The 71,838-nt window shown below is 34.4% G+C and overlaps 6 protein-coding genes and 2 long non-coding RNA genes across 12 annotated transcripts; 4 read left to right on the top strand and 4 right to left on the bottom strand.

Moving 5' to 3' along the window:
* Positions 1–35,002: 35,002 nt before the first annotated feature.
* On the top strand, positions 35,003–44,151 carry LOC125054002. Of its 2 annotated transcripts, none has more exons than XR_007117648.1 (3): positions 35,003–35,136; positions 35,884–36,849; positions 43,983–44,151. It is a non-coding gene; the product is annotated as an uncharacterized LOC125054002 (long non-coding RNA). The 2 variants fall into 2 exon arrangements; XR_007117649.1 differs by lacking the exon at positions 43,983–44,151 and adding an exon at positions 38,128–38,293.
* Positions 44,152–47,341: 3,190 nt separating this feature from the next.
* On the top strand, positions 47,342–49,207 carry LOC125054024 (putative nuclease HARBI1). Its single transcript, XM_047655680.1, has 2 exons — positions 47,342–48,011; positions 48,391–49,207. The coding sequence occupies exons 1-2, from the start codon at positions 47,709–47,711 to the stop codon at positions 49,171–49,173; spliced, it is 1,086 nt and encodes a 361-aa protein (XP_047511636.1). The 5' UTR covers positions 47,342–47,708; the 3' UTR covers positions 49,174–49,207.
* LOC125054028 (myb/SANT-like DNA-binding domain-containing protein 3) lies at positions 49,208–51,118 on the bottom strand. Of its 2 annotated transcripts, none has more exons than XR_007117653.1 (3): positions 50,236–51,118; positions 49,806–50,038; positions 49,208–49,591 (listed from the first exon to the last, which is right to left on the bottom strand). XR_007117653.1 is itself a non-coding variant. In XM_047655684.1 (3 exons), exons 1-3 carry the CDS (start codon positions 50,413–50,415, stop codon positions 49,359–49,361), a joined length of 624 nt encoding a protein of 207 aa, XP_047511640.1. In that variant the 5' UTR covers positions 50,416–51,118; the 3' UTR covers positions 49,208–49,358. The 2 variants fall into 2 exon arrangements, 1 of the variants encoding a protein (XP_047511640.1); XM_047655684.1 differs by having other exon boundaries at positions 49,806–50,016.
* A 202-nt stretch (positions 51,119–51,320) lies between these two features.
* On the top strand, positions 51,321–52,796 carry LOC125054027 (myb/SANT-like DNA-binding domain-containing protein 3). 2 transcript variants are annotated; one of them, XR_007117652.1, is made up of 3 exons: positions 51,321–51,768; positions 51,966–52,198; positions 52,413–52,796. XR_007117652.1 is itself a non-coding variant. In XM_047655683.1 (3 exons), exons 1-3 carry the CDS (start codon positions 51,589–51,591, stop codon positions 52,643–52,645), a joined length of 624 nt encoding a protein of 207 aa, XP_047511639.1. In that variant the 5' UTR covers positions 51,321–51,588; the 3' UTR covers positions 52,646–52,796. The 2 variants fall into 2 exon arrangements, 1 of the variants encoding a protein (XP_047511639.1); XM_047655683.1 differs by having other exon boundaries at positions 51,988–52,198.
* On the bottom strand, positions 52,797–54,663 carry LOC125054025 (putative nuclease HARBI1). The gene is made up of 2 exons (XM_047655681.1): positions 53,993–54,663; positions 52,797–53,613 (listed from the first exon to the last, which is right to left on the bottom strand). The coding sequence occupies exons 1-2, from the start codon at positions 54,293–54,295 to the stop codon at positions 52,831–52,833; spliced, it is 1,086 nt and encodes a 361-aa protein (XP_047511637.1). The 5' UTR covers positions 54,296–54,663; the 3' UTR covers positions 52,797–52,830.
* A 246-nt stretch (positions 54,664–54,909) lies between these two features.
* On the top strand, positions 54,910–56,806 carry LOC125054029 (myb/SANT-like DNA-binding domain-containing protein 3). Of its 2 annotated transcripts, none has more exons than XM_047655685.1 (3): positions 54,910–55,778; positions 55,998–56,208; positions 56,423–56,806. In XM_047655685.1, exons 1-3 carry the CDS (start codon positions 55,599–55,601, stop codon positions 56,653–56,655), a joined length of 624 nt encoding a protein of 207 aa, XP_047511641.1. In that variant the 5' UTR covers positions 54,910–55,598; the 3' UTR covers positions 56,656–56,806. The 2 variants fall into 2 exon arrangements, 1 of the variants encoding a protein (XP_047511641.1); XR_007117654.1 differs by having other exon boundaries at positions 54,915–55,778; positions 55,976–56,208.
* On the bottom strand, positions 56,807–58,673 carry LOC125054026 (putative nuclease HARBI1). The gene is made up of 2 exons (XM_047655682.1): positions 58,003–58,673; positions 56,807–57,623 (listed from the first exon to the last, which is right to left on the bottom strand). Exons 1-2 carry the CDS (start codon positions 58,303–58,305, stop codon positions 56,841–56,843), a joined length of 1,086 nt encoding a protein of 361 aa, XP_047511638.1. The 5' UTR covers positions 58,306–58,673; the 3' UTR covers positions 56,807–56,840.
* Positions 58,674–59,654: 981 nt separating this feature from the next.
* On the bottom strand, positions 59,655–61,071 carry LOC125054030. The gene is made up of 2 exons (XR_007117655.1): positions 60,647–61,071; positions 59,655–60,483 (listed from the first exon to the last, which is right to left on the bottom strand). It is a non-coding gene; the product is annotated as an uncharacterized LOC125054030 (long non-coding RNA).
* Positions 61,072–71,838: the final 10,767 nt, after the last annotated feature.

Here is a 71,838-nt window from a genome sequence, read left to right as displayed (position 1 = left end):
GCAACAACAAGCAAATAGAGTCAAGAATGATGATTGTTAACATCCTGGTTGTGTATCTTTTGCTCTTGCACTCCGAGTAATCATAATTTTAGTATTATTGTAAGATCAGCAAAAATATAGTTCTTTCACAATTTGAATGTATTTTATCTGAGTACCATAGGCTATATTTATGTACGGTTCCGGCTCGAAGGACCAAAATGTATGGTTTCTGAATCATCGGGGTGCTTTAAATAATAGAGGATTTTATTTTTACCCTATATTAACCACTTGCGTACAGTAATAGTATATAATCGAAATAATGAAATGTTAATTGCTATGTAACGAATAAATGCAATGTAACAGTTGAAGAAAGCGCCTACGTCTGGCTATACTCGGGGCGTAACTCCGACGATTTAGGAAATAACGACGCTTATAAAACTAAGAAAGCCTGAGTGAGCAAAATGTACAGCATGGCTCGTACAATTTATTTCGACAACAACTTAAAAAAATGTCCAGTCATGTGAAGCTGGGACTCGCCGCTAGTAGGTATATAAAATTAAAATTCAATTTGAATTTCAAAATCATTTATTCATTTTGGTAACACAATGTACACTTATAAACTTCAATAAAGACATACATATTAAATTCTTATTTACATTTACAAGTAAAGCAAGCTACATAACACACTGTTTTATGTACAATATTTTTTTTAAATCTTTAAATAAAAGTAGAATTTAGGCTTACAAACAAATCGATTGGGATACGAATTTGGGGTTGTGAATACCACGCCTTGATACTAGGAGAACACTGTTTGTCAACTGTCATTACTAATGTTTATGCTATAAATCAATTAAAAGGCCGGCACCCACTAAGAAGTTGTCCATGGCTGTATTCTATAAAAAAAAACAAAAGTGGTAATCTCTTTAAAAAATAAAAGTTTTCTGCTGACCCTACTTACAAAATCGCTCTATTACATTTGAATAATTATTCTTAGCGATGCGGGCTGTCTATAAATATATCTTATTATAATAATATATATATATATAATAAGAAATTATTTTAACTATTTACAGAAAATATAGTGAAGAATGTATATTTCCATGTTTAATTGTTTTTTCTTATACCCGTAACAGTTACTAAAATATATACTTTACTACTATACTTTTGTTATATTTATTATAATAAAGTGACAAAGAACCAGTCTTAAATATCTTATAGGCAAGTAAGTGATCAGCTCAGCTGTATGTATTAATCCGAACAATCTAAACAATTTCCGTGGTAAATGACAAAATTAGTTAGTTTAAAAAAACTGTAATTAATTTTTTTTTATGTAAATTTTAATTCATAATTACTATTAGCGGATGAAGTGAGAGAGATAAGCCCTGCGATTCTGTAACTCACTTTTCGAACTCACACAGCGGTTTTCGGATCGGCGGTCGCTCTCAAATCAGTCGTGAAGCAGTCATTTTATGATTTGGCATTCTGAAAAGGTGGGAGCTTGTAGTTTATTGTTAATTAGACCGCAGGACCGTAGCAAGTGAAGATCCGTGATCTTTGCCTAACTTTGGGATAAAGGCGTGTGTAGATAGAATAATGTTCTTAAAGTCGTTTTGAAAACAAATTGGGAATGTAATTGAGCCAATCATGGAAACACGCTAAACTGAAATCAGGTGTAATTTGTACAAATCGATCTCTCGCACCCCTTTATCGTGATTTTCTTATAATCGATTTAGGGCTTGTTGCTTGGATTTTCTTTAATTAGGTGATTAAAACTTTGTACCTTACTTGAATCTAAAGTTTAGATTCAGAGGCATGAATGACCTAAGTTGGACCCTTGTAATGATATTAAAAACCCAAGGATGGTACGTGTGTAGCATTTACTCGTTTCACTATAATTTCAGGGTCAGAAATACTCTTTTCCTTATAATTTGATTAACGGTATCTACTATATATAAGGACAAGAGTAGTCCCTGACCACTATATATTATATTCGCGTTTACCAATGTTAAAGATGTGTTGAAAAAGGAAGGTCTTCCTCCAACCTAAAGTGAGGATTCTCGACCAGTTTAACTACTGACCGTTCCGAAGCAATGTTTATGTTTGAGAAGTTGTGTATCCATAGTTAGGAATAACTTCGTTAGCGCGGTTCAGGGTATTACGTCACTGTAGTGAGTTGCCGGCGTAGATTGTAAGTGTTGGTGTATTTTTTTTTCAGATTGATAAATTAATCTTAATTTTCCATTAAAAAAAAATGCAGTGCCCTGCAGATGCGTTCCTAACATACGTGCTTTCAAAACAACACTTATCTTATCTTAATGATATTAATAATAGCTTAGAAAAAATTTGGTTTCTAAATAGAAATTTTTATAACTTATTTGTCACCGATGTTCGCTTAAAAAAGGCTTTAATCCGACACCATTTGACACCCTATAAATCCCGATGAAGCGAAAAATGATATTTTTCCGCGAAAAATCGGGCATATTTCACCGTTCCCCACTTTCTAATTGAGAGATATATATTGGCACATATTTCAAGGGAAATGTATCGTATGTCAAAACCGTGAAAAACAACGTTTGGCAAATGGAAAAATCAAATAGGAAAATACATTTTTCCATTTATTTTGATGAATTAAGGACAAAGCTACGTAATGAATGCTTTTAGAATTATAAAAAAAATCGAAATACTGTGTAAAGTCCTGTAAATGAGGCATGGGACGAGATTGGGAATAACACTGAGGTACTAAGAGTTGAGAATGACTCACTTAATCAGTTTAATGTTTTTTTTTTTAATAATTTTTCATTGGCCAATTCCCTGACTGTTATGTCGGAGATTTCAGTATCGTAGTATTTATTATTTAATTAATTCGTAATCATACAGAAATATAACATGAAAAAAATATATAAACTAAAAATATAGCCAAATATTTAATAATAAACATAATGGGAAAAAACAATAAAAATTACTCAATACATATAACGTATATACGTGAAGTTGGTATGTGGGGTATGCTCATGATGCAGGTGATTTTGCGCTATGGATATTCTTAATACTTCTTTTAAGCATATTCCGCGACAGCTTAAACAAGTCAATATTTAAATACTGGTCATTGTATGTCTGGGCTGCGCGTTTTTTGCATAGTTAGTGTTGATGTGAGGAACATGCAACAAAGCTCGATTACGACTCTTGTAGGCAGGAACTATTATCAGGATATCATTTTATTTTATATTTATTTTCAACTCACAAATATACGCATTTACAATATTCTTAAACTGCATAGTAATAATAAAAATTGATAAATAGAAAATTTGAATAAACTTAAAAAGTTGTTAAGTATTTTTTTTTTTCACATGTCCCTAAAATTTTTTTTAACGTTCCTTTTAAATTTTCATAATTCCTTTAGACGTTTAGTAACCATAGATTGGAGATTCATTCAATACCGTCTCCTCGTGGGTGTAACTTAAAATATGTGAATTTATGATTGGGTACAATTCTGAGGAATTAGACTCCTTCAAGAATAGAGAGTACAGTTTCTTAAAAGGCCGGCAACGCACTAGCGAGCCTTCTGGAAACGGAAGCGGCTGGATCACTAAACATCAGTTGAGCCTCCTGCCCGTTTGCCCCCTGGTATATATTAAATGGCTGTACTTTTTAAATCTATGGTTAGGTTAAGTATATCTTAGATATGTTTAACATTCAAATGTAGTCTTATTGACGGGATATTATATTTTCCGTAGAATATTTTTTTAATGGTTCCTTTACTTATGATTTACATGAATTACCCAATAATTAATTATTATATTATTATACACTGTCCGACAAGAAATATAAGAAGGCATAAGAGACTGACAAAATACTTACCCCAAAATAATATCAACGTTTTTTTTATTATTCCTTTTCGTACGAATATTTCCACTGTATCAGTTTAGATTTTTCGAGGTTGGCCATTAGCCGATCGGTGCTTCGAAAAATGTATGTGATAGGTGATATGTGACCTGCGCTAATGTTTCATTGCTTTGCGTGTACATTGTAGGAGACCATATATTATAACTAGCTGATTCGGCAAATGTCGTTTTGCCATGTTTATCATTTATAATAAAAAATAGGGGTTGATCGTAGGTGAAAATTACAGGTTGTATGTATTTTTTAAAGCTGTATCATAAAGAAATAAAAAAAAAATTTTTTATCTAAAAATTTAAAAAAGAATAGGGGGACTACCCTTAGAATTTAGGGGGATGAAAAATAGATGTTGTCCGATTCTTAGTTATACCCAATATGCACACAAAATTTCATGAGAATCGGTCAAGCCGTTTCGGAGGAGTTTAACCACAAACACCGCGACACGAGAATTTTATATATTAGATTTTTGATAAATATCTATAACTACAGTCAAACGTTTACGACGACATTGTTTAGAACAACATACCGGTTATATTGACCAAAATCAAAGGTCCCGGCTAAATTCTATTGTATTAGGTCCTTAATAACAACGTCATCGGCTGTTACGACTATTGGTTTCTACGACATACGGTTATATATGAGTAGTCCCTTCGATATAATATATTTTGACTGTATTAACATTTCTAATAATAAACTTGAGGAAAAGATTCACACTTGTAGCTTAGCGCAGTACCTCAAAACCGTATTGGATTGGATTGACATGACGTGTCAGTCAAAAGGCGCAACCGTGCGTTAGTGATTGGACAAACGCACGTAATCATGACGCACCATATTGCGTCACGCGTATCGGGATAGCGATATTCCCCACTCTCAAACTGAACCATCATTCTTTATTTTGCGTTACATTTTATCCGCCTGGTTTCATTTTTAGCACGCCTCTCAACATTCCCATCTCCAAAACATCGCGCCGTAGGACTCCAGGCCACCGGATCGCCTCAGATACCCGCGAGACCGTGAGCCGCGAATCTGCCCTGTACCACCGACTACGTCACCAGGGCCGAGTTGAGATTACTCCTTGGCCCCTCACAACTGGATTGACACCCTGGACTCGACCCCATCCGCTGCGCGTAGCGAGTACAGACCACGTCGCCCCGAGCGCTGTAGCCCGTATCAAGTACCACCTGTATTAACATAGTCACCACCCGAAGGGGCCATATGCCCCGAACGGGCTAATGCTCACCGCTCTCGAGGGAGTGTGCAACAAAAGCTACCTCGATCGTCCAAGTAGTTTTCTAAATGATCACGAAACATACAAAAATCTAGAAATCTTCTTCATGCAGCGTCACTGGATTTTTAAAAAAATATATAGATAGACTATAAAACATTACTATATGACCTAATTTGACATAGCTTTATTTCTCTGCATTTACAACTTTTCCTTTTCAAAGCAGTAATTTTCTGATTCATCCCTATATGTACGAACAGCACAGCATAAATCCCTATTAGTGAAGTGTTTGGGTGGTAAAGAATACATTTGATTTATTGAACGCATCAATTTCGTTGAGGATGCGTCGAGTGGGCTTGCGTTCGAAATGCTCTGATTTATAAGTGCATTACTATGTCCCATTGATTTATGTAGAAAGTAAAATTGTAGGAATTATTTCGTTGTGAGATGATTTGAGATTTAAGATCTAAATAAAGCACTGTATTTTCTATATATGATTTGACAGATTTGACAGCACTCATTACACGTTTTTTTTATATAGAAACGGGCAGGAGGCTCACCTAATGTTAAGTTATATCGCCGCCCATGGACACTCCATGCCAGAGGGATCGCAAGTTGCCGGCCTTTTAAGAATTGGTGCGCTCTTTTCTTGAAGGACCCTAAGTTGAATTGGTTCGGAAATACTTCAGTGGGTAGCTGGTTCCAAATAGCAGTGCGCAGCAGAAACTGCCTTAAAAACGCTCAGTTGTGGAACGACGGAAGTCGAGGTGATAAGGTAACTTTAGATCTGCTTACTTTACGTCTTTAGAAGAAAATACTTACTAGAATTTTTTTAAACATACTATATATGTATTTATACCTGGGTTAGATTACTGACCAACAAGTATATCTTTAAGCGTTTACATGCAACGTATGAAATAAATATATTCAATACTGGACCTCAAGGGACATTCTTTGTACACTTGCGTGATCGAATAGGAAAACAAATATTCGTTAGGCGATAGGTAAAAATAAATATTTGTTGGAAATTGTCGCTTTTAATCCCTTGGGTACTTTAGGCATGACAGACATACAAAATTATTTATTAGTATTATCTAGGTATTTATAAACAATTTATTTCACGACGACTATTACGACTCATTGGTCTAGTGGTTAGTACCCCTGACTGCGAATCCATGGGTCCCGGGTTCGATCGCCGGCTGAGACGAACATCGATGTGATGAGCATTTGGTGTTGTGCTTAGGTCTTGGGTGTTTAAATATTTATTTATATGTCTATCTATCTATAATATGTATGTATATCCCTTGCCTAGTACCCATAACACAAGCTTCACCAGCTTAGCATGGGACTAGGTCAAGTGGTGTGAATTGTCTTTAAAAAAAAAAATTTTATCCAGTGTTCGCCTAGTAGCCACTAACATCCCTAAAGTCGTAGGTTTGAACCCCGGCTGTGCACCAAACGACTGTCTAAGGCGCTTTTAACACCCACTCTTACAGTGAAGGAAAACATCGTAAGGAAATTGGTACACCCAAAGAGTCAGGCCCAGAATGCTCACCTACTTGCCTATTAAACAAAAGCAAATGATCACGAAACAGATACAGAAATCTAAGGTCGGGACCTATAATGTTGCTGTAGGTATTTAGTATAAAGAGCAGTGTTGGCCTAGTGGCTTCAGCGTGCGATTCTCATACCTGAGGTCGTATCCCCGGCTGTGCACCAATGGTCTTTCTTTCTATGTGCGCAACATTCGCTCGAACGGTGAAGGAAAACATCGTAAGGAAACCGACATGCCTTAGACCCAAAAAGACGACGACGTGCGTCAGGCACAGGATCACCTACTTGCCTATTAGATTGACAAATGATCATGAAACAGATTCAGAAATCTGAGACCAAGACCTAAGAGGTTGTAGCGCCACAGATTTTTTGATTTAGTATAAAGAGTTTCACAAATTTTTAGTATCGCTAAAAAAACAAAGGCCGGCAACTCACCCACTTAAATAAGTATCCATGGGCTGCTATAACTACCCTTTTTGGGCGTCCTGTAGACTCAAAATATCTAATATATAATTAACAAAATCTACTACAAAGTTATGTAACAAAACATTAAAAGCTATTACCAGCCAAACCCTATAAAGTAATTATCTATCGTCAGTTATAGCTAATGGGTGTAAACGTTAAATACACGCGATTCAAACTCTAACCCCTTTGCTTAGTTGTTAATTGATTGCGTGATGAAAGACACTATTTAGATACTTTTTTGTTATTGATTTTTTATTATGTAACATTTATAATGGGTAAGATTTATTAGTAATCATAACAATTAAATATACAATGTGTTTTCTTTATATATATTATATATTTTTATCTATTATCAACGTTTAATAATTCAATAATATTAACTTCGAACTAAGGTTTGCTTATGCTTACAAATATTTATTTACAACACACAAATATACAGTATTTATTCTTGTAGGTTAGTAATAATAATAACTATAATTGATAAATTCAAATAATAATAAATATAATTAATAAGATTCACGTATTTGGTTGATTAGAACTTAAAAGACTAAATATCATAGACTTTTTTTCTATCTAACATACGTCCCTATGTCATACAATTGTTTAATTATGTTTTAGCTACGACAAGTGATTTTAATGATTAGGATACCACCCACAAAAAATTACACATCTATAAGACTTAATAAGATATTTGATTAAATACCTATGTATTTATTTAAAAATAAAAATATTGTGATGAATAAATAATATGTCTTATGTAGTTTTGCACTCACAGTAGTTTGAGCTCACAATAGCGATATTGTGTATATTATGTACGGTTGTAAATAAATAAATAAATATGAACATGTTGTATTATAAATAGAGAATATCCTTAATAAAATGCAAAAGCGTATGCAACAATGCTAGTTATATGTACAACCACATTTACGATCGCAATGTGTAACGCTTAACGCAACAATTACTTGAATTTCTTATTAAATATGCCCTTTGTCCACGCGCGTTAAATAATGTAGCTGGTGTTGCGCGGGGGACTGTACCCGGACTTACATATTTTAACGTTTGACCAAACTATGATAAACTTGACGAAGGAGAAATGGATGCGGTTAATAAAATAAATGTGTGCGTATACTAGGTGTACACAAGTAAGAAGTGAAACTTCTTTATGACCTTTTTTATCGAAAAATGATCTACTATATGCAACTTTACAGAGATTGGTTAAATAAAGTTAAATTAGATAAAGTTTAACAAAAGGCTTATATTATCATAGACATGTATACAAATACAATTATTTCATTTTAACTTATTACTGTACTACTATGTAGTACTAAGATTATTACAGAATTTCATTAATTGTAATAGAATTATTAGTATTACTATCATTGTTATCGTTATTATATATTTTTGTTTGAAATGCCAGCATTAAATGTACTGTCACTGGGACCAAACTTTTAAATTTATTTTAGTATATTTATCCATTTTCAATTACTATTATTACTATGTAGGAAATTGTAAATAGGTACTGTATATTTTTTTGATAACATAGATAATCTTTTTCCCGAAGGGGTAGGCAGAGACTACAGATCTCCACACTAGGGGACATGCTTCTCCCACTTAATCCACTTTCATGATTTTTATGACAAAAGCTACATAAATACCATTACCAGTTTTTAAATAAAATGCCTTTAATTACCTACTCAATTGTTAAAATAACCAATTAATTTGTTGCTAAACATGAATTGCTTTATAAAAAATCAAGTCATAGCAATAATTATAAAGTTTTTGAAAACCTCGTCCAAACATAGTAGATTCAAGACCTGACCCAATAGTGGACACTCCAGCCCTTCGCTAAATATTTATTCCCTGATATTGTTTAGGCCTATATTATAAGCTCATTTTACTAATTGTGTAGTTTATAAGTTTATTTAGGATTTTGACCCTACTAAAAAGTGATATTTCTCACGTTATTTGCATAACTGAGTTTACTAGTATTATTTTGGCTTTTAATTACATTATTAACTTATCAAAATATATGTAGGATGTTATGATATTGTGAGCAGTGTTGGCCAGTTGCTTTAGCATGCGATCCCTGAGGTCGTAGGTTCGATCCCCGGCTGTGCACCGATGAAGTTTCATTATATGTGCGCAATTAACAATCGCTCGAACGGTGAAGGAAAACATCGTGAGGTTTGGCTTGCCTTAGACCGATAAAATCTATGGCGTGTGTCAGATAGAAGGCTGATCGCCTACTTGCCTATTACATTAACACGTGATCTTGAAACAGATACAGAATTCTGAAGGCGAATGTTAAGATTAACGTAGACTGCGAAGAACTCCAATACTTCTATCCTGAACCTAACTACGCATACGGACTCCCTTGTCTACTTCCGATAGCGAATTATATCTTACTAGCAGATCGGCCAAGCGTTGCTGTGGCTAAGGTTTTTGTTATATTACATAGTAGTAAACAATTCAATGGAAACTGTAGGAGAAAAGTCATGGAGACCACCTTGCTTTTTTGGTGGTTATCCCATTAAATTGGAGCATATGTGAAGCGTTGGTACTTTCAACACAGCGCCATCTATTAGAATTGTGACTATCAAATAATAAACAAATATTTTGCAATAAAATAATATTGCGGGTAGGTATATATTGAGATGCAAGCTATCCTATCTTTTAAGTTGGATCAAACTACACACGGTATGCAAATTTGATTGAAATCGGTTCGGTAGTTTAGGAGTCCATAGCGGACAAACAACGTGACACGTAATTTATATATATTAAGATTTCAGCCATAAATATGCGCAGAAGCCTTAATTTTGGAGATACTGATCGTGGTTAAAACAGAAGTCAAAAGACAGTGGCCGTTAACCAATCAGATGGTCCGATCAACTGTAAGAAGAGAGGCGGTGGACACAGGTGGAAACAGATTGTCCGCACCAGATGTTTCCTTGCTGACCAGGAAGCTCAAACGAGCTGTAGACTGAAGAGAGAGACACGACAAAAATAAAACGAAAACAATAATTGACACGAAAATGTAAGCACAGCCAAACAATAGGTACTGATTCGAAATTCTTTTAAAATTGGAAATCGAAATGCAGGACATCTAAGTATATTTATTTATTTATTTACACTTTGTTGCTTTATAATATAAAAATTCAACATAATTACATGTAAAGGTAAGGCAATTGGCGGCCTTATCGCTTTCGAGCGACCTCTTCCAGAAAAGAAAATAAAAGTACGTATATAGTCAGAGAACCTAAAAAATTGCCCTAAATACCCAAATGTCAAAAAGCTGTCTGTCAAATATCTGTATATTAAAATTGTTAACACATTATCGAAAAAATCAACCCTTCCCCACATAAATGAATGAATTTCACCCCGTTTAGCGCAGGTGACAGGTGCGCCCCCGTCAATTTTCATAAAGCGTCGTTGACTGCTTAATTTACTTCTATTATTATTAATTATTAGTATTTTGTGTTTTTTGGTATTAAAATAAATATTAAAATGCAGAGTCATTATGCATATATGAAGATAAATCATATGAAAGAAATCGGCTGATAGCACAAATAAGTGGCTGAAAAGTTCGTAGGCTAACAGAAAAATATGACAGAGCCTGCGAGAGCGATACGATTATAATGGTCATACAATTTTTCGACACCATTTTTATAGTACAGTCCTTTAGCATCAAAATAGGCTTCAGTTTCGGCGATTAACTTTCATCAGCGCGCTCTGTCCTGTTCTCAGACCTCATGGGGGGCTTTTGCCGCGCACCACCACTATGTGGAACCAGCAGCCCACTGAAGTATTTCAGAACCAATTCGACTTAAGGTCCATTCAAGATTCCACGAAAAGAGCGTACCATTTCTTAAAAGGCCGCAATGCACTTGCGAGCCTCCTGGCAATGTGAGTGTCCATGGGCGGTATCACTTAACATCAACCTCCTGCGCGTTTGCCTTTTTTTCGTACATCCGGTAGTCCTAGGTTTGATTCAGTGAAATAAAAAATATAGAAAGAGATAAAAGACACGGCCTCGACTGCTTGTCAGCTAAGTGCTCAGTTGTTCTAAATTCAAAACATATATTTTAAGAATGATGATGTATGTCAGTCTGCAAAGCACAGACTGCTATAACACACAAACTGTGATTTTAATTGCAAATGACTGTTTAGAAATAATTGCGTTTCCAATTCGTCGAAAAAATTTTGTAATCGCGTAAAAAAAATTGTGAAGTTCTCTTATTAAAAGTACTTCTAAATAGAAACAATATGAATGCTTGTAACTGACTTTTCTTTAACGTTGTTTTTACATTGTACACTGTCAACAATAGTACGAAGTTGGTGAACTTCGGTCGCAGTTAGAGCAATATTTAATAAAATGTTATTCCGAATGGAAAACAATACAAAACTTTCCTCTATAAATAATTTACTGGACCTCACCACTACTATTGTTAAGCTAGTTTCTCATATTTAGGGAATATTTCGTTCTTTTAAAACAATAATTGTTTCGTTGGTCATACTTTCTACATGTATTTCATATTTCCCACGAGAATATATGTGCGTGCTCCTATTTCACCTGCTGATAGAGGACAAATCTTTGTTTTTAATTTATTTTATTATTATTTTAATCTTAGATGTCATATTGTGGAACATGGTGTAATGGTTGCAGCTCCTTACAAACGTTGTAAGGATTGCCTTGTAAACCTTGCCCTTGAACTGGCAGTAAATGTAAAATTAGAAGCATTTAATGTATATTTCTTTTTGACTTTGACTTGACTTGACTTGACTTTGACTTTGACTTTATGTGGACTGCCACGATTGCTGATAACGGCTAGAAAAGACAAATGTTAGAAATTAAGTTACGTATGGGAAGAGATTGTTTGTTATTTTTATTTAAAGAAGGCAAACGGGCAAGAGGCTCACCAGATGTTTAGTGATACCGTCGCCCATGGATCCTCAATGCCGGACGGCTTGCGAGTGAGAATACTTCAGTAGGCAACTGGTTCCACATAGTGGGCGCGGCCAAATTTGATTAAAAAAAAATAATCTTCCTAAAAATAATTAAAAAGAAAAATTAAACCAAATTTAAAATTGTAGTCCCTGTGACAGTGTATTTTTAACGCTCGCAGCATTTCCTCGCTGTATTGCGATACTTATTTGAGCGAGGAAAGTACCAGCTCTGGGGTCACCGGTACTATTTACCAGGCGCCGAAAGTAGTACTGATAGTAGTACAATAGTAGTTTTACAAAATAAAAATATTAAATAAAATTTATGGAATTGCTGTGGTAGTGGTAACATTTAGAAATATTTTCTGCTCGATTAAGACGTGAACATATGAGCTTTCGATAATGATGAAAGTTTCGGTTACTGGCTTATATTGGTAAGGATAGAAAAATACGAAAGAAAAAGAAGAATATCTTGGTGCATTTTGGTGTTTGTTTCATTTTTCTTTAAACAGTCTTTCCTTTACAACGAAGACTTTTACTTCCATTTGATTCTTTACCACGGTTTTAAGACGTGACTGTACATGCAAGTTTCATATAATTTTTCATACACACAAAATTGGTCCCAATACAGGGTTTTTTTTATATATATATATATAATTTCTAGCTAATTCCCACGTTGTCGGAGGTATTAAATAACTTACGTATAAGTACAACTTAAGTAAATTGTATTGGTAACCCGGATGATTAAACAACTATTTCTTTTAACAACTTTTTTAGCAAATCCCAGAAAAATGCCTCATAACCTATTGTTGAACATTATTTATTGTTATTTCGTCTCAGTTACTGTCATACCCATAGCTTGTTTAGTGATATACCTGGACATCAGTAACTCATCTATACATTGGACAGTCGGTCCGTACATGTAACAGCGTCTCTTCAGCTGTATTGCTACAAGGGCAGCCAGCACTTTGTCTAACCCTGAACCTGTAAAGATTCGACAAGAATCCACCGTGACCTGTCAACATCTGGGTAATTAATAAACAATCCCGTGAGTTTATTTGGAAGGAATAACTTAGTTATTGACTATCCAGAGTTATAAAGTACCATTTCATAGTTTCATTATTAATCAAACATTCTATCCTAGACAAAGACAACTTCTTTTTGAGTCTTAATAACGGTTTAAAGACGTGACAAACAAGATTCAAAAGTACACAAAAACCTGTGCCTATCCAGGTTTAGAAAGTATGACTTCAGGGACGGGAATCTCACTTATATCCCTGAAATATATTTACATAAAAAACTCGAAGACATTACCGTATTATAACTTTTTTGCGTCTAGTACATTTATTGAGTACAGCCAGCATGAGATAGGCGATGATAAACGGTTCTTCGCAAACTATACTCGTTAGCGGTCCCCGTCTATTCTTTCAGCTTTTATCCGTTTAATATTATATGATCCAAAAGTTGAAAATATATTATCTCCATATTTTAATCGAATCGTCGTTACATGAATATAATCGAACAGATTAATTAAATTACTGCCTTGCGATTCTGTAACTCACTTTTCGAACTCACACAGCGGTTTTTGTATCGGCGGTCGCTCTCAAATCAGTCGTGAAGCAGTCATTTTATGATTTGACATTCTGATAAACAATAAACTACAAGCTCCCACCTTTTCAGTTTCGAATATTTTAAATTCTGTATATATATGTGTGTTGGAAATTAATATAAACATAGATTGATTAAATCCTATTCATTTAGAAGATATATTAAGGAATATATTATATCTTTTTTAGACCAAATACTTTACCAAATCTTTTAGATTTAATTAACAGTTATTTATTTCACAACCCGTTAATGAATCGTTAACTACTAGAAGACAGTTTCTATAATTTACGCGTTTTTGCCGCTCTGTTTATACAAAAAAATAGACACAGATATATGTGAGTTGTGGCCCATGTCTAAATTAATACATATAATTCGTAAAGGTTTCCTTGGACGCAACAACTCTTGGTTGGCCTCATAATTCTGTATCTGTATACGTGATATAATTATAGCCAAGAGGTGATCAGCCACATGGATATTTAGATTTAAGACATGGCAAACCTTTTTTCCTTCACCGTACGAGCGAATTTTGCGCACATAGGCCAACATAGCTCGACCATTAAGCTATCATAGCTTATTTAAATATTGTAAGCTATCTATAATAGGGGCCTATTAAGCAGCGACTCCGTCATTATGCGAACGACACAAAATGTCGAGTGATATCGTAAATACCTTTGCATTAGCGTTGAAAAATAAATACCGCTCGCTGATGGCTCTAATTTTTTTCCCTACAGATATTAAGTCATGTTTAAGACGAGCCATCGTTATCCTTAATAGTAATAGATATTTTATTTTGTCGCTTTTAGGGTGTTTATACAACGTTTGGGGGGGCTATTAATGTGATGCACGATATTGAGAGGAGAAACAGTGTTTTTTTATATCGAATTGTTGCATTATGTTATAGTATATCAACAATCAATCCAGTATTAAGTAGAACCAGCTGCCCACTGAAGTATTTCCGAACCAAATCGACTTAGGGCCCTATAAGAAAAGAGTATCGATGCTTCAAGCACCTGCAAACCTTCTGGCATTGAGTGTTCATGGATGGTAACACTAAACATCAGGTGAAATCAAAATCAAAAATCATTTTATAAAGTCTCTTAAGCTTTTGGTCATTATTATTTCCTTGAAGTTCGCAAGAGGCTGAGCAGGCCTAGTGGTTGGGACTCATCCCTGAGGTCGTAGGTTCGATTCCCGTGCACCAATGGACTTTATTTCTATGTGCGCATTTAACATTCGCACGAACGGTGAAGGAAAACATCGTGATGAAACCGGCTTGCCTTAGACCCAAAAATCCACGGCGTGTGTCAAGTGTGTTCCTAAGTATTCCCGAACTAATTCGACTGGTGCGACGGACCCTATCCTTCAAGAAGAGCGAACCAATTCTTAAAAGGCCGTCAACGCACACGCCCTTTGGCATTGAGAGTGTCCATGGGCGGTGGTATCACTTAACATCAGATGAGCCTCCTGCCCGTTTACTCACCTACTTGCCTATTAGATTGACAAATAATCAGGATACAGATACAGAAATGTATGTCTAGGAAGGTTGTAATGCCACAGATTTCTTTTTCTTAAATGCTATATAATTATAACCTCCACGAAAGCTATGATAATCCACCCCCTGATACATTTGCCGTTCGTTAATAGGTTTTCCCTTCATAAAGAGAATGTTTAACCTATTTATTATGCGGTTGATATTAAAAACCCGAGACCGTCGCGTTTCATAATAAATGTTCGGATTTTGACAGATTTTAAAATGTCTTCTAAATAATATAAGGGAGATTCTTCTGTGCGATATTGAAAACATCGTAATATTTTACTATATCCATAATTTATATAATATGTTACTATATAATTAATTACGAACAGCAGTGTTGGCCTAGTGGCTTCAGTATGCGATTCTCATCCCTGAGGTCGTAGGTTCGATCCCTGGCTTTCGAACAATGGACTTTTTATGAGCGCATTTAACATTCGCTCGAACGGTGAAGGAAAACATCGTGAGAAAATCGGTCTGGAAATCTGAGGCCCAGACCTAAAAGTTTGTAGCGCCATTGTTATATAATATTACATATATACTAGATTATTCCAACTAATGCTGATAATTAATAAGAAAATAATAATGAAACGGTAGTCAGTATAAATAATCAAGTCATATATTTCGTTCACGGCCTGTTTACTTGCGCTAATAGCGGGAATATTTTACTTGAAATTGAGGCTTCTAAAAATTTCCATTGAATTGAGGTTTTATTGACCGAGAACACTTTTATCGTGTTTTGTTTTTGCCGCCATAAACATCTTCATGTTGCTATGGTTACCGTAACCATGGAAACGAATACACTATCCATGACATGTGTTTTGTACTGGAGGTTTCAAGAACTACTGAAGGTGGTTTTAGTGGGCATTGATCACCCAGTCTCTGAATAGCAGAGATTCTGGTATCGGTCGAGTCCCACATACACCTGCTACTTTCGGGAGTATTTACGAATGCATTTCCACCAATAAAAAACGTGTTATAGTGAAATCTATACTTTCTTTTGGAATCGTAAAACTTAAGATTCGAACCCCATAACTTACAGATATTTATCACTGGATCAGTCGGCTCAATGTTTCATGACGTCACATTCCCTAGAACTTACCACAGTATATCATCCAATAGCTTGAGTTTTTTATGATACCTCGCACTAGGATATGTGGATACGGCAAATATGTATTATATATCTTATATGAAAAATATATCTAACCTGCCACTAAAACACAACAGAAATTACTTTAAAGAAATCAAAAATTAAAATTAAAATCGTAAAAATGTTCGGGCCAAACCGATTTCGTAGCAAAATCGTAGTCTGCTACGTCGTAGCTTTAGTTTTCTTCTTCTACAAGTGTTGTTGAGAAAACGTAGAGGTTTGATTACAAATCCAAGTTGATGTATGATAACGTATTTATAAGTCCTACCGACTGGCGCTCACGATACAATAAACGCAAAAGTTGATAGACCAGATTAAAGAAACAGTAATTGCGGAATAGAGGCCAAAAAAGGACACAAAGATACCTAAAAATTACGAGAAGAAATATTAACGTAAAGTATTTGAAATAAAAGGCTTTTATTATTATTATAATATAACGTGACGTAGCACGGCTGAAAGATTTATAGGGATTACATCATACACCACATCCATTCATTTCTATTCCAGTCTCCCGATCACATTCGGGATACATTACGAAAAAAGGAGTTTATACTTCGATACTCACTAAAGTGATTGGTTCAAACAAGAAGCGAAAGCGATAAATATTAGACTTTGTATTTGCGACTTCGGTTGCGAAATATTTTTTTAATACCTCGTCTAATAATAAAAATAAAATAATTATCTAAGAATCGAAATAGTTAAGAATAGTTATACATTGTATGAGAAAGCGCGTGTAAAACAAAAGAGAAAGAGATCCTTTTCAAGTGATTTTAAAGTTACAGAAGAAGACTACATATATACAAACGAAAATATATATTTTTAAATGTGACTAGATTCTGTTTTGACATTGGAACATATTAAGTTCTAGTAGTATTAAGTTCTAGTAAGCGGACTATATTATTCCTATTTATACAATTTTCTTTACCCATTTTTGAATGTTCTATACTAATCTTAAACACTGCGCGACTTTTGCTGGCACCGTTATTTCCAGCTAGCTTTCCAGTTTTCAAAGTTACAGTACCCTGAAACAAAAACAAAATATTGATTCCAAAAAAAAGCCTATTTTAAATACTTTTCTATGAATTAGCACAGCTCAACTAAGTTTTATTTAAACAATTTTCTTAGTTGTTCCATTTTTGATTGTTCAATATTTCTCTTTTGCGACATTGCTTTTTCGGTTTTTTTATAATCAATCTGAATGTACCACTTTCATTATGGTACATTTTATTATTACCATTACTTCCAGTCCACTAAGATTTAGGTATGTTCTCCCGTATCTTGTACCACACCCAAAAGGGGAATTAAGCCTACAATAAAACAACGTCAAGCGTGCGAGTGTAAAATTTGTCACGCAGAATTTAAGCTCACTCGATCGACCGGAATCGTTTAGATCTGTCGACGTCTTGGGGTAAAAAATGTAAAATTGCACTTCGAATGAAGATATTTATCCCCATTTTAATCGACGGAATTCAATTCTTGAATTTATTTCAAAGTATCTCTAGTGAACAAGTTGTTAAGTAATGTTTGTAAACGTTAGGCTTCTGGATATGAATTGTTTTAAGCACATGTTTAACTAAAAATATATTACAAATTATGATATTAAAAATGGCGCTACTAATCGTTTTAGGTCTGGGCTTAAAATCTATGTATGTGTTTCATGATCATTTGACAATTTAATAGGCAAGTAGGTGATCAACCTGTGCTTGTCGACTTTTTAGGTCTAACGCAAGCCGGTTTCCTTCACCGTACGAGAGAATGTTAAATGGGCACATAGAAAGTCCATTGGTGTACAGACGGGGATCGAATATACGACCTCAGAGATGAGGATCGCACGCTGAATCCATTAGGTTAACACTGGTCTTTTATATTACAAATCTCAATAGTATAATAGTAATCATACACATGATAACATGCTGGTAATAAAAATAATTAAATTCTTAACTTAAAAATATATTTGTGATACAGAACACATCAACGACTGACGCATTCTGTCAATGTTATGTCAAACGCCAAAAGGTTACATCAAAAAAGTTTAAATTGTATGGTGGTTAAGTATTCTTAAATTTCCTTTTTTCCGCGCAATTTTCTTAATTTTTTCTTTCATAAGAACCTTTTCCTGACAATAACAAACACAACAAAAAAGAGCCAGTCGTTCACGCGTGATGCCGCGACCAAGGTAAATAGGGATTAATTTTTATGTATATATATAATTCAATCTTGCTAATAAGGCGATTACAGTACGGCGAAGTACATGAGGTGGTAATAGAAATATCATGTAGTTTGAGTGACAAACGACGCAGTGACCAGCAAATAGCAATTACGACGATTTGATTAGCGTCACCAATAGATTAGCATTAGCTGATTAATTCGCAATCAGGGATGGCATGGTCCTTTTTCGCAAGCATTCGTATTAAACATAAGCTGTTAGAGATACAATACAATGCGCAGAGGCGATGAGAACTTGGAGAAAATAAGACCAATCACGTAGCCGTTCACCAACCAGATGACGTCCCCAAAACCATATATTTTTATGAAAGAGACCCTGGAATGAAACCGGTGGAAATAGATTCTCCGCTCCAGATGTTTCCTTGCTGACAACAACGCTCAGCTATTAGCTACCGACTGAAGAGAGAGAGAGGGAGAGTGGTTCTATTGCTTTCATCTCATAATATATTATTAGTTAGACCACATATAATAATATCTTCTTATAACCTCTTATAAAGGGATATTTTAAAGAGGCTCTTTTCTTAATCTGACTGATAATTAATACTTAATTCGTTATTTCGACTTAGGGCACTTCAAGAAAAGAACGTACCAATTCATCAAATGCCGGCAAGAACTCGCGAGCCCTCTGGCATCGGGCTCATCTGATGTTAAGTGGTTCTATCGGAATCAGATGAGTCTTCTGTCCGTTTCCTTATCGGTAAAACAAAAGGTTAAAAATCTAATATGTAAAATTCTCGTGTTACAATGTTCGTTCCCATATTCCTCCTAAACGGTTTGAACGATTCTTATGAATTTTTTTATGCAAATTCAGTAAGTCTGAGAATCGGCTACTATCTATCTTTCAAACCCCTAAGTGGAATTCCACCCCAAAAAATTGTTTTATTTTTTAGACTTTTTTGTTTTTATTTTTTTATGATACAGCATAGAAAAATACATACAACTCCTAATTTTTACTACTCTACGAAAAACCCCATTTTTTTATTACAGTACGTAGTAATTTTTATTGAACTAAAAAAATGTTAGATAGAAATAATATACAAGGCAAAACAACGTTTGCCGGGTCAGCTAGTCTATTTATAAAATATGAAATGTCCTTCCAGAATTAAGACAACATACTTCTAGAATTCTGTTTTTAACTATGGATAAATGTCACATTTTGCTAAATGTGTGGATATTTTTGTAAACGTAACTGCGACTGAATGTAAAATAGGACACTGAATTAGGAGTGGAGCTAACTTAGTTTTACACGTCACGCACATGTGTCGCTGGCACATACGCTATTAGTGATAATAGATGCTTATTATCATCATGTACGTGTAGTTTGATTTATCGGTTTAATTGCTTTTAATAGACCAATGTTATCAATATTTTTTTTTTTAAATTATCTAATTTTTTTTAATATACAGTTATTACAGTTTTCTTAACCTTCATAAAAAGATCAGTGGCGGTACAACCTCTTTTGGTCTGGGCCTCAGATTTCTGAATCTGTTTCATTTTTTTCTAGTAAAGTATGGTAAAGTGTAGCGTACACAATACTACACTTTACTAGAAAAAAATGAAACAGATTCTACACACGCCGTCTTACACAATTTAAATTATATGTGAGAGCTGCTGCAACTCATTTTCAAGAATCATTCTCCTCGTCATTAGACGTAATATTACAAATTAAACTTATTATAATATTATTCCTGTGGCTTTGAAGTAAGTAGCCTCGGACACCATGGCCTACACTGCCAAAAGAGTGCAGGTCGTTTTTCTCTAAGTATCGCAATACAGCGAGGAAATGCTGCCATCGATAATGGTACACTGCCACAGGGAACAAACTTTTTAAATTGGTTTTAATTTTCCATTTATGAATTTTGGATTATTTATACTACTACTAAGTAGGTTAAGAGCAGTGTTGGCTTAGTGGCTTCAGCGTGCGACTTTAATCCCTAAGGTCGTAAGTTTGATTCTCGGCTGTGCACCAATGGACTTCTTTATATGTGCGCTGTTATCATTCGCTTGAACGGCGAAGAAAAATATGAGGAAACTGGCTTGCTTTAGACCCAAAAAGTCGACGGCCTATGTCACAGGAGGCTGATCACCTACTTGCCTATTAGATTGGCAAATGATCATTAAATAGATACAGAAATCTGAGGCCCCGACCTAAAAGGGTTGTAGCGCCACTGATTTATTGATTATTTGATTTTAAAACCTTTATTTAACATTGGATCTTTTATTGAAAGTATTAGAAAATATTTCAATAAAATAAAATATTTAAGCAATTCTTTGCAAGTGTAAATTGCCCAACACAAGGGTGTGCGCTTGTTGTAAATTGTGTCAATTTGAAACTCAGCAATTGAGACGTCGTTTCCGATACATATCTATTGGCTATCTAAAGGGGAGATTTTGTATTACTTTTTCCCGTCTTTTGTATGTTTTAAATGGAATTTCGTGTTATTTGAGGTAAAATGTAAGGATATTGAACTGAGTTTCAGATTGTAACATAACCTATGTTCTAACGTTTTTTTTTTTAAATTGTCTCTACTCAAAGACACAATTTACATTACGATCTAGTCTAACTTAAGACTAATAAATGAGTAATTTAAATCTAACCTTATTTACTCAAATTTACTACTACAATCTCTATAATGGGGAAGACAGAGTGTACTACAAAGAACGGTTCGGTGGCCGTCGAATACTAACTCGTTTGCAGATATTCCTAACATGAATTAAGTACACAATTGACAGTCGTAAGGATAAGGAGAAAATTTGTTTGGGAACCATAAGATAGGTTGATTATAAACAACTAATACTTTGGTTTTACAATAGATCACAATACGCACAAACACTAACTAAAAAAATATAAAATTGACGACGTAATTAATAATGAATATAATTGGCAAAAATTTAATCAAAATAATAATGATAACCCGAGCAAACCATAAAAACAAGAAATCAAAATGTTAAAATTTATGAAAATATTTTTTTTTATTTCGTACAGTACAAGGACAGAGTTTCTTGTGGACGATTTTTTTCCACTGTGAAGCACTTAAGACTAACGTGCTGTGAGTGCACGTTAGTCGAATGGTTTTGTCGATTTCGACCACTAGGCCCGTGTCAAGGAGTTGAACAGCCTCGACATTCACGTGATGTTGGAGCCTATGTTCGTGGGCTCCAGCATTCCTTTTGATTATTGTGGCTACTACATTACATATTAAGGTTCCGCTGAGTGAACTGACAAGAGTTCTATTATTTCTTAGTGCCTTTAGTAGTTAGGTAATTTTTTGTATATTTTTATTATGTAATTTTGTTTTTCGTAATTAATTTCTTTTGTAAATTGTTTCAAATGTAAATTTTTACTATAATTTGTTGTGCATTGTGGATTTAGGGTCACCTGTTAGGACAGGATTATGTTTTTTTTATATAAATAAATCAAACTATTTTAAATAAAGATCACTTCAAAAAATCAAATCGACAAAACCACAAGCTCAGTTACATCAACACATCAAATAACAAGATCAGACATGTTTATCTGAAGGGAACATCAATAACGCCCCCTACCCCCAACCCCACCCCCACACGTGCCATTACACGAGCAAAAAGATCACATTTGATATACATCAAGAATCGAACATTAGGCACCGTTTTTCTTCGCTTAGGGAAAAATACGGGAGGCAAAATTGTTCTAAGACGCGCAGTTAATTCTAATAAATCTACCACAAGGTGAACATTTCTATGAAAATTAATATTCCAAAATTCGTGTGAGCTTATTTAATAAAATATACTCAGAGGTACATCTATACATTACTCGTAATTGTTTCGAATAGAAGGGTTCTACTTCCTACAAATACAAATGAGGCAGATTCAAAATTTCTTGGCTTGACTTATAGAATTAAAAATATGTATAGAAAAAAATAAGTAGGCATTAAGTAACGAATAGGTATCGCAATACAGCGAGGAAATGCCAGCATTATAGGTACTGCCACAGGGACCAAACTCATTGAATTGGTTTTAGTATATTTATCCATTTTTAATTATTATTATTATTATGCTTATTGTGCTATTAACTGAAGAATATTGTTAATACTGACCTGTGTATTTATGTGTTGTTATAGAAATGACGATGATGTGGCATTCTTAATAAGGTCTTAAACGGAGACTGATTTTAATCGAAATATGTAATTTTTGTGTAATTTTAGGCCTGCAACGCACTTGCGAGCACTCTGGTAATGAGTGTGTCAATGGGCACATACCAGTAGCTCGTAACATCAGTTTAGCCTCGTGCTCGTTTGCGCCCAGTACTAAATAAAAAAAATAACTTTTGCGTACAGGAATTTAGTTGCCCGTTACCTATTATCGACCGTATGTTTTCACCATCACACATACAGAAAACGTGAACCGTTTCCCATCTTCGTTTCAGTTTTCCCTACACCCTTTATAAGGAATTGTAAAAATAAAATCAAATCGCGTCTCAATTTGCGTCCGCCCCGAGCGATGTCAAATTGGAATATGTTACCTTAAGTGGTCTTTGATTGTTGTTCAATCAATTTGATCTTTTTGCGAAGTATTTTTGGATATTGTATAAGACTTGCGTACTCGTGAGACTTTAAGATCAATGTTGGTCTAGTGGCTTCAGCGCTTTCTGTCGCAGGTTCGAACCCCAATACCAACGAATTGTTAGCTGACGGTAGGCCGGCTGATCAAAATGACGATAAGATTTTTTTATGACGGAACAGTAACACAAATTCAAGAGTTATTGACTGAGTTCGTGATCTCAAACCCTGGCTATGGATCCATGGATTTTCCCTTAATTATTATAGTAAAGAGCAGTGTTGGTCCAGTGAGTTGAGCGTGCGGCTCTTATTTCTGTCGCAAGTTCGAACCCCGTCTCTGTACCAACGGACTTTTGTGTTCTTTCGAACACTCGCTCGGAAATCGGCTTGCTTTAGGAAGATAATCCGAAGGCGTCAGGCACAAAAGGCTAATTAACATACCTGTTAGATTTTTATAGACGAAACAGATAGAGAAATTCAACCTAAGGGTTATTGACCTTGAGTTCGTACTCTCACACCGTGGATCAATTAATGGATTTTGTTTCTTTCCTAAATTGTTAAAGTAGATAGAAGTTTTGTCCTATTGGTTTGAGAGTGCTTGTTCTGTAAAAAACTGCTGGATTCAGTACACGCTTATGGTTCTGAAACCTGGCCCCTTTGCAAGCAAGACGATGCTCTCCTTATTTCAAGGCTGAAGATTCTTCGAAGAATCTTTGGTAATGTTTGTTATCGACGGTGCTTGGCATATTGGGTACAATGAAGAACTGAAGTGGTAGGGACATGTGCACCGTATGGCGGACGACAGAACCTGGTGGCAAGAGAAACCCCGGTAGACCGAGGCTGCGTTGGTGGAATGTAGTTGTCAAGGCCCTCGAAGCAGGGGTCCCACGCGGGAACCACTGGATAGTTTACGATGGCGAAGTGTACTTGAGGGGGCTAAGGCCCACAAGGGTACAGCCCCTTAATGATGATGATGATCATGCGTTCGATAACTATAAGTATTTCGTAATCTTCGTGATAAACTTCGTAGATAAAATGAATAAACATGAATTTCCCATTTCATAGAAATCTTTACCAAAAGTCGGGAATTCGGGGCATTTGTAGATTGACAGATCAGGCGAAATAATACATTTCAAGACGGATCCAATATAAATAGTTGGCATATTGAATTATTTATTTTGTTGCAATGGGGTGGAACGCTTACGACTGGTTGAAAATACGACTCGTAATTTTGTCTTAATAAAAACTTTAAGGTCTGATTTCTATATCTGTTTGTATTTTCTAATTGGCAAGTAGATCAGCCTTCTGTGCCTGACACTCTGCGTCAGCTTTTTTCCTGGCGATTTCTTCCTTGATAGTTCCGCAGAGAGCGGACATAGAAAGGAAAGTTCAACAGTCGGGGATTGAATCTACGCCCTCAGATATCAACAGTCGCACGCTGAATGCACTAAGCCAACCCAATGTACATTATTATCTAGAGGAAATTTTGTATTTTTGCAACGAACAAACTCAAAAGCTACTGCACCTAGAGGAGATAGATTTTTTTAAAGAACAGAGTATCAAACGGGCAGGAGGCTCACCTGATGTTAAGTGATACCGCCGCCCATGGACACTCAATGGCTCAAGGGCTCGCACGTTGCCGACCTTTTAAGTATTGGTACTCTTTTATTGAAGTACCCTAAGTAGAATTGGTTCGGAAATACTTCTGTGGGCAGCTGGTTCCACACAGTGGTAGTGTGCGGTAAGTGCCTTAAATAACGCTCAGTTGTATAATAAATGTCCGTGTTGGCAAAAATAAAATAAAATAAATAAATCAGTAGCGCTACAACCTTTTTAAATCTGGGCCTCAGATTTAAATATGTGTTTCATGATCATTTATAATAGACAAACAGGTGATCAGCCTCCTGTGTCTCATACACGCAGTTGGCTTTTTAATTCTTATTCTATTTCCTGACGTTGTTTTTCTTGGTTTTAGTTTTTATTAATTAATAACATAGTAAAATACCTTACTGTGTTTTTTACACGGCGCCTAAATTAGTTTGGGGAAGTTTAAATTAATAATACTTAACAAAAACCGTTATTAGGAATGTTGAAGAATTAAAAAAAAGTTCCCAACTAGAGCGTAAAACCGAAAAATAAACTTTCATATAACTGTAACTGAATTGGAGAGTAAAATTCAAATTTCGAATTCCGTTTAAAACTTCCATCTCGTAAATGCTCCAGTTTCCGCTGGAAGTAGCTAGAGTTCGAAATTCAAATTCGAAAAATACGCTCCTTTCCGCTTCCGGCGTTTGATTCCTCCCGTGATACGACGTTTCCTCTGCTGTATTTGAATGAGGTCTTACAGTACGGCTCTTGTATTTGGCACTATAGACTATTTCATTTTAAATAATTATGAATATTAAACAAAAAAAAAATGAAACAGCTGTTTATATGCAAAAAAACATATACAACAATTTATCAATATATGCTTAAAAGAAGATAATCACTTAACTTATCTGCTGATAAGTATATCTTATCAGTATAGACAGTGACATCTGTAAAAACAAATGATAACGATGAAACGCAAATTATTTAAAATGCACCTAAAATGATAACAGCTCACATTACCTGTACTTAAATATCGTTATTTTTCATCTTTCAATACAATTATTATAAATATTTATAGAAATATATTTTTTATAGAACAGGGGGCAAACGGGCTGGAGGCTCACCTGATGTTAAGTGATACCCATGTGCACTCTTAATGTCAGGAGGTCGCGAGTGCGTTGCTGGCTTTTTATTGTTATATAATATGGGGCAAACATGGAGGAGGTTCACCTGATGTTAAGTGATACCGCCACCCATGGACACTCTCAATGCCACGGGGCTCGGGAGTGCGTTGCCGGTCTTTTAAGAACTGGTACGCTTTTTTCTTGAAGGAATAGTTGAATTGTTTCGTAAACGAAAAAAAATAAATAAAAGATAGTGTCTAATACACTTGCCTTAATGGAGAGTACACAAACTAGCGATGCAGAGAATGTATGGCGGCAAGCGATGTGTTTCAACGAAACATTGCTCTTGGAGATTGGAAAATTATATCGCACATAAATTCATGTTAGGAACACTACTCTAGGTATTTCCCCGCGATTTAATACGTATTGAATGCTTGATAATATCAGATAATGTTGAACAGTTCATATCTTTTGAAGGCCGGCAACGCACTTGCGATCTATTGCGTTTATTAATAGAATTCGACTTAGAGTAATTGAAAAGAGTGTACCAATTCTTAAAAGGCCGGTAACGCACGTAGGCATTGACAGTGCCCATGCGCCTTATTATATATTAACAGATTTTTAATTAAGTCATACTAGCCAGTGTTTTTAAATATGTTAAAGCAAAAAATCAGCAACCAATTTGATTTTGTCCAGGCTATAGAGCCAATCATAGGATTGTCCTATGGAGCAGGACCAGCATGTTTCCAAGCATTCTTATCTTGAATATAATCCTCTAATTTGTAATATGCTTGTTTACAAAGTGTACTTATAATAAAACATTAAAATTTTTCGTTCATTAATGTTGTGTTCTTTTTTTCTTTGTATGTTATTACACGCTTTATATTAGCTTCACCTGTATGTATGTAACCGACTCCTTCGGACTCGATTTTGACCCACTTTTAACGGACAGATTTAATTCAAACTTTGCGCACCTGTCAAAGATCGATCACAATGCAATAATCCGAAAAAAAAATGAAAAAAATTTAACTAAAAAATAAAAAAGATTAAAAAAACTAAAAAAACACGCTTTTAAAGCACATCAAACTAAAAAGTGAAAAATTACCCACGCTTTTTCACAATAATACCAGTATTTTTTGTTCATTACCATTTTCAGCCTAAATTAGGAATTATTTTTCACTTTTTAGTTTGATGTGCTTTAAAAGCGTGTTTTTTAGTTTTTTTAATCTATTATTTATTTATATATAAATAAATACTGCATTGGCTGTTATGGCTTAGTGAAACAAATAAATATATTTTACCTTCCCTAAAAGACAGAACGTCCAGAGAAAATCCTACATCATTTGTAGCAAAGTATAAATCATGGGAATACATCTTTGAATGCGTACATTTTACGAGTTTCTTCGGGAAAATAATAAAGAATACAGAGTTATTCACATCACGGCCGGGTATTGTGGGCAGAGCCGGGTATAGCCGGGTATCTATCGCGGATATCCTTCAAACTCACCCGAAGCATCCGTCACACTTATAACCGTATTTACCTACGCGCTGTGTAGAGTTACAAAGTTTTAGACTGGTTTCAAATATTATATTTATGTGAAGAAATGTTTAAAATAAATGTTGTCTGTGAATTCGGTTTATAGACGTGACAACATCATAACAAAACATTGATGAAATTATTGCATACTTTTATGAATAAAATTGAATATTTTTTATTGAATTGTTACTATTTTGTATGGATACAAATAAAGAGTGAAATAAAATCTTCAATTAATGATAAATTGACTTTTATCTATGTCTTAGATTTCTGAATCTGTTTCTTGATCATTTTTCAATCTAATAGTAGTAGGTGATCAGCCTCCTATTCCTGAAACACGCTGTTTTCCTTCACCGTTAGAGCGAATGTTAAATGCGCACATAGAACAAAGGTCATTGGTGCACAGCCGGGGATCGAACCTACGACCTCAGGGATGAGAGTCGCACGCTGTAGCCACTAGGCCAACACTGCTCATAAATATGTATAATGCCCACACAGAAAGAGAAGTCCGTTAGTAAGCATTAATATTAAGTTAAAAAGAAAGTGCTCTAGCCCCTACACTAGGATTCCCTCCTTCCTTTTGAGATGTTATCAGTACTTGACAATATATATTTTTTAAGCAATGTTTTTATTGTAGATCTATTTTTGCTTACATCTCTGGACAAAGCCAAGAATCACGTAAGGCACATTCGGCAGCATACTAGCACTAAACCCAGCGATGCTTTATCGCAGTGCTGAAGGATTTTTACGAGCGAAGCCGGGCTTAATATACTCTACCTCTAATAACCTTGGTCACCTTATGAAATTGCGTCTTGCTGCTTTCGGCGCTACAAACCCCTGATTTATTTATCTGAATAAAAGGTAAGATTGATACAAGTCAATGGGTCACGTCAGTCAACCTTTTAGGACCTCAGATTTCTGATCGTGATCATTTGTTTCAGCCATCTGTGCCTGACATACTCCGTGGTCGAAGGCATGGTTTTCTCATGAGGTTTCTCTCAATGTGTTTTTCTTCACCGCACAACCGAGTGTTATTCTCAAGAAATCGAATAGCTATTGTAATAAAAATTACTATCAGATTTGTATTAACATAAGTTTCCTGGTAATATATGGAACTAAATAGAAGTACTACATATATCGTCCCAATCAAATATGCGAATGTTAAATGCGCACATACACAGAAAGTCCATTGTGCACAGCCGCGGATCGAACCTACGGCCTCAGGGATGAGAGTCGCACGCTGAAGCCACTTGGCACCAAGATATTACAGAAAATAAACATAAACATTTCAAAATGGCGACGGTAGTACCAATTTGGCGCGCAAATTTGTCTTAAGGAATTTTACATTTTACATTATTAGTTCATTCTTATATTATTTCCATATCAATTCTTATATTATTTCTATCGTACATATCATACTTTATTAAATTTATATCAAATAATAATTTATTGAATAGTACATTTTTTCCTAAAGTAATACACCAAGTCGCTTTTTAAAGACTCTAGTCGGAAGATCCTATAATTCTTTGGCGGATATAGAAAGTAAAATCACTCGTGTCACGATCTTCATAACACAGTTATATTTTAAGATTTAATATTTAAACTAACAAACACTTTGTCCTATGACAAAGTGTTTGTTCACTATTCTACGACTATTCGTAGAATAGTGAATAGTAACAGATATGACAAATAGTAAACTTTACAGGACAGCCATTTCAAAATAATATAATCATGTTAGTTTGTATGTTAGTTTTTGTCATAACTTTTTTAATTCATATTCAGTAATTATGAAATATGCATACAAGCGAACAAATGGGTTTGTTTTGAAACAAAATAAAAATAATAACATTCAATTACACAGTTTTCTAGAAAAATAACATGTTTCTATGAGCGATCCTACCAAATCCATCACTTTACCAAATGATTAATTTGAAATTTAAAACACATGGAACTTTTTTTAGTGTAGCCGTAATATTTAGTCAATGTAGTATCCAAATATGATAAAAAGTGTTTTTTTTTCAAATCCGACATTGTTCTAAGATCATGACGACTTGTATATCTATGACAAATCTTCAAGATTCGCAACCAACCTGAAAATAATTTTCCCTTAGCCATTAAACCCCCATAAGTTGGTTATAAAAATTTTACAGCCCATTTACTGGCAGTAAACTGTGGTCAATACAGGGATGTCCCATTTTATTGTACCAATAACCCCACCCCAGTGGGCCAAATTGCCTTATAGTAAAGAAACTCAGATTTAGGGATCTTGCGTGTGAAGGTTCGCTTTTTTAGTTCTTTTATTTCACGATAGGATTCAACTATAGTTAATATTTAAATATTAATTAAGTTTGTTTTGAATTGCAATTCTTGAGTCTGTGACTTTAGCTTTTAGTTAGCAATTCTTAAAAGGCCGGCTGTGCAATCGCGAGCCCTCTGGCATTGAGAGTGTCCATGCGTATCAGATGAGCAGATGAGTGGGCAAACGGGCAGGAGCCCTATGTTCTATAAAAAAAACAGCGATAGAGCCGCCGTATTTTATGTTATTAGTTTTATAAATAAAATTAAAAAATAAGCCTGGGCAACACGACGTGAATTAAAACACGTCGAAACGGTTAAAAATACAGTACAGAAACAATATATAAATAATAATCATTGGCGCTATAACCTTTTTCAGGTATGGGCCTCAGATTTCTGAATCTGTTTCATGATCATTTGAACATCTAATAGGCAAGTAGTTGATCAGCATCCTGTGCCTGACACACGCCGTCAACTTTTTGGGTCCAAAGCAAGCCGGTTTCCTCATATTTTCCTTCACCGTTCGAGAGAATTTTAAATGCACACATAGAAAGAAAGTCCATTGGTGCACAGGCATGGTTCGAACCTACTAACTCAGGGATGAGAGTTGTAAGCTGCAGCCACAAGGCCAGCACTGCTCACTAAATAATATATAAATAATTAAGTATTTAATAAATTGTATATATATGCACAAATTTGATCAAAAGCAGTACATCATTAGGTTATAAAGCTAAGTAAGGGAAATAATAAAAACCGAGTGAGCCAAAACAATGATATAATTGAGGGTAGTGGTTTAGCGCATCAGACGGAAGGTGAGGACGATAAAACAGACAAACTGCGGATTGACAGTGTTGTAAATATAATGGCACTTCACAAGACTTGTCAGCGTATGTTTGTATGAGTTTTGTAGATCTCTTCTTTAAGAGGTTTTGTTCGTCTGAAAATGCTTACTTAAAGGAAAGGTCAATTATCCAAAAAAATATCCTAACAATTAGGTATAAATATAAAAGTTATATTAAATATTGATTGATAGAGCAGTGTTGGCCTAGAGTGTTCAGCGTGCGACTCTCATCCCTGAGGTCGTAGGTTTGATCTCTGGCAGTGCGCCAATGACTTTCTGTTGCATTTAACGATCGCTCGAACTGTGAAGGAAAATATGAGGAACTAAAAAGTCGATGGCGTGTGTCAGGTACAGGAGGCTGATTACCTTGTCTATTAGATTGACAAATTATCATGAAACAGATCCAGAAATCTGAGACCCAGACCTAAAAAGGTTGTAGCGCTACAGATTTCTTTTATTTATTGAAATTATAACAGTGACTTAAATCCTTTAGTGGAACAAGACGTCTTCATGCTCCAGAATTCACTGTATTCACTTGGGAAGATATTAGGAAGTTTGTATGAAATGGCATAATGCGCGTCAAAGTGCAGAGCTGCTGGATTGATAGGTGATATAAAATCACTAAGTAAAGTTAGCCGTAACATACTCCCAAGACACTCGCTACCGTAAAAACCAGACATTTATTGAAACGTCGTAACGTATTGATTATTATATACTACAAGATACAACTTTATATTCGGGTGTGGCTGGAGAGATTTTGATTTTGATGTCTCAAAATGCAAATGGAGTTTAGGGCCAGCTGCATACTCGTATTTTTATTTTTTCATTATAGGTCATTAGGCGATTGTATTCCTAGAAAATTTCTTGCGACTACAGTACCAGCGTTGGTTAAAGCAATCCCAATCCCAATATTGAAGTTAAATGCCACTTATATTGAAATTGTGACAATCAGGCTCCAGAAGATAAACTACTAACTCCCAAGAGAAATTAGAGAATTATTACTAAATAAATTCAAAGCCCTCGTTAAACGTAAATTAATCAATAAAGATTTTTATAAATTTGACGAATATTTAAATGATCCTAATCCTTGGGATTGATGTGCTCTAGTTCAAACAATTTGTATGACTCAAAACTTAGCGATTAAAAAGAGTGGCGGAGAGTTTCTTGCCAGTTCTTCTAGCCCGCTCTACGCCCTTGACTTGCGAACTGGTAGTAAATGTAAATTTACAATAAATTAAACTTCTTTTCTGACGTTCATAAGTGTACTTGTTTACTTATATGAATAAAGTTCTATTGAGTTTGTCATTGAGTTTCTACATGTTCTATATAAATTGTAATGTATTAATTATTCGTTCGAAAACAGTCCTTTCGCCTACCCTCGAAATAAAAAAGCCCTTCATAAAATTGACTCGTTATTACAAAAAGAAAGGAGCTGTATTAAAATGTCACGTAGCACTGTAATTTAACACCCAATTTGTATTAGAAATGTGTCTGGAATTCGAAAAGGGGTAAAATCGGTTTCTCGCGGAATTCCTTAGTTAAATTTGAATTTCTTTATTTGAAATTTGTACAGTGTTTGACGTCTATAAGATACTTCTATTAACGGTGAATAAAATATGATTTTTTTGATTGGGTATTAATAGAATTAAATTATCTATAGACTAGCTGGCCTGGCGAACATCGTACCGCCTAATAGTCGATTCTTTATTTTAATACTTATTCTGCTATTCGGGACACCGGTCTAGCTAGTAAGATAAAAAAAGAAAGTTGATAGTACAACAAATACATTATGTCAAAAAATAAAAATTTACCTTCCCGGAACCCCTCCACTAACACTTGAACTTTATGATATGGTATTAAAGTTCAAATTGCCTTTAAATATTATTACGAATATTTTGTATGGGAATATAGAAAAGTGTTGTTTTTAGACTTTTTCACTCAATTTTTTCTAATTTTTCTCTCCGTAAGAACCATCCTTGTACTTCAAGGAATATTATAAAAAAAGAATCAGACAAATCGGTCAAGCCGTTTCCATGTTATGTCATGACAACGGAAAACGGGTTTCATTTTTATATATATAGATAGATAGATACACATTGTTTTATAATAAAGTTAAGTTAATTTCACGACTTTTTATGATAAATGTAAACGACGAAAAACTGTTAAACAAAATATGATGATCTATAATATAATATCTATTGTACATACTTATATACGAAATTGATTCCTATATTCCCACGGATTGTTAATCAGGCTTTCAATACAAAATGTTCTTTCCAACACACACGTGCGCCTATTTTATTGATTCGGTTTAACGTGTAATATATACGTATTAGACTCTTGTACTCCAATTTCTTGTTCTCGACACTATGAACCTAAAGCTTCTGAAACATTTATTAACAGGTGAATTTTGTTTCAGAGTTAGTAAAAGGTGCGCGTGGTGCGTTGACACCAAATCCTTAATCGCGCTATCAAAGTGTATTTGACCACTGTAGGGATATACAACACAAGCCACTGGGGCTTTTGTAGTGGCCAGTCAGTGTGTGACTAGTCAGTGACTGGTCAAAGTTACCCAAAGGTCGAAAAGTACACCTTCCTTTTTCACAGCTATTTAATAAAGACTTTAATTCGAAAACTACAATGGGAAGCTACCTTTATACCTAATCGGACATTCAACTTTATCGATGAAGTGCACGTTGAATTAATATTATCTTATCTACCAAATGTTCTCTTTAATACTTATTTTCAATATTTATACAGTATTTATAATAATCTTAATAAAAAATTAAAACAAATTTAAAAAGTTTGGTTCCAGTGTACCTTTAACGCTGGCAGCATTACAGAATCGCAAGGCTGTATTGCGATACTTATTCGTTGAGCGCGGAAAGCATCTGCTCTGGGGTAACTGATACTATCTATCGCCAAATTAAATCTTTAATTAGCGCCTGTGCGACCAAGAGTCTCTACTCCAAAGGGAACAAAATCAAAGTTGAGGAAAGACTCTTTATATTAGAGCCGTTTATTATTTTCCACCTGCTCTGCAGCCGCGCGTAATTGTGTGCTTGTCGGAGGGAGTTAATACGAGGCTAACTTGTCCACACAAGTAGCATCCCATAAAGCCCGTCCCGTCCAAGGGAACAAAGACATCCCGGCCGCTTGCTATCGCGATGCTTCTACCATATTAGTTTCTGTTAAAACGCATGGTGGTACATCTTTTTCTAGTACACATTTTCAGTGGGCTTTCTACAAATAAACAAATATTAGGATGTGAGAGAGGGAGGTATAAAATCTAGCCATAGATTTTAATAGATATCTAAGCATTGTGTAAAAGCAGGCATATACATATAGATATTCATGTAAGAGGAAGTTGTCCAACATATTGTCCGGTTAAGGAGAAGTTTCCAACCGGACACCTAAGATTATGACGCGTGGTCGCGCTAACTTACAAACAAGTGAGAACTTCTCTTAGCGCTTTTGTGTTGATCGCTTTTGTTCATTTTAATTGAATTCAATATTATCTACTAAGATCTTTGCAAGAGATAAACATGAAATACTTGTGCAATTCACTGTAATACAGGGGTCTAGGCTCCGAATATGATTTTGTCCCATTCGGTGTCGAGACCCTTGGTACGTGGGGTCCTAGCCCTATAAGGCTTTTTAAGGAAATAGCAAAAAGGTTAGTCGACATCACAGGAGACCGAAGAGCTGGCAGCTTCCTTATACAAAGAATTAGTCTAGCTATTCAAAGGGGAAACGCCTCAGATTTCTGTATCTGTTTCATGATCATTTGTTAATCTAATAGGCAAATAGGTGATCAACCTTCTGTGCCTGACGCAAGTCGTCGTCTTTTTGGGTCTAAGCCAAGCCGGTTTTCTTCACTGTTCGAGCGAATATTAAATGCGCACATAGTAAGAAAGTCAATTGGTGCACAGCCGGGGATCTAACCCATGACCTCAGGTATGAGAGTCACACGTTGAAGCCACTAGGCCAACACTGCTCTCTAGTTTTTGATACATACACAAATAATTAATAATATCGTGATTTTTTTCTTTTCAGTTTATAGGTTTATCAACTACATTTTTCTTAAATAAGTACTCAAATAAAATCTACGATCTACTAATGAATTTTGTAACCTGTCTTAATGTTGATCTCCCCAGTATACAGTATAGGGACAAGCGATCAATGAATTTAGTCACAACCTATTTCTGTCATAAATAAATTAAAAAAAAAAGATCGTATTCAAGTGAAAATTTCAATGTTTTCTGTAATGTAACAAAAATCTTTCGTACACGTGACTACATGGTGGTTATACATTAGCTTTTCTCAGAGATAAATCAACATTTATTCTCCGTTTAAATAAATGTATGATTATTAAAAATATTTATAAAAGTTTAATTAGAAGTAGAAAAAAGGCAACAAAATTTATCGGCCAATTATATTTCTAAATAATCAGAATAATATGACATTCATAAAAATCCCCTTCAATGGAAGTCCCTGCCAAGTATGAAGTCATGTAACTTACTTATATATATATAATATAAGTGACGAATCACTGCAACAGTTGTTGATAAGGAATTTGAAGAGCAGTCGTCTGTGTGAAATAAGTGAAAATGAGTGGAAATGAAAAATATCCGCGTAAGTATTTAGATTTATTTTACTAAAGAAATAAAAAAAATTTGGTCTGCATAACGTTAATCACTTATTTTTTTAAAAATATGCCCAAAAACAATTCAATCGATTTTTGTTCACGGAATTCATGCGACCGCAATAGCAACTTTTCGAACTCTGAGGTGTTTTTTTATCCACTGTGACTTGTTGAGATTTTAATATTATATACTGTCAAAACCTCGGTTATAATAATCGTACCAAGGGATATAATACAATGCAATTATTGTAAAAATAAATGGTATGGCTATCATACGAAAAATAATGAATCAGACAATAGCAAAAGATAGTGAATCATATTATTGTTACTTAAAGATAGTGTTATGTGTTTTTTTAAAATAGCTGGTTAAGACATAGACCTTTCACCGTCCAAGCAAGTGTTAATTGTAACATACAAAAACCTATTTCGATGTTTAAACACCATGAAAATTATTTTTAAAAGTAAAATTAGAAATTTTGTTCTTTATATTTCTCGCTTTTTCTGTATTTTTTTTTCGTAATTGTATTTCTTGTACAATAAAAGTAAATAAATCGGAGTAATGAGAAATTAATTTTCTTTAACGGAAATAAACATGTATTACACTATTTAATCGCATACAGATTACGTCCTCAACGTCAACTAAACGTAGTTATTTCACGTTAATATCCGTTAAGGAAATTATTTATTTTTTTAATGAAAACGCATCCATCGCTTTGATTTTTAAATTTTTTTTTCAGATTTCATCGCCGCTAATGTTTACCAGAAACCTACTAATTTACTACCTAAACTCCCACCTGGAAAACCCGCGGATGGAAGGAAAACTATCAAAATTCCACAAAATCAAGAAATGAAAAAGTGCTAAGAAATTTTTAGTTGCATTACTTGTCTTATGAACCGTATTCAAAATGTGGATTTCTATTTTGTTGGACCCGATATTATATCAAAATCATTACATAACATGTTATTTTAATAGACATATTATTTTTTTTTAGATATACTACTACTGGCATTGTGTCCAGGGACTTTTTCTATCTCTGAAATTAAAAAAAAATAAAGATACATCATATTTGTTACAATAAAATAGTTCACGAATGGTGTGTTACGCGTCTCGCGAAACACGAATAGAGATACAGATATTAGTACAGCTGCATATAAAAGATTAGCTCACAAACACTATTAAATAAAAACACAAATGATTGTAGTTAACAGATATGGAAAAACTAAATTCGTTTTAAAGGGCTACTTTGAATATTAAACAAAAATGTTTCAAGGAGGTTTATATTGGACGTTTTAGTATTTTTTGAAAACGTATAAATTGTCCGAGAACGCTTGCCGATTGTCAAATATTTCTGTTATCTTTAAAAATATTAATAGACGAAAATGGTTGATAATACTTTGAATTCGTAATATTTCGTATCGAAATCAAAAGCTGTATTTGTTAGTAATAATATTTTATGATAAATGCGTTTTTATTTCAATAAAATCCGTTAAAATTATTAAATTTAATAACAAATTCCTTAAGTTTAAGCCAAAGCTGTCAAGCGTTGTCAAACAGGACAAGCTAACCGCAGATAATAATTTATATTTATAATTTATCAAACTAGTTTCCGTTTTGGTGGGCGACGCTCGCGTCTCTTACGTTTCGAAAATGGATTCATTTATTAAATTTATAAAAGGTGTTTTGCCTCCGGCGGAGCCACGAAGTAAGTATTAATTTTATTTATTTATACACACATAATACATGGTTACATAAAAAAAAAACAAATTATGAATTACTGCCCAAGGATATATGGTAATTGAACAAACACAGTATGAATAGGCTGCCATGGTCTTCTGAGCAGAGTCGACTGTACATCACGAGGTACAGGAAGAGCGTACCAATTCTTAAAAGGCCGAGAAACTGGCGAGCCTTCTGGCAATGTGGGTCCATGGTCAGCGGTATCGCTTAACATGAGATGAGCCTCCTCCAAGGGTTTGTAAGAAAATTGTCGGTGTTAGGGCATCCGAGCATCGAAGAGCAAATAAAGTTCCTGAAGTATTAGACATTCAGCCATTCATGAGAGCCATGGACTAGAGAATCCATTTGTGAACACACTTGTGCGCTATCTTTTGTTATCAAGGCCATGATAACGTTGACAAATTTTCACAATTTTTTACCATACTTATTTATTTACATCACAAGGTAAATAAATAAGTTTTTACAACAAACTCCCAAGCGAAATTAGAGAATTATCACTGAACAAATTCTAAACTCGTTAAACGTAAATTAATCAATAAAGCTTTTTATAAATTTGACGATTATTTAAATGATCCTAATCCTTGGGATTGATTTGCTCCAGTTCAAATAATTTGTATGACCTTACTTAGCGATTAAAAAGAGTGGCGGAGAGTTTCTTCCCAGTTCTTGTTGCCCGCTCTACGCCCTTGACTTGCGAACTGGTAGTAAATGTAAATTTAGAATCAATTTGACTCCTGTTCTGTTGACGTTTATAAGTGTAATTGCTTACATATATGAATAAAGTTATTTTGAGCTAGAGTTTATGTATAATTGAAGTCTGTTAATAAGGAAAACTGATAGTTTTTGTATCCTTATAATATTGAGTGCTTTGATTTGCCCAAAAATTTTTGGAAGGCGCAAATAAATTTATTTTATAGCAATTCATTTCGTGGGTTAGCGACTAGTAAATAAAAATAAAAATATATATTACCCGTAATAAAAAAGGATGTTTAGTTAAAAGAGAAAGTGTGTCGATCTCTGTGTTGTTTGCAGCTAGTCTGTTCCATTTCACATACTTATGAATAACATGGACTTTTCAATAGAGAATAAACCTACTGACCACGCTTATAAGCAGCATTAAAGCAGCAAAAAATTGTTAACTGAACTTTAAAGACACATAGGAAGCTTGCTGAATCTGTTTTCATATATATTTTATCACCATACTATCCATGAATCCTGTCAAAACTGCTAATCAAAATTTCAGCTTCTTCTTCGCTCGTGGAAGCCAGAGTGTACCAAAAACCCACAAATCAGTTACCTCCCTCACGAGACAGCACGCCTCCAGGAACACCTCCAGGATCGCCTAAGCCCAAAAAGAAAACCAATGAAAACGAAGAAGAGAAAGATAAATAAATATTATTAACACTTTACAGTATTAGTATTTTAATCGCAAAAGGACTTGCATAGCAGTAAAATTGGATCATAAAATCATTAGATTCCATAATCTTAATTTCTGTGTAAAATTATAAAGATAAAATAACTAAATTTCTTCCCAATGTATAACATATAACATGAAGTGAAGTTATAAGAAAATTTAAATAATCGTTTGTAAGTAATTTGTGTTGAAAGCAGTGATGGCCTAGTGGCTTCAGCGTGCGACTCTCGTACCGGAGGTCGTAGGTTCGATCCCGGCTGTGCACCAATGGAATTTCTTTCTATGTGCGCATTTAACATTTTCTCGAACGGTGAAGGAAAACATCGTGAGGAAACCGACATGTCTTAGTCACCCAAAAAGTCGACGGCGTGTGTCAGGCACAGGAGGCTGATCAACTACTTACCTATTAGATTGAAAAATTGGAAAATAATCATGAAACAGATTCAGAAATCTGAGGCCCAGACCTAAAGAGGTAGTAGCGCCACTGATTATTATTATTATCGGGTCCAAGAAATCGAAATACACATGTTGAATTCGTACATATGACAAGTAGTTTAAAAATTAATCCAACTAAAAATTTCTTTGCACTTTTTCATTTCTTGATTTTGTGAATTTTTATAATTTTATTTAAGTCTATTGGTGCACAGCCTGGGATCGAACCTACAACCACAGAGATGAGAGTCGCACGCTGAAGCCACTTGGGCAACACTGCTCACGCCACGCTTACGTCTTGGATCCGATATCATATCAAAACCATTACAGATAATAGTTCTGTAGACATAATTATAATATTGCTAATATATATTACGTGGGAAGACCTCTTATGGGCTGACTTAGTTGAGTTTTCTGGGGAGAATTGGATCGAGGAAGCAAACAACAGATCCACATACAAAGTTAGGCCATTATTGGACTTGGATTGGACAAAACAAAAGCCAAATTACGTTTGAGCCAGCGTGCGATAGAGAGAAATATTTTCGGAATTCAATTACGCGACAAACAAGAGAATATAGTCGCAGAAAAAAAACAAAACTAATTGATGCTCTAAAACTTAACTCGAGATGGGCAGGCCACGAAGCCTGTTATACAGATGACAGATGGTCTAAAACAGTAACCGAACACACTGGTCCAAAAAGGAAAAGGGAACAAGGGCAGACCAATAGAGCGATGGGCCGACGGGAACAAAAGGGTAGCTGGAAGAAATTGGATCATGATGGAAAAAAAAATTAGAATGGTAAAAGTTGGAGGAGAGGGGTCGTATCTTAGAGTAGTTAAAATTGTATTTATATATGTTTCTGTTAAATGTATATCAATAAGATGTATTATTATTATTAAATTTCTATATTTTATAGTTAAAACAAAGCTATAAGACCTACACTATATTGATGATATAAGGTAAAATATGTCTGTCTAAAGAACCAATATACATATAAACATATAGAAATGTGAACATTATAAAATCAGGAATTTCCAGACTTCATCCGTAAATCTGAATGCTTACCGTATGTAGGTACAAGAGAGATATCTAAGCTATCATATATATAATATATAAACTGTGTCCAGTTTGTGTTTCCACCACGCCAACTTCTTTCTATTTAGGATCATGTATACAATAAATAAATAAATAAATAAATAAATCACTGCGCGACATTCTAGCATTATTTTTACAGAATTATCAAACTTCAAAGTTTCAGATATTAGTACTACTCCATCTATAAGATTAGCTCACAAAAGTTATTATAAAAACACAGTTGATTGTAAAACCCAGATATCGAAAAACTAAACATTTGTTCAAAGGGCTACTTGAATATTAAACAAATAAAAATATGTTTCAAAGATGTTTATATTGCGACGTTTTAGTTTTTTTGATAACGTATAAATTCTCCGAGAACGCTTGATGATTGACAAATGTTTCCGTTATCTTTTAGAGTATTTATAAACGAAAATGGTTGATAAGAGTACGAGTTCGGAATCAAAAGCTGTATCTGTTAGTAATAATAATTTATGATATAATTTTTTAAATAAGAACATTCAACAACATTTTTTTTAAGTTTAAGTGAAACATGAATAAAGCGGTTAGCTAGTAGATAATAATTTATATTTATAATTTTGTCAAACAAGTTTCTGTATTGGTGGGCGACGCTCGCGTCTTACATTACGAAAATGGATTCATTTTTTAAATTTTTGGAAAAGGTGGTGCCTTCAAGTCGTAAGTATTAATTTTATTTATTTAGAAATATAATACATAGTTAAATATAAAAATACAAATAAAAAAGTAATGCCCATAATATATCGTCACTGTAAAGCGAAAACTAATTAAGTCAAAAAAAATTCCAAAACGAGTTATCTATAAAGCCGGTAAAACGATTCTTTTTCTTTATTTAACTGTCTAACCGTTAATTTGGTAAGTATCTTAGCTTCTGTTTTACGAAGAGTGAAAAGTAAATAAATCTATTCTTTGGTCCAAATAGAAAATAAGAGAAATAACTAAATCATGTTAACTATTTTTTATTTTTCAAAAAATTACATAGCTTATAAATCGAGATTTAATTACTTTTATAATGACGTTTTATGAAATGCGTCGCTTATTTGTACCATGACATCGAAAAAACGAGACAGTTTATGATCCGCGTGACCTTAGCGGTTATCAGATTTCGTTCGTTCAATTTGTATGAAACTTCGTAACATGACCGCTCGGCTGAACCAAAATTTGACCGTTGCGCCTTCAAACTATGATAGAATAAGCGACTCTATAAAAGTTACTTTTTGTTGAACTTTTTTGTATCGAAATGTTCAAATAATAGTTTAAACCATATAAAATTCAATATTTTAATTAAAACTTGTTAAAGTTAAAGTAATAAAATGCATCAAAATCTAACACACCTTCAATAGCAATCCGTGTTATAGGTAAAAACTGCAAAAATAGCCATCGCCTAGTTCTTCATTTTACAATGAATAAGAATGCTAAATTCCTAGAAGTTATTTATTATAATTAAACTTTTCATCTATTGTATATAATTGTATTTATTCTCTTGTTTTTTGTTGGTTAAATAAATATAGGTATTTTTCAAATGTATGTGTAAAATACAAACCGTTTGAAAAAAATATAATATCAGTATTTATTTAGTTAGGATGACGTCATCCAGATAGAAAAAGATGTCTTCAGGCAATATTCAATTGCATATTTAAACGTATATTCATATATTTCATTGTCTCTCAATTCAGCGAGTCTGTCAGGTTGTAAAGAAAATAAAATTATTTATATTATATGAATTAGTTATTATTATTATTATATTTAAACTAAATTTGTAAAATTTTAAGGAATTCATTTTTAATTTGATTTGTAATATCTTTTTCAAAGTGTGTTATATCAGGAATTCACTTCGATATAGGTATTTATATCTATGAAACACCAAAATATTGAAAGCTTTTATGCGCAATTAAATCAACATTTGACGGTAATGTATAAAAATAATAAGACGTGTCAACTATGATAGCACCAAGAAACTTTACATTGAAAATATATCAAAATAATAGTTTTATATTAAATAACTAAAAAATAATATATATATATATTAAGAAAATAATATATTAAAAATCTGTTCAAATTTACAATCAAGTACAGTACAGTATTTACAATTTTCTTAACCTACAAAGTAATAATAAAAATATTTAAAAATTATTAAAAAAAAATCAAAACAAATTTAAAAAATTTGGTCCCTGTGGCAATCTACCTTTAACGCTGGCAGCATTTCCTCGCTGTATTAATATATTCTTATCATAATAAATAATTTAAATAGGTATATATTGAAAACATGCATATATGTCTCACATTCAAGCCGTATATTATAATTTGTTTTTATATTAAGCTTATTGTGATTGATGAATAATTTAAAATAATTATATATTTTATTTATTTTATAGAAACATTAGTCCGTGCAAGTTTTACAGTTAAATTTCAAAACTTACATAGAAACCTCAAACTAAATTATCGTTCTTTCATTCGGTCTTGCCATTACGTTTTAGCTTATTGGCGGTCATGGTACGAAAATTGCCATTAATTTTAGGTACCTAAACTCATCAGCATCTCAACTGGATTGTTTTAAGTAAGCTCATGGTAGGCCCCAGTTCTTCTTGCCAGCTCTACGACCTTGACTTGCGAACTAGTAGTAAATGTAAATTTAGAATCAATTAACATCTTTTCTGTTGACGTTTATAAGTGTACTTTGAATAAAGTTATTTTGAGTTTATGTATAAGAGAAGTCTGTTAATAAGGAAAACTAGATAGATAGTTTTTGTATCCTTATTATTGAGTAACGATTCTATGATTTGCGCATAATTTATTGGAAGGCGCAAATAAAAAATCTTATAACAATTCATTCCGTGGGTTAGCGACTTGTAAGTAGAAAAATTAAAAATATATATTACACGTAATAAAAAAGAATGTTTAGTTAAAAGAGAAAGTGCCTAAAATCCTATATATATGTCACCGTAAATTGTAAACACCGTTAGATTGTAATCTATCTCGCGAGATTATAAACTGTCGAAAGATTGTGAACCTCAACGAACTGCTTACAATTTAACGTATTATTATTCGGTAGGTATATGAAATTGTTGGAAAGTAAAATTAATCTGTAATTTACCAAAGAAGTTTGAATGATAACTAAGTTAGTGTAGTACAATCTACCAAATAATAATATGTTAAATTGTAAGCAGTAAGCTGAGGTTCACAATCTTTCGACAGTTTATAATCTCGCGAGATAGATTACAATCTAACGGTGTTTACAATTTTACGTTAACATATACACTAGGATTATCTGTGTCGTGGGCAGCTAGTCTCTTCCATTTCACATATTTATGAATAACGTACACTTTTTTAATAGAGAATAAACCTACTGACACGCTTATGTGCTCATAGCAGCAAAAATTTTTTAACTGAATTTTAAACACACATAGTGAGCTTGCTGAATCTGTTTTCATATATGTTTCATACTAGCTGGCCTGGCGAACATCGTACCGCCTAACAGTCGATTCTTTATTTTTTTTAATACTTATTCTGCTATTCGGGACACCGGTCTAGCTAGTAAGATAAAAAAAAAAGTTGATAAGACAACAAATAAATTATGTCAAAAATTAAAAATTTACTTTCCCGGAACCCCTCCACTAACACTTGAACTTTATGATATGGTAATAAAGTTCAAATTGACTTTTAAGTATTATTACGAATATTTTGTATGGGAATACAGAAAAGTGTTGTTTTTAGACTGTTTCACTCAATTTTTTTAATTTTTCTCTCCGTAAAAAACATCCTCGTACTTCAAGGAATATTATAAAAAAAGAATCAGACAAATCGGTCAAGCCGTTTTAATGTTATGTCGTGACAACGGAAAACGGGTTTCACTTTTATATATATAGACTAGTGGACCATACACACGTTGTCCTGCATGATATTTCAAGCAATTAGTAAAGCAAAGTATGAAAGTACCGACTGCAGCGCCATCTGCCGGGCTGATTTGTGAATCTAAACCATTCCCAGATCCCCTTGAACACACACAAAAAATTTCATCAAAATCGGTCCAGTCGTTTGAGAGAAGTTCAGTGACATACACACTCACAGAAGAATTATATATATAAAGATTAGACATACTATCCATGAAACCTGTCAAAACTGCTAATAACAATTTCAGCTCCTTGTTCGTTCGGGGAAGCCAGGGTGTACCAAAAACCCACAAATCAGTTACCTCCCTCACGAGACAGCACGCCTCCAGGAACACCTAAAGGATCGCCGAAGCCCAAAAAGAAGACCAATGAAAAAGAAGAAGAGAAAGATAAATAAATATTATTAACACTTTACAATATTAGTATTTTAATCGCAAAAGGAGTTGCATAGCAGTAAAATTGGAGCATAAAATCATTAGATTACATAATCTTACTTTCTGTGTAAAATTATAAAGATAAAAAGTTAACCTAACAAAGTATCGTCTCAATTTATAATGTATAACATATAGTGAAGTAAAGTTATTTAAAAAATTTAATAATCATTTGTAAGTAGTTTTTATTCAGGGTAATATGTTTCTGGATTTGAACCATGACTCCTCCGACTCTGCCGGTCCCCTGCAGACCTCGGGGCAAAAGAGTGTAGGCTCTCTGGCCCCAAATTTTTATTCACAAAAATATACACTATCCTTCCAGTATAATACGATAATGTCGAAAATAATATACACAATATCGTAGCGATATTGTGTATATTATTTTCGTGACCTCACTCTGCGAACATATTATAAAGATGTCGATATTGTTGCAGACAGCATTCAGTATACTCTTCTTTAATAAAATCCCAGAGGCTCTTTTATCTCTGCCTTTAATAAATAAGAAATGTATTAAAGAAAAGCTGTGTAAAAAGGCTTACTATAAAGTTAACGATTATCTAGTTGATAAAAGGGTCTGGGACTAGTGCTAGACAGGCTACTTCTAATTAATTTGCGATATTTGTTTTAAATATTTTTGTTTGATGATTTGCTATTTTAAAAGAGTACCGAGAGTTTTTTACGCCGGCTTTTTCTCTCGGCCTACACCCTCTGTCTTCTTTGCCGACGAGTAGGGATGCCTACAAATTGAAATTTAATGACGTGGAATAAGTGATACATGTATCTTATGTTCCATAATAAACATAATTATTTTATTTTATTTTTACTTTAGTAGTATCTTTGTAAATTTTCCAAAGAGAATACATAATTTTTTCATTCCAGTTTTTCAATACATAATTTATTGTGTTAGCAAGTATAGATTTTTTTATTATCAAAGTCGCTATTGTGGGGGCTCCTCTTTAGTAAAGTCCTCGGGGCTGTTCGTCCAAATCCAATACTCTTAGAGACTTTTCGAGACTTAGAATCTTACCCAAAGACCAGCTCCAGCTCTACCTCTTACCAGCTAGGTTTTCGCATCAGAGATGAGCACATTATATTTGTCATTATTTTTATGACGCTTGTATAAATTACTCCTAATAATAGAACAATAGCTCATCTTCCTCATATTTGATATAATTAATAGTAAATATATGTTCGCTTAAATATTCAATTATTCGTATTTATACGAACCGCAGATAATAATAATTAGATATTCTGCATGCATGCAGGGTGACGGTCAAACTTCATACAAAAGCACGCTTGTTAGAATTTATAAATTTTTTTTTTAACTGGGAAATCCTTATATAATATTTTTTAGTTGATTTGGTTATGCACTTCTTGCACTTTACCCGAAATATTTATTATCTTCCTTACTACTGCCTGGAAGAAATCGCTTGTTATCGATAAGGCCGCCGGTTGCATGACTTATATTTTTATGTATTTTTCTTTAAATGTAAATAAATAAATAAATCGTATCGACCCAAACAAGAAAATGACCAAAGTGTAACTTTTTAGAAATTTATATTATTTGACACCACACGTTATGGACAATGCTCCGTGGAACTACATAATCTGATTCCGTCATCTCTTTTCAAAGAACTTTCATTTAGGAACAAGCTGGTGTTCCATGCTTTCATTGCTGATATCGCCAGGTCCGGCACTGCACTCTTGTAAAAACAGCAAAAGAGTGGGACTCCTTGCCCGCTTCCATCTTCCCTAGACAGTTTAATATGGGTTAATTTAAGCCGTGGTTAAAAAGGGATCTTCTGGACAGGCGTATCTCCTTTAATAGGCCGCACCAGTTCTGTATAAAAAAGCATCTAGTGGTTAAAGATTAATTAAGATACTATAATGTTGTAAGACTTTAAAATAGTGTGTATAATGTATATTCATAAACACTAATTCAGTCTCACTCTCTTTTAACTCAAGTTCTCTTTTGTCACTTTCTGTCAAATTCTGTTCACTCTTTGATGAAAAGAAACAGACAGATACGTTACTTACTCCGTTGGCGCCCAAGTCTTCGCCTCGGAGAAAAGAGAACGCCACCTTCGACGAACTTGCGTTGCTGCTAATCGGCCACTAGGAGCTCACGCAAGTCCACGCGGTCCTTACAGCCACAGCGAAGGGCTGAAGGGTTGATGCCCCATTGTTATACCAAGATATGCTTTTTTGATACTCTGATACTCTTCCATTATCTTTAGTTCAGCGGAGTCTTTTCGCTTCCCTCATGATTTTGGCTTGGGATACCAACTTCTCTTTCAGTATTTCAGTTAAATGAGTGTGTTTATTTATGTTTTTAATAATTACGACAGCTGTTTTAAAATAAATAACAAATAATGAAATTCGCGTTAATCTAATATAATCTAATATATATAAAATTCTCGTGTCACAGTTTTCGTTGCCATACTCCTCCGAAACGGCTTGACCGATTTTGATGAAATTTTTTGTGCTTATCCGGTATCTATGAGAATCGGCCAACATCTATTTTTCATCCCCCTAAATGTTAGGGGTAGTCCACCCCTAAATTTTATTTTTTATTTTTTAGACAAAACTTTTTGTTTTTATTTTTTTATGATACAACATGCCAAAATACATACAACCCCTAATTTTCACCCCTCTACGATCAACCCCTATTTTTTATTATAAATGATAAACATGGCAAAACGACGTTTGCCGGATCAGCTAGTATCTAATATAAAAATATTTATTTAACACAATTTTTTATTTTTGTAATATGTGTGTGTTTCAATGTCGTGTTACAAGTGTCATAATTATTTCTTATATTTTTTATATAGAAGAAAAAATAATTAATTTTTGGAGAAAGGATTTTTTTTGAGCTGCATTTCCATTCAAACAACATTTTTTTTTAATTTCTAAAATTTTACCCGATGTCTTAGGGTGAGATCTATAGTCCGCACTTGGACTTTGCTCAGACTTACCTTACGAAAAACTTTGCTTAGTGTACACTAAGGTTAAACTATGATTTCGTATTTATAGACATTTTAACGGTTAGATTAAGCTAAGCCCAAGCTAAGACAGCAAATGTCAAAATACAAATTGATGTTTCATTTCATGCAATACTTTGTTTATTATCCTTTAAAAAAGTAAACAATAACAAATATTTAAACATCTAAAACGGTACACATATATCTTCAATTTATTGTTATTTATGTATTTATTTATTTTATTATTGCAATAACTAGAAATTTACGAGTAACCTTTAGAAAATGTATTTAAAGATGGCAATAATTTTGTTACGTAGAACGGATCGCATTGTTTTGGCAACAGCAACAGAGAACTTGTATCAACAATTCAAAAGTTTCAACCGCTTTTTCACTTCTCTGTTTCTGTTTGTTTGAGCATATAAATATTTATTAAAACAACGACTGGCTTTGTGACTTGGACCTGTACCGATCCCGTATACCTACTTAAGACCTACGCTTTCCTGAAGGACTGTGACGTTTTGTGTTTTGGCTTTGATACGAATTTTCAATATCGAAAGTGACAATGGAGAATATAGAGAGAGTTCTAACTTCAATAGAAAACATTGAAACGTTAGGAACTGCAGCCGATATGAATCCCCGTATGCCTAAGCTATATGTTCGGAACGAATACAACCAAAATCCTTTCGAGCTGTACAGTGAGAATGAATTTAAAAGAAGGTACCGTTTTTTTAAACACACGGTACTAAATGTGATCCTGCCACTGATAATTACAAACTTACAACCTTTTAATAACAGAGGATTGCCAATTCTACCGCAATTGCAAATACTTATTGCATTAAGGTTTTATGCAACTGGATGTTTTCAGGTAATATTGTGGTCATAAATATGTATTGTTTTTCGATTTGATATAGACAGTACTTTCAGATTGTCAGTCCAGTGGGCCAGAATGCGTCCCATGCTATTTTTGCTTGTTCTAGGTCACTATCGGACAAATTGTTATTGCCAGTTCACCTTACAGACAGCTATATTGGTATCCTTTGTTTTCTGACGGATCACCTCATTTCTAATTTGATCCTTCAGAGAAATACCAAGCATAGCTCTCCCCATTGCTCGCTTAACCAGTGTCAGTGATGTTTCTTCACCATGCATCATCATTGGCAGGACACACTGGTTGAAGACATTTGTCTTCTGACTTTCAGAAGCATAACATATATGTAACTAATAATTATTCCTTGAAATTACAGATGGTGTGTGGTGATTTGAACAGCATAAGCCAATCTTCAGTGTGCTTAATTGTAAATAAAGTTTCCGCAGAGTTGAGTAAATTACTTCCTAGATTTGTGAATTTTCCAAGAAATATGACCACAGTCAAAAGGAAGTTTGAAGAATTAGGAAAATCTAATACGCACCATGGCCTAAATAATATAATCGGAGCTATTGACTGTACCCACATTAAAATTAATAGACCCAGAGGTATCACCCACTCTGAAGCATACAGGAATAGAAAAGGGTATTTTTCTGTAAATGTGCAAGCTATAATAGGGCCTGATCTCGAAATATTTGATATAGTGACTAGGTGGCCTGGAAGTTCACACGACAGCAGGATATTTAGAAACAGCCAGGCGTATGCAAGACTGGTAAATGGTGAACTAGAAGGAGTTTTAGTAGGTGACAGCGGCTATCCAGCACTGAACTTCATGTTAACACCACTTTTGAATCCACAAACAAGAGCTGACAATAATTATAATTATTCTCAATTGAGAACTAGGAATATTGTTGAAAGGTTTTTCGGTGTGTGGAAAAAGAAATTTCCATGTTTGCAGAGAGGACTACGATCAAAATTGACAAATACCAGCAACATAATTATAGCTTGTGCTGTATTACATAATATAGGTATACAGAGAGGGGATGTTTATGACGATGGTGATCTTACTGATCAAACACCAGAAGTCGAACAACACAGAAACAATGAAAGATCTACTACAGGTCTAGCATTCCGGCAATCTGTGATTGCACAATTTAACTAGGTTGGTTTGGTAATAAAGAAAATTAAAACAAAAATTGTTTCATTTTAATCATTTATTTTCAGATTCTTTTTTAAACTGTAAAATTTCTAGTTCTAATTTATATTTATGTCGAAGAAATTCGATTTCTAACTGATTTTTTAGTTTCATGTGTTCCACTTCTATCTCAAATTTTTTTTTGTTGTTGTCTAACTCTTGCCACAGCAATTTTTTTTTAATATCCTCAAATGAAGTTTTATTTTTTCTGATCGCTGATGGTGTAGCTGATAGCTGAGAGGGTTCACTTTTAGTGACCCAGCTTCATCAGTCCAGTCCTGGCTTGTTCCCGGCTGAATTACAGATTCAAGTGTGGCCTCTATACTGGACACTCTTGCCCTCTTTGGTCTCCAGCTTTCACCGTCGTTGTCATAACCAGTACCAGCTATAAAAGTAAACAGTCAAATAAGTTATCATATAGGTATGTCTTTTATTGGTTAGAATAAGATAACATGCAGGTCAACTAATATACCTGTCCAGAAGTCTGGTAGGGGTGAGAACAGAGTGTTGTCACATACTTTGGGAGAGGCCTATGTTTAGCAGTGGATGTGAGTTGGTTGAAAATGATGAGGAATTATATCTTTGGGAAATGATCTTACCTTCTACTGTAGTTAATGTGTCACAGTCTATTGGCACATCTATTGATGGCATTATTTGTGGCATGACTGCAATCACTTGAGTGTCCATTGGCCCCATTTCAGGCGGTGCTGGTCCTCCTCCTGTCCTCTTCCTTTGGGCTTCAAGGGTTTTGGCATCCCTAGCTTTTGCCTTCATATTTTGCCACATCTTTTTTAATTGTTTAGAATCAGCCTAAAATCGAAAAAAAATTGTACTGAAATATAAAAGTTCATATGACAAACATGAAAATTTTATCAAACCAAAATTTACCACCAAGGTTACATTAGCATTGCTTTGGCTTTGGCTCATTCTATCCTTGTACCTAACTATACTCTAGTTATATATCTATCTTTGTAATTATCGTACAGCATATTGATATTTATAGATAGTGTATGTTGGTGGATTACTTACAGTATGTGACACGTTAGAGTTATTAAATTCTATTGCTAATTCTTCCCAAGCCTCGTGTTTCTTTTTTTGGGAAACGGCGTCCGTCTTCCTGTTCTCTAGAATGCCAATCTTTGACTGAACCAACTGTACAAGCAGTTGCCTCTCATATTCCGAGTAAGGCTTCTGTTTTTTTTTATCCATTTTTTGTGAGCGAGTCCGGTCCGAGTGAGAATAGCCGTGGTCAGTCGTTTAAGCAGGTACAAAATCCGTTGAGCAAGCAAGGTCGTCAGGTAATAAAAGGTAGAAGATTCAGGTAATCGAAAATAACGGTCAACGGATGTGAAGCGATTAGCGAGAGACGAAGTTGGTTTGCTTATATTATGTAGTTTGAATTTTGTTGTCAACATATGCCAGTGCTGCCAGATGACAGATACGATATCACACCAGTTATTTATAAGATCTCTCAAAAATGGGGTTGAACACTTATATAAATAATGTAAATAAACAACAATAGATACCATAATAATGTGTAATTATTTTATTTCATGCATTTCATAGGTATTTATCAAGATCATTTAAAATTTCTTTGAATTCAAATTCTATTTTTCCCAAAGTCTATGGAACTCTGATACCAAATGGCAACACCGTTCATTAAAAACCGACAAAAATAAAAAGTCCAGTAAAAGATATGATGGTAGAGCAAATTTTAGGCCATTATTTTTGTTAGGCTTATAGTCAAAGTTTTTGGTAAGTCGTCGATTTCGTGGACTTGAGATTAAGCTAAGCCAACACTAGGGAGGGATTCGCAGTTTGCTCTATAAATACCGACTGTGTCTTAGCTCGATAGTTAAGTCAGAGTAAAGTCCAAGTGCGGACTATAGATCTCACCCTTAGGGTGAGATCTATAGTCCGTCGGTTTTTAATGAACGGTGTTGCCATTTGGTATCAGAGTTCCATAGACTTTGGGAAAAATAGAATTTGAATTCAAAGAAATTTTAAATGATCTTGATAAATACCTATGAAATGCATGAAATAAAATAATTACACATTATTATGGTATCTATTGTTGTTTATTTACATTATTTATATAAGTGTTCAACCCCCATTTTTGAGAGATCTTATAAATAACTGGTGTGATATCGTATCTGTCATCTGGCAGCACTGGCATATGTTGACAACAAAATTCAAACTACATAATATAAGCAAACCAACTTCGTCTCTCGCTAATCGCTTCACATCCGTTGACCGTTATTTTCGATTACCTGAATCTTCTACCTTTTATTACCTGACGACCTTGCTTGCTCAACGGATTTTGTACCTGCTTAAACGACTGACCACGGCTATTCTCACTCGGACCGGACTCGCTCACAAAAAATGGATAAAAAAAAACAGAAGCCTTACTCGGAATATGAGAGGCAACTGCTTGTACAGTTGGTTCAGTCAAAGATTGGCATTCTAGAGAACAGGAAGACGGACGCCGTTTCCCAAAAAAAGAAACACGAGGCTTGGGAAGAATTAGCAATAGAATTTAATAACTCTAACGTGTCACATACTGTAAGTAATCCACCAACATACACTATCTATAAATATCAATATGCTGTACGATAATTACAAAGATAGATATATAACTAGAGTATAGTTAGGTACAAGGATAGAATGAGCCAAAGCCAAAGCAATGCTAATGTAACCTTGGTGGTAAATTTTGGTTTGATAAAATTTTCATGTTTGTCATATGAACTTTTATATTTCAGTACAATTTTTTTTCGATTTTAGGCTGATTCTAAACAATTAAAAAAGATGTGGCAAAATATGAAGGCAAAAGCTAGGGATGCCAAAACCCTTGAAGCCCAAAGGAAGAGGACAGGAGGAGGACCAGCACCGCCTGAAATGGGGCCAATGGACACTCAAGTGATTGCAGTCATGCCACAAATAATGCCATCAATAGATGTGCCAATAGACTGTGACACATTAACTACAGTAGAAGGTAAGATCATTTCCCAAAGATATAATTCCTCATCATTTTCAACCAACTCACATCCACTGCTAAACATAGGCCTCTCCCAAAGTATGTGACAACACTCTGTTCTCACCCCTACCAGACTTCTGGACAGGTATATTAGTTGACCTGCATGTTATCTTATTCTAACCAATAAAAGACATACCTATATGATAACTTATTTGACTGTTTACTTTTATAGCTGGTACTGGTTATGACAACGACGGTGAAAGCTGGAGACCAAAGAGGGCAAGAGTGTCCAGTATAGAGGCCACACTTGAATCTGTAATTCAGCCGGGAACAAGCCAGGACTGGACTGATGAAGCTGGGTCACTAAAAGTGAACCCTCTCAGCTATCAGCTACACCATCAGCGATCAGAAAAAATAAAACTTCATTTGAGGATATTAAAAAAAAATTGCTGTGGCAAGAGTTAGACAACAACAAAAAAAAATTTGAGATAGAAGTGGAACACATGAAACTAAAAAATCAGTTAGAAATCGAATTTCTTCGACATAAATATAAATTAGAACTAGAAATTTTACAGTTTAAAAAAGAATCTGAAAATAAATGATTAAAATGAAACAATTTTTGTTTTAATTTTCTTTATTACCAAACCAACCTAGTTAAATTGTGCAATCACAGATTGCCGGAATGCTAGACCTGTAGTAGATCTTTCATTGTTTCTGTGTTGTTCGACTTCTGGTGTTTGATCAGTAAGATCACCATCGTCATAAACATCCCCTCTCTGTATACCTATATTATGTAATACAGCACAAGCTATAATTATGTTGCTGGTATTTGTCAATTTTGATCGTAGTCCTCTCTGCAAACATGGAAATTTCTTTTTCCACACACCGAAAAACCTTTCAACAATATTCCTAGTTCTCAATTGAGAATAATTATAATTATTGTCAGCTCTTGTTTGTGGATTCAAAAGTGGTGTTAACATGAAGTTCAGTGCTGGATAGCCGCTGTCACCTACTAAAACTCCTTCTAGTTCACCATTTACCAGTCTTGCATACGCCTGGCTGTTTCTAAATATCCTGCTGTCGTGTGAACTTCCAGGCCACCTAGTCACTATATCAAATATTTCGAGATCAGGCCCTATTATAGCTTGCACATTTACAGAAAAATACCCTTTTCTATTCCTGTATGCTTCAGAGTGGGTGATACCTCTGGGTCTATTAATTTTAATGTGGGTACAGTCAATAGCTCCGATTATATTATTTAGGCCATGGTGCGTATTAGATTTTCCTAATTCTTCAAACTTCCTTTTGACTGTGGTCATATTTCTTGGAAAATTCACAAATCTAGGAAGTAATTTACTCAACTCTGCGGAAACTTTATTTACAATTAAGCACACTGAAGATTGGCTTATGCTGTTCAAATCACCACACACCATCTGTAATTTCAAGGAATAATTATTAGTTACATATATGTTATGCTTCTGAAAGTCAGAAGACAAATGTCTTCAACCAGTGTGTCCTGCCAATGATGATGCATGGTGAAGAAACATCACTGACACTGGTTAAGCGAGCAATGGGGAGAGCTATGCTTGGTATTTCTCTGAAGGATCAAATTAGAAATGAGGTGATCCGTCAGAAAACAAAGGATACCAATATAGCTGTCTGTAAGGTGAACTGGCAATAACAATTTGTCCGATAGTGACCTAGAACAAGCAAAAATAGCATGGGACGCATTCTGGCCCACTGGACTGACAATCTGAAAGTACTGTCTATATCAAATCGAAAAACAATACATATTTATGACCACAATATTACCTGAAAACATCCAGTTGCATAAAACCTTAATGCAATAAGTATTTGCAATTGCGGTAGAATTGGCAATCCTCTGTTATTAAAAGGTTGTAAGTTTGTAATTATCAGTGGCAGGATCACATTTAGTACCGTGTGTTTAAAAAAACGGTACCTTCTTTTAAATTCATTCTCACTGTACAGCTCGAAAGGATTTTGGTTGTATTCGTTCCGAACATATAGCTTAGGCATACGGGGATTCATATCGGCTGCAGTTCCTAACGTTTCAATGTTTTCTATTGAAGTTAGAACTCTCTCTATATTCTCCATTGTCACTTTCGATATTGAAAATTCGTATCAAAGCCAAAACACAAAACGTCACAGTCCTTCAGGAAAGCGTAGGTCTTAAGTAGGTATACGGGATCGGTACAGGTCCAAGTCACAAAGCCAGTCGTTGTTTTAATAAATATTTATATGCTCAAACAAACAGAAACAGAGAAGTGAAAAAGCGGTTGAAACTTTTGAATTGTTGATACAAGTTCTCTGTTGCTGTTGCCAAAACAATGCGATCCGTTCTACGTAACAAAATTATTGCCATCTTTAAATACATTTTCTAAAGGTTACTCGTAAATTTCTAGTTATTGCAATAATAAAATAAATAAATACATAAATAACAATAAATTGAAGATATATGTGTACCGTTTTAGATGTTTAAATATTTGTTATTGTTTACTTTTTTAAAGGATAATAAACAAAGTATTGCATGAAATGAAACATCAATTTGTATTTTGACATTTGCTGTCTTAGCTTGGGCTTAGCTTAATCTAACCGTTAAAATGTCTATAAATACGAAATCATAGTTTAACCTTAGTGTACACTAAGCAAAGTTTTTCGTAAGGTAAGTCTGAGCAAAGTCCAAGTGCGGACTATAGATCTCACCCTTAGGGTGAGATCTATAGTCCGCACTTGGACTTTACTCTGACTTAACTATCGAGCTAAGGCACAGTCGGTATTTATAGAGCAAACTGCGAATCCCTCCCTAGTGTTGGCTTAGCTTAATCTCAAGTCCACGAAATCGACGACTTACCAAAAACTTTGACTATAAGCCTAACAAAAATAATGGCCTAAAATTTGCTCTACCATCATATCTTTTACTGGACTTTTTATTTTTGTCGGTTTTTAATGAACGGTGTTGCCATTTGGTATCAGAGTTCCATAGACTTTGGGAAAAATAGAATTTGAATTCAAAGAAATTTTAAATGATCTTGATAAATACCTATGAAATGCATGAAATAAAATAATTACACATTATTATGGTATCTATTGTTGTTTATTTACATTATTTATATAAGTGTTCAACCCCATTTTTGAGAGATCTTATAAATAACTGGTGTGATATCGTATCTGTCATCTGGCAGCACTGGCATATGTTGACAACAAAATTCAAACTACATAATATAAGCAAACCAACTTCGTCTCTCGCTAATCGCTTCACATCCGTTGACCGTTATTTTCGATTACCTGAATCTTCTACCTTTTATTACCTGACGACCTTGCTTGCTCAACGGATTTTGTACCTGCTTAAACGACTGACCACGGCTATTCTCACTCGGACCGGACTCGCTCACAAAAAATGGATAAAAAAAAACAGAAGCCTTACTCGGAATATGAGAGGCAACTGCTTGTACAGTTGGTTCAGTCAAAGATTGGCATTCTAGAGAACAGGAAGACGGACGCCGTTTCCCAAAAAAAGAAACACGAGGCTTGGGAAGAATTAGCAATAGAATTTAATAACTCTAACGTGTCACATACTGTAAGTAATCCACCAACATACACTATCTATAAATATCAATATGCTGTACGATAATTACAAAGATAGATATATAACTAGAGTATAGTTAGGTACAAGGATAGAATGAGCCAAAGCCAAAGCAATGCTAATGTAACCTTGGTGGTAAATTTTGGTTTGATAAAATTTTCATGTTTGTCATATGAACTTTTATATTTCAGTACAATTTTTTTTCGATTTTAGGCTGATTCTAAACAATTAAAAAAGATGTGGCAAAATATGAAGGCAAAAGCTAGGGATGCCAAAACCCTTGAAGCCCAAAGGAAGAGGACAGGAGGAGGACCAGCACCGCCTGAAATGGGGCCAATGGACACTCAAGTGATTGCAGTCATGCCACAAATAATGCCATCAATAGATGTGCCAATAGACTGTGACACATTAACTACAGTAGAAGGTAAGATCATTTCCCAAAGATATAATTCCTCATCATTTTCAACCAACTCACATCCACTGCTAAACATAGGCCTCTCCCAAAGTATGTGACAACACTCTGTTCTCACCCCTACCAGACTTCTGGACAGGTATATTAGTTGACCTGCATGTTATCTTATTCTAACCAATAAAAGACATACCTATATGATAACTTATTTGACTGTTTACTTTTATAGCTGGTACTGGTTATGACAACGACGGTGAAAGCTGGAGACCAAAGAGGGCAAGAGTGTCCAGTATAGAGGCCACACTTGAATCTGTAATTCAGCCGGGAACAAGCCAGGACTGGACTGATGAAGCTGGGTCACTAAAAGTGAACCCTCTCAGCTATCAGCTACACCATCAGCGATCAGAAAAAATAAAACTTCATTTGAGGATATTAAAAAAAAATTGCTGTGGCAAGAGTTAGACAACAACAAAAAAAAATTTGAGATAGAAGTGGAACACATGAAACTAAAAAATCAGTTAGAAATCGAATTTCTTCGACATAAATATAAATTAGAACTAGAAATTTTACAGTTTAAAAAAGAATCTGAAAATAAATGATTAAAATGAAACAATTTTTGTTTTAATTTTCTTTATTACCAAACCAACCTAGTTAAATTGTGCAATCACAGATTGCCGGAATGCTAGACCTGTAGTAGATCTTTCATTGTTTCTGTGTTGTTCGACTTCTGGTGTTTGATCAGTAAGATCACCATCGTCATAAACATCCCCTCTCTGTATACCTATATTATGTAATACAGCACAAGCTATAATTATGTTGCTGGTATTTGTCAATTTTGATCGTAGTCCTCTCTGCAAACATGGAAATTTCTTTTTCCACACACCGAAAAACCTTTCAACAATATTCCTAGTTCTCAATTGAGAATAATTATAATTATTGTCAGCTCTTGTTTGTGGATTCAAAAGTGGTGTTAACATGAAGTTCAGTGCTGGATAGCCGCTGTCACCTACTAAAACTCCTTCTAGTTCACCATTTACCAGTCTTGCATACGCCTGGCTGTTTCTAAATATCCTGCTGTCGTGTGAACTTCCAGGCCACCTAGTCACTATATCAAATATTTCGAGATCAGGCCCTATTATAGCTTGCACATTTACAGAAAAATACCCTTTTCTATTCCTGTATGCTTCAGAGTGGGTGATACCTCTGGGTCTATTAATTTTAATGTGGGTACAGTCAATAGCTCCGATTATATTATTTAGGCCATGGTGCGTATTAGATTTTCCTAATTCTTCAAACTTCCTTTTGACTGTGGTCATATTTCTTGGAAAATTCACAAATCTAGGAAGTAATTTACTCAACTCTGCGGAAACTTTATTTACAATTAAGCACACTGAAGATTGGCTTATGCTGTTCAAATCACCACACACCATCTGTAATTTCAAGGAATAATTATTAGTTACATATATGTTATGCTTCTGAAAGTCAGAAGACAAATGTCTTCAACCAGTGTGTCCTGCCAATGATGATGCATGGTGAAGAAACATCACTGACACTGGTTAAGCGAGCAATGGGGAGAGCTATGCTTGGTATTTCTCTGAAGGATCAAATTAGAAATGAGGTGATCCGTCAGAAAACAAAGGATACCAATATAGCTGTCTGTAAGGTGAACTGGCAATAACAATTTGTCCGATAGTGACCTAGAACAAGCAAAAATAGCATGGGACGCATTCTGGCCCACTGGACTGACAATCTGAAAGTACTGTCTATATCAAATCGAAAAACAATACATATTTATGACCACAATATTACCTGAAAACATCCAGTTGCATAAAACCTTAATGCAATAAGTATTTGCAATTGCGGTAGAATTGGCAATCCTCTGTTATTAAAAGGTTGTAAGTTTGTAATTATCAGTGGCAGGATCACATTTAGTACCGTGTGTTTAAAAAAACGGTACCTTCTTTTAAATTCATTCTCACTGTACAGCTCGAAAGGATTTTGGTTGTATTCGTTCCGAACATATAGCTTAGGCATACGGGGATTCATATCGGCTGCAGTTCCTAACGTTTCAATGTTTTCTATTGAAGTTAGAACTCTCTCTATATTCTCCATTGTCACTTTCGATATTGAAAATTCGTATCAAAGCCAAAACACAAAACGTCACAGTCCTTCAGGAAAGCGTAGGTCTTAAGTAGGTATACGGGATCGGTACAGGTCCAAGTCACAAAGCCAGTCGTTGTTTTAATAAATATTTATATGCTCAAACAAACAGAAACAGAGAAGTGAAAAAGCGGTTGAAACTTTTGAATTGTTGATACAAGTTCTCTGTTGCTGTTGCCAAAACAATGCGATCCGTTCTACGTAACAAAATTATTGCCATCTTTAAATACATTTTCTAAAGGTTACTCGTAAATTTCTAGTTATTGCAATAATAAAATAAATAAATACATAAATAACAATAAATTGAAGATATATGTGTACCGTTTTAGATGTTTAAATATTTGTTATTGTTTACTTTTTTAAAGGATAATAAACAAAGTATTGCATGAAATGAAACATCAATTTGTATTTTGACATTTGCTGTCTTAGCTTGGGCTTAGCTTAATCTAACCGTTAAAATGTCTATAAATACGAAATCATAGTTTAACCTTAGTGTACACTAAGCAAAGTTTTTCGTAAGGTAAGTCTGAGCAAAGTCCAAGTGCGGACTATAGATCTCACCCTTAGGGTGAGATCTATAGTCCGCACTTGGACTTTACTCTGACTTAACTATCGAGCTAAGGCACAGTCGGTATTTATAGAGCAAACTGCGAATCCCTCCCTAGTGTTGGCTTAGCTTAATCTCAAGTCCACGAAATCGACGACTTACCAAAAACTTTGACTATAAGCCTAACAAAAATAATGGCCTAAAATTTGCTCTACCATCATATCTTTTACTGGACTTTTTATTTTTGTCGGTTTTTAATGAACGGTGTTGCCATTTGGTATCAGAGTTCCATAGACTTTGGGAAAAATAGAATTTGAATTCAAAGAAATTTTAAATGATCTTGATAAATACCTATGAAATGCATGAAATAAAATAATTATACATTATTATGGTATCTATTGTTGTTTATTTACATTATTTATATAAGTGTTCAACCCCATTTTTGAGAGATCTTATAAATAACTGGTGTGATATCGTATCTGTCACCTGGCAGCCCTGGCATATTATAGTGACAACGAAATTCAAACTATAACCTAACCGATGACTCTCGCTTCACATCTGTTATTTTCGTTTCCCTGAATCTTCTACCATTTATTACCTGACTACCCTAAAAAATTTGAGATAGGAGTGGAACATATAAAATTAAAAAATCTGTTAGAAATAGAATTTCTTCAACAAAAATATAAATTAGTATTAGAAATATGTATTACACTCAAAAAAAGAATCAGAAAATAAATGTTTAAAATGAAACAAGTTTTGTTTTGATATTCTTTATTACCGAACAAATTACCTAGTTAAATTGTGCAATCACAGATTGCCGGAATGCTAGACCTGTAGGAGATCTTTCATTGTTTCTGTGTTACTCAACTTCTGCTGTCAGCAAGATCACCATCATCATAAGCATAGGGGATGCTTATGACTCTATATACCTATATTATGCAATACAGCACAAGCTATAATTATATATAACTAGTATATTTTGTCAATTTTGACTGTAGTCCTAGCTGTAAACATGGAAATTTCCTTTTCTACACTCCGAAAACCCTTTCAACAATATGCCTAGTTCTTATTTGAGAATAATTATAATTATTGTCAGCTCTTGTCGTTGGATATAAAAGTGTTGTTAACATGAAGTTAAGTGCCGGATAACCGCTGTCACCTACTAAAACTCCTTCTAGTTCACCATTTAGCAGCCTTGCATACGCCTGGCAGTTTCTAAATATCCTGCTGTCGTGTGAACTGCCAGGCCACCTGGTCACTATATCAAATATTTCCATATCAGGCCCTATTATTGCTTGCACATTTACAGAAAATTACCCTTTTTTATTTCTGTATGCTTCAGAGTGAGCGATACCTTTGGGTCTATTAATTTTTATATGGGTGCAGTCAATAGCTCTGATTATACTGTTTAGGTCATGGTGAGTATTAGATCTTATTAATTCTTCAAACTTCCTTTTGGCTGTGTTCATATTTCTTGGAAAATTTACAAATCTAGGAAGTAATTTACTCAACTCTGCAGAGACTTTATTTATAATTAAACAGACTGTAGATTGGCTTATTCTGTTCAGATCACCACACACCATCTGTAATGTCAATGAATTATTATTAGTTACATATATGTTATGTTTCTGAAAGTCAGAAGACAAATGTCTTCAACATATAATGTATTTAAAATCATTTGAGAATACATAGGTACCTATAATATTCAAATCGAAAAACCATACATATTTATGAACACAATATTACCTGAAAACATCCAGTTGCATTTTTATGCCTTAATGCAAAAAGTATTTGCAATTGCGGTAGGTTTGGCGATCCTCTGTTGTTATAAGGTTGCAAGTTTGTAATGATCAGTGGCAGGATCACATTTAATACCGTGTGTTTCAAAATACGGTTCCTTCTTTTGAATTCATTCTCACCGTACAGGATGGAAGGATTTTGGTTGTATTCGTTCCGAACATATACAACACTTTAGGCAAAATTTTCAATTGTTGATATTTGATACAAGTGCTCTGTTGCTGTTGTCAAAACAATGCGATCCGTTCTACGTAACAAAATTATTGTCATCTTTAAATAATTAATACATTTTCTAAAGGTTACTCGTAAATTTCTAGTTATTGCAATAATAAAATAAATGAATACATAAATAACAATAAATTGAAGATATATGTGTACCGTTTTAGATGTTTAAATATTTGTTATTGTTTACTTTTTTAAAGGATAATAAACAAAGTATTGCATGAACTGAAACATCAATTTGTATTTTGACATTTGCTGTCTTAGCTTGGGCTTAGCTTAATCTCACCGTTAAAATGTCTATAAATACGAAATCATAGTTTAACCTTAGTGTACACTAAGCAAAGTTTTTCGTAAGGTAAGTCTGAGCAAAGTCCAAGTGCGGACTATAGATCTCACCCTTAGAATCTCCGACTTGACCACAACCATCCCTTTCCCACGCGCTTATATCGATATTTATCTCACATTTGCAACGTATAAAAAACAACGTCACTGACCTCAATACGGTAATATTGTGTAGTTGTTTAGAATTACACTTTGTTCTATTGACATAGAGTCGAATTTTGAGTAAGAGAGTTCAATGTTTTTACGCTGTTCTTGTATTTCTTTGTCAATGTGTGCCAAAACGGACAGTTCATTCAGTAGTGTTGTTGCATTGAATGCTGGCAGTTTTGTGTTTAAATTTTTTGTTTAAATTATTTAAACAGTGTGATTGGATTTTTATTTGGATTATTATTGTGAGTTTTTGTTTCTTATTTTATTTTAAATTATTTTTTGTCTGTATCGACTCACCAAAGCACCTTTACCCGAATTGTTGGTAGACTATTTCTCAAAGTACACAGAACAAACAGATAACACAAAACATAAAAACAAAATAAAAATTTTGAATACATCAAGTTATAACTTTGAAATGTTATCGTATCATTTCATTTTATATTTTATATATCATATTTTATCATTAATACCGATAACACATGATTAACACATTAAAAGGATTTTAAATATTTTATTACGTAAAAGACAAAAGTAACGATTTTCGTTTGTTTAGTTATGTTAGTAATTAGATAAATGGTAAATTTTCCTTCGCTTCGCATTTCTGGTATTTTGGTCAATCTTCAAAAATACATACATATTTGAGCCACATATTATAACCTTTCTCACATATAAGGAATCACGCTGGTGAAAACCACAAAAATTGTAATTTTTATACTGTTCATATAAACAGACGTGGAAAATTTATAATCTTAATCTCATCATCAAGAGGGAAAGAAAGATTAACTTAAATTAAAGTTCAATTTTACCCTTTCGAAAGTTGTTTAAAGTTATATGTTAACACTTCGTTGCAAGTAAACAGGAAACATAGTACAATTCCAATAAAAAATTGGGCAACTGGCGGCATTATCGCTTTAGAGCAATCTTTTCCAGGCAACCACTGTTAGAAGAAAACTAATGGAACAAAACATTAAAACATATATAAAAAGTGAAAAGAACACATGAAAAAGAAAAAGTTACTTATAAAACGTTGAAGCTGTTAACCAACTCGTATATTACGTATATATACGCAATTATCAAATTATATAGCAAAGATAGTGTTTGAGAGAAAGAGGTAGAGTTTTTTAATGTAATTGGACGCAAATGGGTAGGAGGCTCATCTGATGTTAAGTGATATGCCCATGGACACTCACATTGCCAGAAGGCTCGCAATTGCGTTGTCCTTTAAGAATTGGTACGCTGTTTTCTTGAATCCTAAGTCGAATTGGTTCGGAAATACTTCAGTGAGCAGCTGGTTTGAGAGAAAGAGAGACCGCACCAGACGAACACAACTATCGGCGAATTTAGAATTAAATTCGGATGAAATATGTACTGTTACCTACATTCATAAAAATTAAAGTCTCATCTGTATCTTTTCATAATAGTGTAAACAGAAAGAGACGCAAGAGCACCTTAAAGAACGAGTACAATTTAGTTTGTATGAAAAAATTTATATGCCGTGCTGGCCGATGACTTTTATACGCTATCCACGATCGCGCTTTCTATTTCTGGATTTCCCTTGCTACACTTGCTGGTACAAAAAAGGCGAACATTAGAAGGATAACTCATTTTAGAATAAAAGAGTTTGTAACATATGCTGTAGATTTATGATGTGGTAAACTTTAATAAATAAATAACTAAAACCCACTAAATCCATTTCGTCAAATCATTTATTTCAATTAGGCCTATTAAAAAGGCGCTTTTAAAAGTCAAAATTACAAGTGAAAAATATATAAAAAAATTACTTTAGTTGCCCCTTCAAAAGGTAGTTTCATATGGAGAAGAATGATGAAACTCCATACTTACTCTTTTAAAATAGTTTTTAAAATATCTTGTATACATTGATTTTATAATTATATGTGAAGACCATGTACCTAGAATAAATAAAATAAATATAGTTAAAAAAAACTAAAAAACACGCTTTTAACCTAAACTAAAAAGTCAAAAATAATTCCTAATTTAGGCTGAAAATGGTAATGAACAAAAAATACTGGTATTTATTGTGAAAAAGCGTGGGTTGCTCGATAGACGAAAAATATGGCACAGAGGGCCCCACGCTTTTAAAAAGCGTAAAAAAAAAGCGTAAGCGTGTAAAAAATACTATACTAAAATAAATTAGGCGCTTGGTGCTATAAAATACAATGCAGCAGATAAATAAAAAATATTAGATATATGCAAAAATCTAAAACCTAAACTGTACTATGTAAAGTATATATATGTCACGTGGTGTATAATATAGTGTTCGTGATAAATAAAGGCATTTCCTTAGTTCTTTGGTACTTTCTCTCCGGTTTCATTCTTTATGAGTCAAGATAATTAGGATTCCTACCTGACTGTGACTCAGAGTTAAGTAACCGTTACTTACGCATTCCATTACAAGACTTGATAATTACCAAAAGTAATAGTAATAATAAAAGCCATGTTTTAGATATTTAGCATTAAAATATATTTCTGTGTGCTCTTATTTGGCAAAGACCTCTTCAAAATCCCGAAATTTCTGTATGTATTATAAAAATTAAATGTACTTGTCAATCATTGTTAAAAACAAAAGCTTTGTGTTAGTAATTAGTTATATTTATAATTATTAAAATATATTATTATTAGTTTGCCTTATTGTTTGTATTGAAATGCATATAATCGAACAGCTATCGTAATAGGAAAGTAATAATAATAATTTATTTATTTAAGTAGACAATCATAAGTCCATATGGTTATTTGTGTTTGTATTGACCTAAATATTACATTTGTGCGTATATTCAATCATAAAATTTGAATTCGTTGTAAAATTATCCCCTCACACATCACCACACACACACAGTATCATTGTGTCGGCACATACAGTCCATTTCAATGACCCACAATAAGGGCAATCCAGACTTCCTGCTATACCCGCAGCATGCTGTTACCAGGGATACAGATAATACATTAAACGTTAAGGGAAAGTAGCTGTCAAATTGTCGTACTGACGTATGACGTATGACGTATAGTTGACGTGCCTCTGGTTTTTGAATTATGTTCGGTTCATATTCAATAACGGAATTATAACACAGTGACACTAATACAGGTTCTATGCTATTGCAAATATTTGAGGTGTCATTGACCTCTGAGTTGGCACGTGGCGAAATCTTGCGCAAGGTTTCGTGTTAGAACTAAACTATAGAGTATAGGCTCCTTCAAGAAAGAGAGCGTCCCAATTCTTAATACTCATACTTTGACGGCTCATTGGTCTAGTGGTTAGTACCCCTGACTGCGAATCCATGGGTCCCGGGTTCGATCCCCGGCTGAGACGAACATCGATGTGATGAGGATTTGGTGTTGTGCTTAGGTCTTGGGTGTTAAAATATGTATTTATATGTCTATCTATCTATAATATGTATGTATATCCGTTGCCTAGTACCCATAACACAAGCTTCACCAGCTTAGCATGGGACTAGGTCAATTGGTGTTAATTGTCTTAAAAAAAAAAACTTAGGCCTGCAGCGCGCTTGCGAGCCTTCTAGCAGTGCAACTGTCCATGGGCGGCGGTATCACTTATCACAACATTCTGTAACATAAAAAAAAGAAACTAGAGCAGTAGGCCTGGCTTTAGCGTGCGACTGTCATCGCTGAGGTCGTAGGTTCGATGCCCGGACTCGTGGACGTTCTATGTGCACATTTAGCATTCGCTTGAACGGTAAAGGAAATCCTGAGGCCTTAGACCCAAAAAGTCAACGACGGGTGTCAGGCACAGGAGGCTTATCACCTACCTATTGGATTGACAAATGAAAACAGATACAGAAATCTGAGGGCCAGACCTAAAAAGGTGTAGCGCAACTGATATATTTTAGTTTTTATATCGAAATTGCATAGTGTCGCCGTGGTATACGCTATCGGAAGCCTCATAGAAGTCTGAGACGCGTGCGCCGAATTATCAATACCATTAGCCTAACTAGATCATATCTAAATGTATTTGTTAGTAATTAATGTTGACCCTGACCTATCCAATAATGAATGAAGGTTTCTATTGTGGCTTGACCTTGACAAACGGTAATTAAAATCTGGGCTTCCTCATTGACTAATTTGGGTTTCTTTGTTATAAGACAAAAGAATGCATTTTATATGTTAAAATAGTTCGTTTATTATTTATTTAGCCTTACCTGGTGTTAAACGGTACCGCCGCCTATAGACACTTACATTGCCAGAAGGCTCGCAAGTGCGTTGCCGGCCTTTTAAGAATTGGTTTTTTTTCTTGAAGGACGCTAAGTCGAATTGGTTTGGAAATACATCGGTTGGCTGGTTCCACATAGTGGTGGTGCGCGGCAAAAACAGCCTGAAACGCTTAGTTGTGGAACGACGGACGTCGAGGTGATACGGGTGGTATTTTGTATTCTGCCTTGACGTCCGAAGATGAAATTCAGCTGCAGGTATTAATCCGAACAACTGCTCTGAACACTCTCCATGGTGAATTCAGTAGAAGATGCAGAGAGACCCCACATCTCTACGCAACGCTATGATATTATGTTATCACGTCGTATAAACAAGGAAAAATATTGCATATGTTACACTGTGTACGTATAAAGTTCGTCCATCAATACAAGCTAACATAAATTATATACAACAAAGTAAAAGTCAAAATCATTTATTCATAGGTAACACAATGTACACTTATGAACGTCAATAAAGAAATACATATTAACTGCTTCTAATTTTAAATTTACTGCCAGTTTTCAAATCAAGGGCGTAGAATGGAAGAGAAGAACTGGCAAAAATCAATTATACTAAACATATAGCTAAAGATAGAATACATAATATTTAAAAGTTTCAAACAGTTACGAAAGGATAAATAAAAATGTTAAATACGTGATACCTAATTCGGCTGTGCGGCTGTGAAAGTGGGGGTTTACATGAATCCCAAAACATAGTATATCTCTAATTTACCCTATTTGCATTTAAAGTATATCCAAATGTGTCATCATTTTATCGTTTGTGGTTTAAAGCTTGATGCCAATGACCTCTGATTAAAATGATTCATTAACCGCTACGAAAAAACAACAGCTAATATTCCTTTTTTATGGGACTAATGTACAAGATGACTCCGAGTTTGAATCCCGTGGCTTTTATTTGTATTTGCACTTGGTCGCGTGATATGTATAAACTAGGGAACACTAACACATATACATTCATAATATATAAAATAATCTTATATATATAAAAAGAAAATGGTGTTCGTTTGAGGCTCTTTCACGCTTAAACCACTGATCGTATCGACATGAAACTACCACCATTCGATGCGAAATTTTTCCTAGATGGTTTATGGCTATTTATTTTTTTAATTCCAACGTTCCTTCATTTTTTTATTTCAGTTTTACTTTTATGAAAATTTTTCCCGCTAATAAAAACAAAAGAGGCTTCCTAGAACCGCAAAACGTCAACATCTGTTAAAAAGTCGATTTTCGAAATATTTCAATTTTCTTAACGGGAAGTTAAAAAGAAGAATAATTAAAATATGAAAAAAAATAAAATAATGAAACATAAAATTTATTTTAATTCGTCCAGCAAAGCGGGCGCGAAACGGCTAGTATAATATAAAGAAGTGCAGTGTTGGCCTAGTGTTGCACTAATGGAGTTTTTGTCTATGTGCGCATATAACATTAGCTCGAACGGTGAAGACAATCGTGAGGAAACCGGCTAAAACCCAAAAAGTCGACGGCACAGGAGGCTGATCACCTACTTGCCTATTAGATTGACAAATGATCGTGAAACCAGAAACATACCTAATAAGACTGATTTGAATTACTATTTTTTGATAAATAAATCTTATTGGTGCCAATAGAAAAGCTGATACATAGACAGACACATATTTACTTTCGCCATTGTTTATTACAGCTCCATTTGCACGATCTCTACTAGGCTTAGAATCAAACCAACGTGTAGCAGAACATAAAAAATACTCTGTAATAAAATGTAATCTATGGAAACATAAACTTATCTTACCCCCAACTACATCGACATAAAGTCTTAACCCTTCATTTGCATTTAAAAATATCTTTAATCGCTATCCAGGAAGTGTCCCATTAAGCAGCGAGGGTTGACGCACCTCACGTACCGACTCCAATGATCTTAAATTTACGCCACCTCGGGGCCTAATCGACCATTTTTTCCCGCCTGATTACCGGGACGCTAATATTGACCCCCCTCCTCAAACAAATGTTAACCCTTTATTCGTTCCCCCTTCGAAAAAAAGCCCATAAAATATATCTAATTAAAAAATATCCCCGTCTCAAGGCTGACGTTCATAAAGAATGTCAATTAAACTGGGACGTTTTTTCTTATTTTTTTCGGCAATATTTCGTGTCTTTCCGCGGCCAGCGAAGGGTTAAGATAACGAAATTAGTATCGGTATGAAATATTGAGTAATTTAATATTTGGTGGGGGTCCTTTGTAGCTTTTGTTTGAAGTCTGGTGCTTTTTTTAATCTCATTCTTTCGATCAAAGGGGCGAGCAAAAATTATCGAGGGAATATTGTTTAGGTATTCAGATTCTAACTGCTAGTATTTGGATTCAAAAATCTAATTTCATCGCTGCAGCAAGGACTTACTTTTACTTATTATGTAGGTATATTTTCATCACATCTGTAGCTGAGTTTCATCATCGGACGTTGAGGCAGAATACGAAATTCCACCCGTATCACCTCGACGTCCGTCGCTTCACAACTTTTTGCCGCGCACCACCGCTATGTGGAAGTATTTCTGAACCAATTCGATTTAGGGTCCTTCAAGAAAGAGCGCTCAATTACTTAAGGCCGGCTGCTCACTTGCGAGCCCTTTGGCAATGTGTCTATGGGCAGTGGTATCATTTATTATCAGATGTGCTTTCTGCCTGTATAGTGTATACATATCAATAAAAAAAAATTAATTCAGTTTTTTCCTCTTTCGGTGCCTCTCCATTACTGGAGGTAGGCCGTCAATCTCGTGAAGCTTGTCTTGTCCTGTGCCAGATGCAGCAACTCTTCAGTCGCAATACCTGTCTACTCCTTAATGTGACGAAGCCAGATTTTTTCCTTCCACCTAAATGGCATATTAGGTAACACACATACAAATTTCCAGTTCCTATTATCTTCTATTACTAAACATTATAACTATCGTTAAATATCCTTCTACAAATGTTTTGAGCAATTTCTATAAAGTTACCCATTTTAATTCATAGAAAGCACCAACACCGTTGTTACTAGTAAAACATGTTTTTTTTTTATAGAACAGGGGCCACCGCCGCCCATGGACACTTGCAATGGCTAGCTTGCAAGTGTGTGGCTGGCCTTTTAATCTATCCAGCAATTATAGCAGAATGTGCAATATATTTAAATACATTTTAATTAAATTTGATTATCACTTTATTGTCATTGAGAATATTCGTCGTGAATCTACCAAACAATTATCTTTCAAGTTAGAACAGATTGATAATGTTTAGATCTAGATCGTAATTATTTGTTTTGCACTTTATATACACAACAAGATTATGTATAAAGCTATTAGTTTTCCATTTTCGTATCAAAATAACATAAAACATTTGTTTCTTCACACATAATTTTCTTTACACATTCCTTAAATAATAAAACCAGTGGCGCTACGACCTTTTTAGGTCTGGGCCTCAGATTTCTGAATCTGTTTCACGATCATTTGTTAATCTTATAGGCAAGTAGGTGATCAGCCTTGCGATTCTGTAACTCACTTTTCGAACTTTCGAAAAGTGTGCCTATGGGGTGATGCCATTTGATGATGATGGAGAAATAGCTGAGTGCATGTCTCTTTCCAAGGGACTTTAGTGTATATTTCTTTATTTACCATACTTCTGTTTCTGGGGAAAAGTGTTTTGTATGTTTGATAAAATAATTTCAAAAGTAAAGGCAAAAATCATTTATTCATACAGGTAACACAATGTACACTTATGGACGTCAAAAAAAATATATGAAATGCTCCTAATTTTACATTTACTGCTAGTTCTCAAATCAAGGGCGTAGAACGGAAGAGAAGAACTGGCAATAAACTCTCCGCCACTCTTTTTAATCGCCATGTTTGTTGTTGTACACAACGTTTGTAAGGAGCTGCAACCATTACACCATGTTCCGCGTGACTTCTAAGTAATAAATAATAATAAAATAAATTAAAAACAAAGATATGTCCCCCCTATCAGCAGGAGGCATGGTGAAATAGGAGCACGCACTTACATTTTCGTGGGAACAACACGCATATATTTCCGAACTAATTCGACTTAAGGTCCTTCAAGAAAAGCGTACCAATTCTTAAAAGGCCGGCAACGCACTCGAGAATCCTCTGGCATTTGACTGTCCATAGGTATGACTTAACATCAGATGACCCTGCATTTGCACCGTACTATAAAAAATAATATATCGTATTCACAAAACTCATATATTTATTTGGTTCTTCAAATACGCCAGCAGTTTTGAAACAACTCCGAAATTGTCTTATAATTTAATTAACCTTTGCATTAATTAACTAGCATAGATTAACATTTCTACAAAACAGCATTTGCTAACTAATTTCATTTGAATGAAAAACGTTTTTTTTAAAGAAAATATAAATCTTTAGCGAAAACTCCTTGAAAAATCCTTATTAAATCCCGCCCGGCTAAATAAGTTCGTTTGGCGGGTATAATTTTTTCCTTCTTTTTATTAGGATTACGTTGGCAAATAGAGGAAACCATCCATTTTAAGAGTTTTTTTTTTCTATAAATTGTGTCTGGACTAAGACACAATTTAAAAATGCGATCGAGCCTACTTAAGTTACAATCTAAATAATTTAATATTATCCTTATTTACTAAGAAGGAAATATAAGAAATTATTATAAGGAAGCGTCTAATTACACTACTTACAGTCTCTATTAAAGGGAAAACCATTTTGACTTAAGGTCCTTTAAGAAAAGAGCATTCCAATTCTGAAAGGCCAGCAACGCTCTCGCGAGCCTTCTGGCATTGAGAGTTTCCAAGGTCGGTGGTGACACTTAACATAAGGTCAGCCTCCTGCCCGTTTCCCACTTGTTCTATAAAAAAAAGACACTCTGTTCTTGTGTACTATTATGATAAATAATATTCATCGACTATTTTAAAAAGGAAAAGCCACTATTACCTTATTGGATGGAAAATGGCGGAAAAACCATGAAAGAAGTGCTGTTTCATCAAGACAATGAAAATTCCATGAATTGGGCTACACTTTGCTTCCGCATCCACCGTATTCCCCAGATTTTGACCCCAGCGATTTGGAAGGAGTTGGAATAGGCCTTCTCCCAAGTTTTGCTCTCCAGCAGTTGGGTACCGCAGCTTGTGAACTTGAGGTCTTTGTTAGACCTGGTCCCTTGGGTTGAATGTCTTAGCAAACCCCGAGGGCCCATCTTAAGGGCTTTGAGGGTAGACCCAACCCCACAGTCCCCACGTTGCAGTTGTCGACTTTCATGGCGCGGGCAAACGTTAGCGAATTTTCACCTTATTAAAAAAGAAGTCTTTAAGAGGGGCCATATCTAACATTTTAACACTTTACTACTAACAACATTTGAAATGGAAATAAAAACAAGGTTTTATTATTATTATACAGAACCCAGATCACGTCTCGCTTTTACTTTTTTAACGAGGCAACATTCTTGGCGATTTGTATGGCTTACGTTGTATAATTAGCGATTGTCTCTGCCGGGGTGGGGGGTGGCAATTTTGTATTGATGATTTTTTTCACTTGACTAATGAAGGGACGGTGAGAAATTGGCGGATTTGCGAACATATCGCGGGCTTCAAGCAATTAAATGGGATGATAATTAACTTAATATATAGGTTTTTTTAAATAAATGTTGTTATTACAACAGCAAATTCATTGGAAATGAAGTTTTTTATAAATCTGAGGTATTTTCAACTTAGGCTCCTTCAAGAAAAGAGCATACCAATTCTTAAAAGGCCGGCAACACACTCGCGAGCCCTCTGCATCGGCGGCGGTATCACTTAACATCAAGTGAATTGGCTCTTTTTTATCGTTTAATTATAACAATAATTGAAAGCCGAAATATTTTGAACATCAAAATAAAAAAATATTAAATTTTTATGTAATAACCATAAATACTAATAATAATATTAAATTGATTTGATTATTGCTAATACTCCAAAACTACTGATTTCTTTAAATTTTTTCACCATTAGAACCCTACGTTATCCCTGATGAAAAAAGAAATGAATCTAGTTCCATCCAAAATGTAGTTTCATATCGAGAGGAAAGGCAAAGAAACTCCATACTTACTCTTTTAAAATAGTTTTTACAATATTTTGTATCCACTCCCTAACGTTGGCAAGCCATGATTTTTTTCCTTCTACCAACACGCCGTTTACCCTGCATTTTACCCATTATAATTGAAGGAGA

The sequence above is a fragment of the Pieris napi genome, chromosome 11, assembly GCF_905475465.1.
Source record: "Pieris napi chromosome 11, ilPieNapi1.2, whole genome shotgun sequence".
Classification (NCBI taxonomy): Eukaryota; Metazoa; Arthropoda; class Insecta; order Lepidoptera; family Pieridae; genus Pieris; species Pieris napi.
Note: the sequence above shows the minus strand (reverse complement) of the source record. Positions and strands in the feature narration are given on the sequence as shown.

What these genes read in the sequence shown, in the direction of transcription:
- LOC125054024 (XM_047655680.1), top strand. Translation starts at nt 47,709, where the DNA reads ATGGAGAATATAGAGAGAGTTCTAACTTCAATAGAAAACATTGAAACG. An exon ending in ATGCAACTGGATGTTTTCAG is followed by an intron (nt 48,012 to 48,390) that starts GTAATATTGTGG and finishes TTGAAATTACAG; the next exon opens with ATGGTGTGTGGTGATTTGAA.
- LOC125054028 (XM_047655684.1), bottom strand. Translation starts at nt 50,415, where the DNA reads ATGGATAAAAAAAAACAGAAGCCTTACTCGGAATATGAGAGGCAACTG. An exon ending in ACTCTAACGTGTCACATACT is followed by an intron (nt 50,017 to 50,235) that starts GTAAGTAATCCA and finishes TTTCGATTTTAG; the next exon opens with GCTGATTCTAAACAATTAAA. An exon ending in CACATTAACTACAGTAGAAG is followed by an intron (nt 49,592 to 49,805) that starts GTAAGATCATTT and finishes TTACTTTTATAG; the next exon opens with CTGGTACTGGTTATGACAAC.
- LOC125054027 (XM_047655683.1), top strand. Translation starts at nt 51,589, where the DNA reads ATGGATAAAAAAAAACAGAAGCCTTACTCGGAATATGAGAGGCAACTG. An exon ending in ACTCTAACGTGTCACATACT is followed by an intron (nt 51,769 to 51,987) that starts GTAAGTAATCCA and finishes TTTCGATTTTAG; the next exon opens with GCTGATTCTAAACAATTAAA. An exon ending in CACATTAACTACAGTAGAAG is followed by an intron (nt 52,199 to 52,412) that starts GTAAGATCATTT and finishes TTACTTTTATAG; the next exon opens with CTGGTACTGGTTATGACAAC.
- LOC125054025 (XM_047655681.1), bottom strand. Translation starts at nt 54,295, where the DNA reads ATGGAGAATATAGAGAGAGTTCTAACTTCAATAGAAAACATTGAAACG. An exon ending in ATGCAACTGGATGTTTTCAG is followed by an intron (nt 53,614 to 53,992) that starts GTAATATTGTGG and finishes TTGAAATTACAG; the next exon opens with ATGGTGTGTGGTGATTTGAA.
- LOC125054029 (XM_047655685.1), top strand. Translation starts at nt 55,599, where the DNA reads ATGGATAAAAAAAAACAGAAGCCTTACTCGGAATATGAGAGGCAACTG. An exon ending in ACTCTAACGTGTCACATACT is followed by an intron (nt 55,779 to 55,997) that starts GTAAGTAATCCA and finishes TTTCGATTTTAG; the next exon opens with GCTGATTCTAAACAATTAAA. An exon ending in CACATTAACTACAGTAGAAG is followed by an intron (nt 56,209 to 56,422) that starts GTAAGATCATTT and finishes TTACTTTTATAG; the next exon opens with CTGGTACTGGTTATGACAAC.
- LOC125054026 (XM_047655682.1), bottom strand. Translation starts at nt 58,305, where the DNA reads ATGGAGAATATAGAGAGAGTTCTAACTTCAATAGAAAACATTGAAACG. An exon ending in ATGCAACTGGATGTTTTCAG is followed by an intron (nt 57,624 to 58,002) that starts GTAATATTGTGG and finishes TTGAAATTACAG; the next exon opens with ATGGTGTGTGGTGATTTGAA.